The sequence below is a fragment of the Arachis stenosperma genome, chromosome 6 (genome assembly GCF_014773155.1).
Source record: "Arachis stenosperma cultivar V10309 chromosome 6, arast.V10309.gnm1.PFL2, whole genome shotgun sequence".
In the NCBI taxonomy this organism is placed as follows: domain Eukaryota; kingdom Viridiplantae; phylum Streptophyta; class Magnoliopsida; order Fabales; family Fabaceae; genus Arachis; species Arachis stenosperma.
The window spans coordinates 109,747,261-109,819,349 of NC_080382.1; the positions used below are offsets into that span (position 1 = coordinate 109,747,261).

General features: G+C 34.9%; 3 protein-coding genes and 1 pseudogene across 4 annotated transcripts; 1 reads left to right on the forward strand and 3 right to left on the reverse strand.

Annotated features, from left to right (window-relative positions):
* Nucleotides 1-1,064: 1,064 nt before the first annotated feature.
* On the reverse strand, nucleotides 1,065-18,615 carry LOC130934395 (protein DETOXIFICATION 21-like). Its single transcript, XM_057863970.1, has 10 exons — nucleotides 18,373-18,615; nucleotides 17,221-17,759; nucleotides 15,517-15,603; nucleotides 15,378-15,434; nucleotides 15,056-15,294; nucleotides 3,627-3,745; nucleotides 3,111-3,197; nucleotides 2,927-2,993; nucleotides 1,197-1,318; nucleotides 1,065-1,127 (listed from the first exon to the last, which is right to left on the reverse strand). The coding sequence occupies exons 1-10, from the start codon at nucleotides 18,607-18,609 to the stop codon at nucleotides 1,065-1,067; spliced, it is 1,617 nt and encodes a 538-aa protein (XP_057719953.1). The 5' UTR covers nucleotides 18,610-18,615.
* Nucleotides 18,616-23,830: 5,215 nt separating this feature from the next.
* Nucleotides 23,831-49,411, reverse strand: LOC130934396 (uncharacterized). The gene is made up of 4 exons (XM_057863971.1): nucleotides 49,048-49,411; nucleotides 48,849-48,914; nucleotides 24,170-24,855; nucleotides 23,831-24,112 (listed from the first exon to the last, which is right to left on the reverse strand). The coding sequence occupies exons 1-4, from the start codon at nucleotides 49,409-49,411 to the stop codon at nucleotides 23,831-23,833; spliced, it is 1,398 nt and encodes a 465-aa protein (XP_057719954.1).
* Nucleotides 49,412-57,822: 8,411 nt separating this feature from the next.
* LOC130932642 (fructokinase-like 2, chloroplastic) lies at nucleotides 57,823-61,460 on the forward strand. 2 transcript variants are annotated; one of them, XM_057862012.1, is made up of 6 exons: nucleotides 57,823-58,167; nucleotides 58,373-58,462; nucleotides 58,635-58,894; nucleotides 58,978-59,630; nucleotides 60,051-60,522; nucleotides 60,988-61,460. In XM_057862012.1, the coding sequence occupies exons 1-6, from the start codon at nucleotides 57,995-57,997 to the stop codon at nucleotides 61,245-61,247; spliced, it is 1,908 nt and encodes a 635-aa protein (XP_057717995.1). In that variant the 5' UTR covers nucleotides 57,823-57,994; the 3' UTR covers nucleotides 61,248-61,460. The 2 variants fall into 2 exon arrangements, with proteins under 2 accessions (XP_057717995.1, XP_057717996.1); XM_057862013.1 differs by having other exon boundaries at nucleotides 57,946-58,167; nucleotides 58,345-58,462.
* A 687-nt stretch (nucleotides 61,461-62,147) lies between these two features.
* LOC130936092 (folate synthesis bifunctional protein, mitochondrial-like) lies at nucleotides 62,148-66,860 on the reverse strand (annotated as a pseudogene).
* Nucleotides 66,861-72,089: the final 5,229 nt, after the last annotated feature.

Sequence of the window (72,089 nt, forward strand, 5' to 3'; positions counted from 1 at the left end):
AGATAATTAAGTTTGGATAGTAAAATTAGAGTGTCCGAGCAAAAAACAAAAATGTTGAAGCAAATTTTTAGAATGAAACTCACACCAGAGACTAAAAAAATAAGACAGATTTGTTTTAAAATTAATTACAAAAGAGAAAAATTTTTGGCCTCCAAATCTTATTTATCATTATTTAGCTAAGCTACTTATTTGGTATATTCATATTCTAAGTAGTAAAAATAATACTAATTAAATAGTTTAAATACATTTTAGATATTAACATAGTTAGGCAAATAAATAGTAGATTTGACTCATTAATACTTATTGTAATGCTTGTATTATGGTTAATTTAGTAAGACAAATTTTTTTATAAGAATTATTACTTTTGATTTTTAACACTAAAAAATTGTATATTATGTTTAATATTTTATTTATGAGTTATATAATATTTTGTTTATAAATTGTGATTTTTTGTTATTGTGAAATTTTAATCAAAAAATATTTAATGCGATAAAAATGATAGTAAAAACTGTCTTTTTAAACGATAAAAAATGTCACTTTTATCCGGTAAAAACGACAGTTTTAAACGCCATTTTAATCAATAAAAATTTTACTGTTAGAGTAAAAATGGGAGTTCAAAAATGTCGTTTTAACCAACTAAAAATATCGTTTTAACTTGGTAAAAACAACGGTTTTAAATACCATTTTAACTAACCAAAACACCACTCTGTTAGGATAAAAAATGGCAGTTCAAAAATACCATTTTTTCATTTTAACCAACCAAAAACGTCATTTTTATTTGGAAATGACAGTGGCAGTTTTAACCACCGTTTTAAATAATCAGAAAATTAACTTAGACAATAATAAATTCAAAAAATTAACAATCATCCAAAATACCATCAACTCAAAACAAACCCTAAATTACACCCTACTTAACCTAATATTATTTAATTTCTAATTACACTAAATTAATATAACAAATTCTAATCACACACTTCATTAAAAATTTTAGTCAATAATTTAATAAAATGCCTAACAAAATCCTAAACAAAAAATCTAAAAAATACAAAAAACTATAAAAAAAATTATGTCTGAAGGTAGATGCAGAATGGTGGAAGTGTGGTGGTGACTGGAGGCAGCAGTGAAACCTATAGTGGTGGAATTAGGATTTAGTAACATAACAAATAACCAAAAGAAAAAATGGAAAACAACCTTACCTTGGCGCGATGGACCTCAGCCACGGTGATGGTGACAACCTCCGATTGATGGCAAGGGACACCAATAGCGGCGGCACAATGGAGGCTTCCATGAAGATTCCAGTAGCAGTAATGACGACGATCTGCAATGACAATATTGTTTACCGGTGGTGGCGACAACTCTAGGTGGTGGTGACACACCTTTTACTGTCGGATTTATCAATAGAAAAATCTGACGGTAAAGTATTCATCATTGCCTAAATGATGCGTTTCACTAAATCTTGTTCACAGTAAATTTAGCGCTAAATTTAGTGACGGAATTTTAAATTTAACGATAACGTATTCGAGGGACGAATATTTATTCTATCTGTCAGAAAATTTGTCACTAAATTCGATGATAACATTCATCACTAAATTCGATGGTATTTAGCATTTTTTATAGCGAAAAAAGAAAAAAAAAGGTGAGGATTTCAGTGGGTTTTTTTTTATTATGAAAGAAAAAATTTTGGAATAATAGTTGATTGTAATTAGCTGATACTCTAATTGATTATTACTTAACTAGCATAATTGTTGAGATTTATCTTTTATTTTCAACGCTTTCAAAAATGGTTTCTCAAATATAAACTTAAGTCCTACCTTTATAAAATCAAGATATGTATTTTGATGTTCGTAAATCCAAAAACTTGATTGATTTTTTAAACTTACTTCAAATGTAAAAAAAAAAAAAAAAAAAAAAAAAAAAAAAAAAAAAATTCCAAGCTCAATTCATTTCATTCTTGTTCGTTTTCTGGCCATTTCAATTAGGATATTCACTTAACGAAAAGCCAAAAAGGATTATTAGTGGTGTAAATGGGTTATAATCTCATCTCAAAGATGGCACTCCTTTCCTTAGTTGAGTTGACATTGTCGTGGCTTCCACTACTTTATACCATTCTCGGAAATGAAATGAAATGTATCATGATAATGATAACTATATATAACAATAACTTTTTGTTGTTAGGTATTTATCTTCTGTTTTTGCATTTTTATTCTATTTTATGACAAAAATTATGGTAGGGATCATATTCATTTGTATATCCATGATAGGAAAGTTTGTGAGTTTTCCAGTTAAGAACGATTAACACACTCAAAGGAAGGACACTTTATAAAATTATATATGAACTAAAATAATTATGCTAATTGATTATAATCAACCTTACATTATATTAATTTGCATGTCATGAGAGCAAACATACCCCTTTTAGAAAAGAATACCTTTTACACACAAAAAAAAAAAAAAGTTAACCCAATGACCCAAACCAACTAAACCCACAACAATACAATTTAGATTAGTTCCATTTGATTCATATTTATAAGAGTAAGTAATTTTTTTATTTCTGACTATTTATCCAAAAAACAAAGTATTTTTTTACAATTTAAAATTTTTTAATCGATCTCCAATCATTCAAATAATTAGTCTAACTGACCCTGATACATCACTGTTTAATTTAGATGATCAATGACCGATTAAAAATATTTGAATTATAGAGGTATATTTTGTCCTTCTCAAACAAATGGTTAGAGATAAAAAAAAATTATATATTATTTATAATTAAGAAAAAAATGAAATAAAATAAAATAAACCAATCACCAAATTTAATCGATTTATTTTGATTTATTTATGGTCAGTTGCAATTCAAATAAACTCAATGACACCCCCTAATATTACAATCTCATCATATTATACCTTTCAGGTAGCTCTATCTAACTACTGTTGCAGGGTTCTTCGTTCTCTTCGATTATAGTCCATTTGTTAACACGATTTCGAGCTATCTCTACCTGCAAATCCGAATTATATATATAGGAAACTCATCTTAATATATAGGTTAGCATTCAAAACAAACTTTACAATAATCTTGGACCTAACAAATTTAAAATGTTAAATTAATTACGTACTTGCTTGTCCCAATCTGTTTTCATTGTGATTGTAATAAGCATTATCGTTTGCACAAATGTTCCAAACAGCATTCCGATCCAAATACCCTGCAAAACAGCCAGATTTATTTGTATATATATGATATGATGCATAAATAACTTCCTTTTGCACCCTTCTTCACTGCATGAAATTAATTACTATTGATTGTGGACCATAAAACTTGTATACTTATTTAATATTAAATATTTTTTTTAAAATTATGTGTTCAATAACATTTTCTATTTTTCTTCATCTGAAAGACTCAAATTCCTTGCCATTTAAAAACCCTAATATGTTTCAAAGTCAACGTATCTAACAACAACAAGCATATTTATATTTAGATACATTAATTTTTGAGTTTTTTTTTTTTAAAAGTCATGTTTTTTATGATGACTAAAAATGGAGGTAGTAAATTGTAATAAGTTTACTCATTGTATAGAAATAAACACCTGCCTTAAATTAATTATTGCAAAATATAATAGATAATTTTTCTTTACCTTGATTTTCAAATGGAGAAAATTACCAAGCAGCACTCCAACAGGAATACCAATTAGGTAATAGCAACCTATGTTTACATATGCTACAACACTCTGCCACCCAGCTCCAACAGAAACTCCTGTTTCATAATTTTTAATATTCAGTCTCTCAAGCATGAAAAAAGAAAAGCCATTTGAATAATTTTTCTTTGAATGAGTTTTATAAGTTGGGATTTCAGAGAAGAAAGGGGGAAGAGAACGAGTTAATGCGTATCAAATTTATTTTAGGTTTAATTATTCGGTTGATTTTTAAAATTTTTTAAATTTTTTAATTGAATTTATACATTGCATAATATTTTAAATCAAGTCCCAATTAGTTATTTTCTTTTAAAAACAACACAATAATATTAATATATTTATTTTTATAATATTCTACCAGTTATCCGTCATCAAACACAAAAACAAATATTTTATAAGAATATTTTATATTATTTAAAAAACTTAACAATGGCTTAATTCAAAATATTTAACTAATATATAAATTCAATTACAAACTTTTAAAAATACAAAGTTAATTAAAAATTGATTAAATTATAAAACAAATAAAATAAGTTTTTTCTTTGTAAATCTTAACTAAATAAATTAAAAATAATTAATGCTAAAAAAATCCTAAATAAATATAGGTCTGGATTTATATAATTCATCATAAACAACTGAGTTGGCATCAAACGAAACTGAGACTTTGAGAGAATCTACTATCACTGGCTACACACATGTCAACAGGAAAGTAGATGTGATTTTTCACGGATTGAAAGACAAGGATTTTTGTCTTAGAATAAAACAGAAATTGACTAAAATGAATTTTAAAATATATTAAGAATATAATAATAGAAATATTTTAAACATTTAATATATCTGATAGATTAAAAATGTGTAGAACTTTTTTTTTTAATGTTAAACATTTTTTATAATATTTTTAAAATATATTTGTTCATACCCTGACCCAATGATAAAGGCCCAGGTCCAATTAAAAGGCCTAATCTGAAGGATTAAGCCTAGCTAAGTACCGACCTCCACGTAAGAAGTCGGTATCAACCACGACTTGGTATGAAGAAGTCGGATGTGAGGTTAGCTGGTGGATAAACACTCATTCAAATGTGTAACCGCCCCTAAAATCTCTCTAACCGATTCATAAAGCCATATCTTAACCTCCCCAAGATAATGGGGACGGTTAACACCCTAAAGATACGGCACTACACCAACGGTGGTTATTGGCTCACCACTATAAGTACACTGACACCTATCAGGTATCTCTAAGCCCAATACTCTCTAGACCTGCTCACACTCTTGCTAACTTAGGCATCGGAGTGTCTTTGCAGGTACCACCCCCCATTCATTCACACGCGCAAGTCGGACGGAGCCTCCCGAGTTGCAGATCCATCCGGAGTCCTCGTCCTTCATACACTTGGGCCACTCAAACGCCATCCATTGTATTTATCTCCGGTTATCCACCGTAACATTGGCGCCGTTGCCAGGGACCCGAGAGATCATCCATTGATGGCGGACAGATCCCACGAAGAAGGCCATGCGGAAACAGATTCTGAACAAGAGAATCTAGGCATGGGTAATAACGATGAAGACCTGGCCCTACACCAGGAAGATAATAATCAACACAGAGAGGGTACCTCCGGAGTGAAGAACCCGAAGGTAAATTCCTCAGATGGGCGTGAATCAGAGAAAGGCGGACCATCCCACGTAGTTGAATTAATGGGATTGGTCCACAGCCGCCTAGAACAATTGGAGCAAGAGCGGGAGAAGCAGAAGGAAACTGAAAAGTACCTCAAAGAGGAGATGGAACGGCGAAAAGAGTTAGAAAGAAAACTCTTACAGCTAGAATCCTCCCTCAAGAGTCACAACTCCCGCGACGAACAAGAAGACCAACTCTCGGGTGGAGAAGATCCTTTCAGCGAGGACATAATGAGGGCAAAAGTTCCGAGGAACTTCAAAAGCCCTGATATGGACCTCTATGATGGAACCACAGATCCTAAGCATCACCTAAGTAACTTTAAAAGTCGGATGTATCTAGCTGATGCCTCCGACGCTACGAGATGCAAAGCTTTCCCGACCACTTTATCGAAAGCAGCGATGAAGTGGTTCGATAGCCTCCCCCCGAGATCAATCACTAGCTTTGAAGACCTCTCAAGGAAGTTTTTGATGAGGTTCTCAATTCAGAAGGATAAAGTAAAACATGCACCGAGCCTCCTGGGAATAAAACAGGAGGTCGGAGAGTCTTTACGAGCCTATATGGAAAGGTTCAATAAGGCATGTTTGGAGATCCAAGACCTGCCCACAGAGGCAGTCATAATGGGGTTAGTCAATGGGCTCAGAGAAGGTCCCTTCTCACAGTCCATATCTAAAAGGCACCCCGTTTCTCTAAGTGATGTACAAGAAAGGGCTGAAAAGTACATCAACATGGAAGAGAATGCAAAATTAAGAGACCTGAGTTGGCGACCTGGACCCCCTCCCTCATCTAAGGAGAGGGAAAGGGAAGTCAAGAAGAAGGAAGAACTCGGTCTCGAGAGGCCCAGGAAATATCACTCTTATACTCCTCTAAAAACTTTTATAGTGGATGTATACAGAGAGATTTGCCACACTGAAAGGCTGCCACCCCCAAGACCTATTAAAAATAAAAAAGGGGGAAGCCGCAGCGATTATTGCGAATACCATAAAATATATGGTCACTCCACCAACGACTGTTACGACCTCAAAAATGTGATAGAAAAGCTGGCTAGAGAAGGTCGGCTTGATAGATATCTCATGGAAAGGTCGGACGCCCATGGGAAAAGAAAGCGAGATGACATGGATAGAAGAGATCCACCGCCGCAGACTCCAGAGAGGCATATCCATATGATCTCAGGAGGATTTGCGGGAGGGGGGCTCACTAAATCCTCTCGCAAAAGACATCTCAAAAGAGTCTATCAAGTCGGGGAAGAGACACCCGACCTCCCTACTATCTCGTTCACAAAAGAAGATGGGCAAGGGATAATTCCCGGGCATGATGATCCCGTGGTGATAACTATGATCCTAGCCAATGCCCATCTCCACAGGACCCTAGTAGACCAAGGAAGCTCGGCGGACATCCTTTTCAAACCCGCCTTCGACAAGCTAGGGTTAGATGAAAAAGAGTTGAGAGCCTACCCCGACACCCTATACGGATTAGGGGATACGCCAATAAAACCACTGGGATTTTTACCCCTCCACACCACTTTTGGAAAAGGGGAAAAATCAAGGACTCTGAGCATAGACTTCATAGTCATCGATGAAGGGTCAGCCTACAATGCCTTAATCGGCAGAACTACCCTTAATCGCCTTGGAGCAGTGGTATCAACTCCCCACCTTTGCATGAAATTCCCGACTCCAGGAGGAATAGCAACGGTGAGGGGAGATCAAAAATTGGCAAAGAAGTGCTATAACGAAAGCCTAAATCTGAGAGGAAAGGGCAAAGAAGTCCACACCATAGAGCTAGGCGGCACGAGGACCAGAGAAGAGCTGCGACCCCAACCGGGAGGAAAAACCGAGGAGATACAAGTCGGAGAGGAAGAAGGAAAAAACACTTACATAGGAGCCAACCTAGGGGAAACCCTAAAACAAAGGTTGGGTGAACTCCTGAGAGCTAATTCTGACCTCTTCGCATGGAAGGCTTCCGACATGCCCGGGATTGATCCCGAGCTCATGTCCCACAAGCTCTCGGTTTACCCAGGGTCCCGACCTGTACAACAAAGAAGACGAAAGCTCGGCCCGGAACGAGCCCTAATAGTAGAAGAGCAAGTACAGGCGCTCCTAGAAGCCGGCTTTATTAGAGAGGTCAAATACCCAACATGGCTAGCCAATGTAGTGCTAGTCAAAAAACAGAATGGTAAATGGAGAATGTGCGTCGACTATACCGACTTGAATAAGGCATGTCCTAAGGACCCTTATCCCCTACCAAGTATTGATACCCTGGTAGATTCCAGCTCGGGGTACCAATACTTGTCATTCATGGACGCCTACTCGGGATACAACCAAATCCCGATGTATGAACTCGACCAGGAGAAAACATCATTCATCACACCCAGAGCCAACTATTGCTACGTGGTCATGCCATTCGGACTAAAGAATGCAGGAGCCACGTATCAAAGGCTGATGAATAAAGTGTTTTCCCCCCATATAGGGAGCCTAATGGAAGTATACGTCGACGACATGTTAGTAAAAACCAAGCAAGAAGTCGACCTCTTATCCGACCTCTCACAAGTCTTCAACACTATAAGGTTGCATGGGATGAGACTAAATCCCGCAAAATGCGCCTTCGCGGTCGAAGCGGGAAAATTTCTAGGATTTATGCTAACACAAAGAGGGATTGAGGCCAATCCCGATAAATGCAGAGCCATCCTAGAAATGAAAAGCCCGACTTGTTTGAGAGAGGTCCAGCAGCTCAATGGCCGACTTGCAGCCCTCTCCAGATTTTTGGCAGGATTGGCACTAAAATCCCTTCCACTATTCTCCTTGTTGAGGAAGGGATGCCAGTTTGAATGGACTCCAGAATGCGAGGAGGCGTTCCAAGAGTTCAAAAAGTTCTTAAGCCAACCTCCTATCTTAACCCGACCAATACCGGGAAAGGACCTCGTCCTATATCTATCCGTAGCAAACAGGGCTGTCTCATCAGCCCTGATCAGAGAAGACGAGGTCGGGCAACACCCGGTCTATTTCATCAGTAAGGTCCTACAAGGCCCTGAGCTAAGGTACCACAAACTAGAGAAGTTTGTCTATTCCTTAGTAATAGCCTCACGAAGGCTACGACCTTACTTTCAGGCTCACACAATAAGAGTCCGTACGAACCAACCCATGAAGCAAATCCTCCAAAAGACGGATGTTGCAGGGAGAATGGTTCAATGGGCGATAGAGCTCTCCGAGTTTGATTTGAGATATGAAACTCGGACAGCAATTAAAGCCCAATGCCTCGCCGACTTCGTTGCAGAATATGCAGGAGAACAAGAGGAAAAACCGACTACATGGGAACTCTATGTAGACGGATCCTCCAACAAAACAGGGAGCGGCGCAGGCATAATATTGGTAGATGGAAAGGGAACCCAGATAGAGGTCTCCTTAAAATTGGAATTTCCGGCTTCAAACAATCAGGCAGAATATGAAGCCTTGATAGCCGGATTAAAGTTGGCAGAAGAAGTCGGCGCTACCAAAGTATTGATATACAGCGACTCACAGGTGGTGACCTCACAAATAAGCGGAGAATATCAGGCGAAGGACCCTAATATGAAGAGGTACTTGGAAAAAACCCTAGAGCATCTTAGACGCTTTGCAGAAACCGAGGTCAAGCACATAACTCGGGATCTAAACAGCAGAGCGGATGCCCTATCCAAGCTAGCAAGTACCAAACCATGAGGAAACAATAGAAGCCTGATTCAAGAAACCCTCCAAGAGCCCTCGGTAGCAAAAACAGAAGATAAACAAGAGACACTTGAGGTAGTCGGTTTAAACCTCGGATGGATGAATCCCTTAGTCGAATACCTGAAATTCGACATCCTCCCTAAAGAGGAAAAAGAAGCTAAAAAGATCCGAAGGGAAGCACAACATTATACTTTGGTGAGAAATATCCTTTACAGAAGAGGGATATCAACGCCATTACTAAAGTGCGTACCGACCTCAAGAACCACCGAGGTATTAGAGGAAGTACATAGTGGGATCTGCGAAAACCATCTAGGAGCAAGGTCACTCGCCAGGAAAGTAATCCGAGCAGGATTCTATTGGCCGACCTTGCAAAAAGATGCCACAGAATTTGTGAAAAAATGCCAACCGTGTCAGATGCATGCAAATTTCCACGTAGCTCCACCAGAAGAGCTCATCAGTATCACTTCTCCCTGGCCCTTTGCAAAATGGGGAATGGATTTGTTAGGTCCTTTTCCCCAAGCACCAGGACAAGTCAAATACTTGATCGTGGGAATAGACTACTTCACAAAGTGGATAGAAGCAGAACCATTAGCCACTATCACCGCTCAAAGAAGTCGCAGATTCCTCTACAAAAACATCATCACAAGGTATGGGATACCTTATTCCATCACTACAGACAATGGAACTCAATTTACCGATGCCACCTTCAGAAGTCTAGTAGCCAGTCTGAAAATCAAGCACCAATTCACCTCGGTGGAACACCCACAAGCCAACGGGCAAGCCGAGGCAGCTAACAAGGTCATACTGGCAGGACTCAAGAAGAGACTCCAGGAAGCAAAGGGAGCTTGGGCTGAAGAGCTCCCTCAAGTGTTATGGGGTTATAGGACAACTCCTCAATCCGCCACAGGAGAAACATCCTTCCGACTAGTCTATGGCGTGGAAGCCATGATTCCAATAGAAATCAATGAGCAAAGCCCAAGGGTAATTCTCCATGACGAGGTCGGAAACATACAGGGGCACAAAGAGGAGCTCGACTTGCTCCCCGAAGTCCGAGAAGGTGCCCAAATAAAAGAAGCGGCATTGAAACAAAGGATGACTGCCAGGTACAACAAAAAAGTCATTCGAAGAACATTTGCCCTGGATGACTTGGTTCTAATCAGAAACGACATTGGAGTCAACAAATCAGGAGAAGGAAAGCTCGCCGCAAATTGGAAGGGACCTTACAAAGTCAATGAAGTTTTAGGAAAAGGTTATTATAAAATAATCGACCTGAACGGCATCGAGCTCCCGAGGTCGTGGCATGCTTGTAACTTAAAAAGGTACTATAGTTAAAAGCGAACTCTACTCCCTGATGTACTCTTTTCCCAACTTCATGATTTTTTCCCAAAAGGGTTTTTTCTGGAGAAGGGTTTTTAACGAGGCATCATAGTAGAGACTAAGGGAATAGGCTATCAAAACCCTTAGTAGCAAAAGAAGGTACCTCCCCAATCAATAAAGATCTTTTTCATTTATAATATCTCTTACAATATCCTCCTTTATTTTTCTAAGTCTTTCTACGAAACGCGCCGACTTAAGCTCGACAAAACGTGAAAATCCCATGAATCGACCTAGATGGTCGTCAGGATAAAACGACGAGGTACAAGTCGGTGTAAAGAGGTTATATGAGTCGATCGTAAAAACTCGGGAACCAACCCGACTCATAAGTCGGAACGAGACCCCGAGTAGGAAAACTCGGAAACACTTCGATCCGTAGATCGGAGTATGAAACCGAGTAGAAGAAAAACGCATCGCAAAAATAACCTAAGTCATGAGAACTCGCTAAAACAAAAGTTGAGTATGAGGAATAGCAAAAAGAGATAGGAAAACCTAAGGAGAAGTTTAAAGGACGACCCGAAAGTCCTCAACGAAAAACAAACAATCCAAAAAGAAAGGTTTTCAAGAGAAAGCTAAGGGGAATTCAGGAAAATTAGAAAAGCATACACGCACAAGGTAGCTTAAAACCCTTATCCAAAAAAGGGGTACTTTGTTAAACCCTTATTCAAAAAGGGCGCTCGCCAAAGTATTTTGTTAACGGCCTTAAAAGGCCAAATTGTTCTCGCAAACCACCAACACAAACATAAGTTTAAAAAAGGGGGGACTCACAGGCCGAGCCCCCATATAGCCATAAAAAATAAAGTTATCTTTTCAGAGGAGTAGAGGAATCACCACCACCAGGACCAGGAGGAAGAGCTGAAGAGGAAGTCGGAGGAACGGAGGACGAACTCGGAGCATCCTTAGAATGAGGAGGAGACTCAATAATCATCTGCCCCCGAGTCTTTAAATCTGACTCGGAAACAACCTCGGGGACAGGAGGATCAACGATGGCGCCATCAATAACTACCTTGTCAGGATGTAGAGGAGAAAGATCCAAGTCGGGAGCGATAACTCTGACTTGCTCCAGGAAAATTCTCCAAGACTCCTCAGCGCCCTCAGCAATAGAGTCCTCCAACTCGGCGTATGCGTTCCGAGAATTCAGCAAGTCCTTCCTCACAGCCACAATATCTTGAAATAAACTGTGATAGCTGTCTTGGGCTGTTTTCCTCAAATTTGTCTCCAAAGTACATTGAGCCCGCAGCTTACCCTCCTCCTCCTTAAGGTGATCCCTCTCCTTCCTCAATTCATCTCTCTCTTCCTTCAACTCCTTCTGATGTTTTTCATAAAGAAGAAGCCTCCCCTCCAACTCCTCAACCTTCGAGGATGCCCCCAAAGAGCTGAGGGGAGTCTTCTCAAAAATGTCCAAAAGTTTGCCACAAACACCCGCTGCCCTAAAACTCTCCTCGGCCATGGTGGTGAGGTGGTTTCGAACAGAAACATCATCCATACTTATAAAAGGATAGATGTTCTTTCGGACGAATGCCAGAGCATCCGCCTTAACCCCACCATCAAAAGAAGAAGAGCCAGACTCTGAAGTCTTACGCTTCTTCTTCTCTGGCTCAGAAAAAAGTTGGGCAGAAGGGAGTGGCCGAGATGAAGTTGAAGAAGAAAGTATAATGGGTTGAGAGGGAGTGCCAGTATTTTTAGGAGGAGGAGGAGGAGGAGGAGAGGTGATCGCCCTGGCACCACCAGACCTAGCTCGGGACTTCGCTTTAGCCTCCTGGACCCTTTGGTAAGCCTCCTGAGCATTCTTCTTTGCCATATCTACAAGAAAACAACTAACAAAAGTTACAAGTCGGTAACATTCAAGTCGGTAGAAACAACTCGGAAATAAGGAATGCATGCACTACCTAGCTGAGATTGAACAAAAGTTGGCGTTCCCTGGAGGATTTTCCTAGTATCCAAGTATGGGGACCTCCCCCACGCTTCTCGGAAAAACCCCACAATAGCCGCCTCCACCTCGTCAAGGTCATCTAGACCATACTTCTCACAAGGGGAGGCGGCCAACCAATAAAGGGGAAAGCGAGGGGAGGAGTGCTCATCAAGGAAAAAGGGGTGGTGACCCTCTACGGCTTGAACTTTGAAAAAGTAGTTTTTGAAGTCATGAAAAGATTCGTCGAAAAGGGTGAAAATCCTCCGACCTTGTATGGCTCGGAAGGATACCCACTGCTGTTTGTTGTTTAACCCACTAAAGGGCTTAGTCATATGAAAAAGAAAGAAGAAAATCCTCAAAGAGGTCGGAAAGTCCAGAGCGTGGCTGATAAACTGATAGACCTTCAAAAAATCCCAAGAATTGGGGTGAAGTTGAGTAGGGGCAACTTTACAGTGGTGCAAAACAGATATCTCGAAATCCGAGAAAGGAAGAAAAACACCCAAGCGGGTGATCATACATTCATACATGAAGAAAAAATGAGGGGCCGCCTCATTAACTCTCCCAAAACAAACCCGGTCTTCCGGACCCGGGACTACCAACTCATACTTTGGCTCGTCCTCCTCCGAAGTACAGAGCCGGTGATGAGTACGAAGATGAGTGATAAACTCAGCATCGACCAAGGGTTCCTCCCCAAGGACAGTGTCATCAACCCACAGAGAAAGAACATCTACAGAGGTCATTTTTCTTTATATAATGAAGAATGACAAAAACCTACAAAAGGGAAAAAGAAAAAAGAAAAATCAAAAAACACGGCCCCTAAAGAGGAAAGATACGAAGCTAGAATCTACAGGCCAACCTATCCACTCACAATACAAAACATGCAAACATAAGGCATGACATGGAAGAAACAAAACTAACCTTTATCCGAAGAAATGAAGGCTGGAGAAAACGGAAATCTTCGAACACAAGAATACAGCACGAGCAAGGCAAGAAAAAGTTTGAAAGATTGCAGAAACGGAAAAACGAAAGAAAGGGAAAGTATTTATAAATAGGCTAAGGGGCATAATGGTAAAAATGAGGCAGTCATTAATGAGATTGCACCGTTACCAAAGCCCTCAATCCCTAAACGCTTCCTCAACGGACACGACGCTTGAATTGACGTAACTGTCAGAAACAAAAGGTCGCGAAAATCACGTCGGTTTCAAAACCCGTGAAAGTCGGCTACGAACCCGAGTTAAATACTTGAACCCAAGCCTTAAAAAAGGATCTTGGGCTCAAGTAGGGGCACTGTTCATACCCTGGCCCAATGATAAAGGCCCAGGTCCAATTAAAAGGCCTAATCTGAAGGATTAAGCCTAGCTAAGTACCGACCTCCACGTAAGAAGTCGGTATCAACCATGACTTGGTCTGAAGAAGTCGGATGTGAGGTTAGCTGGTGGATAAACACTCATTCAAATGTGTAACCGCCCCTAAAATCTCTCTAACCGCTTCATAAAGCCATATCTTAACCTCCCCAAGATAATGGGGACGGTTAACACCCTAAAGATACGGCACTACACCAACGGTGGTTATTGGCTCACCACTATAAGTACACTGACACCTATCAGGTATCTCTAAGCCCAATACTCTCTAGACCTGCTCACACTCTTGCTAACTTAGGCATCGGAGTGTCTTTGCAGGTACCACCCCCCATTCATTCACACGCGCAAGTCGGACGGAACCTCCCGAGTTGCAGATCCATCCGGAGTCCTCCTCATTCATACACTTGGGCCACTCAAACGCCATCCATTGTATTTATCTCCGGTTACCCACCGTAACAATATTATTAAGACAAATGTTAGCAAGTAGACTAGTATAAATAATTTGTGTACTATTGTCCCTTTCTCAATATTCAATAATAGAGGGGTTCACCATTGTAGTGTGTTTGTCTTTTGGTCATCAGTGTAGTATTGAATGTTTACTCTTTCATCGGTTTAAGGCATTACTAAACATTATTTTAAGAAATGTAATATCACTATTAAAATTTATTTTTAATTAATAATTAGTCCATAAATATATTTTTATATTAAATTATAAGTTTTAAATAAAAAATTTTAATAATATGAAAATAAAATATTAATAAAAAATATTAGTCTTCTAATCTTTTTCCTTTTCTTTTCCTACGTGTTTTTTTTAGGTGAACAAAGTAGCGTTAAATTTTTTTTTTAAATTAGAAGTGAAACTGGAATTCGAAACCTCTAATTTAAGAAGATGAAAAAATTATGTCATTTGAGTAATAGTTTGTTGGCATAATAATGTTACTTTACTTGATGCTTTTCTTTTGGTCTGATATTTGAAAACTCAGTTGTATTTCTTTTAACAAACAACGTTTAGTCAAGCCCTTACCACGACGCTATAAGCCCAAAGAAAGATTGTTGACAATAAAAAAAAAAGCACAAAGGAAGATCATCAGAAAAAAAATAGTTGTTGAAAAGAAAAAAGAAATAATGATGATAATGATAACAATACCCAAAAAAAAAAGACCATGATAATAAATTAATAATATCACAAATCACAATAATTCTAAGATAAATGTAAGGCTGAATCATTCTATAAATTCTTGATCATAATTTTACCAAATTTTTGTTAAAGCTTTACCGTTTAAAAGTTAATAATTAAATATGTGTGTTAAATAAAAAATGAGAGTTAAAAATGTTAGACATATGTGAATATTAATTATTACCGGAGAGCACAGGTTGGAGACTGTTCAACAAGATAGAGAAAGCGAGTAAAGGTGATAATTCCCCAACTGCTTCAGCCACCATTGAATTTGGAGTGAAAACGTATGCAACTCTTTCTCTCAGCAAAAGGAATACAAAGAATAGCACAATGCCAATGCAAAATGATGTCACTGCTGTCACTACAATGGAGAATTTTGCACCCTCTAAACTCCCTCTTCCAAGTTCATTTGCCACCCTCACACTGCAAATTACATCATATTAAGATTTTAATTTTCTTGTTAGTTTGGCAATGGAAGTTTTTGTAATAATATGACAAGGAAGTACCCAGCTGCAGCAAAGAAACCAAGGGCTATCACCATTTCCCATCCATTGATGTTGAGGCTGCAAAATAATTCCGAAGATTTAATTATTTCAATATGAAGAAGCAGGTTGAGCATATATAATAAAAATTAATGTCCCATACCATATGGATAGTGCATCAATGTAAACCTCAGCATTTTTCATGTTCCCTGTTAGAAGGATCAAGACTGCATTGTACCATATCTCAAGGCTGCAACATTATTGAAACGGAACCATAGCTTTAAGCTTAATCTCTCTTGAATTTTCTTACTTATTTGGTAAAATGTAATGCAACATTAGATACTAAAACTTTCCTTTGCTTTTTTACTTTAATTTTATTCCTCCTTGTTTGAAATTAGCACTTGGTTCTTTTCACGTTTTTATCCATATCCGTCCCTAAATATATACCGGGTCTATTTTTTAGACCCTAACTCGGTCTTAAACCCGATGAAACCTAAACATTTTCGGGTCATAATTATATCGGATAAAAACCGGATCTTTAAAACATTAACAATAATTTATAAAAAAACTTATTTATAAAAAAATTTATTTATGATGCACTTATTCATAAAGAAGAAAGTTATTATCGAAAAGTTGATATCCATATTTAAATTTGAATTTGTCCATAAATTTTAATTTGATACTTTTTTGATCTATTTTTTAATTCAACAAGTGTGACTAAAAATAAAACAATAAGCTTATAATTAATATAACATAATATTAAAATTAATTTAAAACATATATATATATATATATCTTTTTTAGTTTTTTTAAGATACACATGAGTCGAGTGAAGATGGGTTCACTTTGATTCGAATTCTGTCCGAAATAATAATCGGATCTATTTTTGAAATTTTTACCCAATTTTAATCCCAATAAAATCACACAAAATTAGTCCCTAAAATATTCGAGACAGGACGAATGTTGAATCTTCAGGCGGGGCCATGAACACCCCCCTAGATTTGAGTGATGTATACTATAGATATCCTGACCACATGATATTACTACTCAATGTGTGTCACTTAGTATGTTATTGTTAACACCTTCCGCACATGTACCATATATTACTACTCACATGACCTGGCTCCTTTAACATGTGTCATATTAATCAAATCCATAACAACAGATTAAAATAATCAACAGAATATCGTTTCAGAGAGTTTGTCTTAAAAAAAAAAGAAAAAAAAAGGTGAAATCTCAATGACAAAAATAATAATTTCAAAATGTTAAATATTAAAGTGTATGCATACAAAGTCAATACAAAACTAGTACATATGGGCTTTAGTTGATATAGCCATCTATCAATGGATATATATGAGTAATGATAGAAAATCAGCAGTTTTTAGTAAATATCATTCAATTTTTTTTAACATTATTTTATTTTAAATTTTAGACCCTAAATCATAAATTGTTAATTATAATTCTTAAATTATAAACCTAAATCTTAAAATTGGCTAATGTTGATTAATTTAAAGTTGGTTTTTCATTTTTTTTCTTAATATATATATAGATATAGATATAGATATTATTTGAGTTTTGCTAACCAATGCTTGTATTGGTCCAAAAAAATAAAAAAATGAAAACTTAATTTAAAAAAGTTAAGCAAGAGCCTTATAATTTTAATCCATTGGGGACATAACAATATTAATTGAGTAATGATTAGGAATACTAAACTTTCTTTGTTTAGAAGTTAGGAGGATAATTAGGAGAATAAATTAGGACTCTCAATCATTTTTCATGTTAATTCATTAGACTTTATATTTTATGTCATTCATAATCTTTGATGAAAGAAGAGAGGATGGGGGAATTAGGTTAATGAATTTCTTACCACATCATAGCCCCAGAAGAGAGAGAAAGCTTGACAAGAGGCCAAAGATCCTTAAATGCCAAAAATGAGAAACCTTTCCAAGTTTGAGGACAATTCCTCATGATGTAAACAAGCTGGCCCAAATTAGGTATCCAATATGCCAAAACTGTTGAAATCATTGCACCATTAAGCCCAAGCTTATACCTCACAGTCAAAAGCCATGATAGAAAAATATGAGTTGAGATTGAAAGTGCTGCAAGGTATGCAATGATCTTGTTCTTGCTCTGTGCTTGGAGGAACATTTGGCATGTGAATGAAACTAAGAATGAAAATACCACAAGAATTGACCATAGTGAAATGCTTCCTGCCACTTCAGCAATGGTTTTTTCTTGGCCTAGAAACTTTAAGAGTGGTGCTGTGAAGATGAAAATTGGAAGAAGGAGTAGTGAGGTCATGAACAAGATTATCCATGATCTTTGGAGATATATTCCAAGCATCTCATATTTTTTGGCTCCATATGCTTGCCCACATAGAGTTTCCAATGCACTTGCCATACCTAGCTACAATTTTTCAATTTTCCCAGCCATTATTTTAACTTTGTTAATTAAATAGTAGACTACACATTAAACATCATACACAAAAGCTTGTACAAATCTGATACATTATAAGAACACTCACAACAAAATTGACTGGTATTTTTATTTTTTGTAGAAAATTATTATTATACTATAGAAAATAAATTCTAAACAATAACTCTAATTGCGCTTTCAAAAAGCTCTAATTATATTCTAATTTTTTGTCATACTGCAGCATAGAAATAGAAACCAAATAGAATAACTATTCATTGGAGTTATTCTTAAAGATGTCAGATTCGAAAATAATGAAAGAAAAGAAAAATGATGTCTTTGTGTTTGTGTGAACGATAACATCTCTAACATGCCTCTTCGCTCCAAAGCTCTTTTAGGATATAACTAAGTTTTGCATAGTTTTTTTTTTTATCTTGTACTAAAATTCTATTGTTTTTTCAGGATCAATGATAGAATTTTAGATCTTTTAGATCATCGAAGTTCTGATATTATATAAAAAATATTACTTATCTTAAAAGTGATAGAAGAAAATACATAAATAATTATATTTGTAATAAATAAAAAAAAGGAAAAAAATAGGTCTTACCAAAACACCATTTGCAAATTTGACTAGTAAAGTCATGACAAGTGTAAAGGCAGCAAGGTCAGTGGAACCAATATGACCAATGAAGGATTGACTAACCACAGTTATACCAAATGTTGAGAACCTTGACATTATGGCTGGCCCTGCCACTACCCACATCTTCTTGCTCTCTTTCCATACCCTTTTCCCAACTGATGAATTCTTTTGCAAAAGCTTCTCGTTTATTTCCTCCTTTCCCATCTTCTTTTTCTGCCAATGTTTTAAATTTTCAATCAGCAATTCTTGTCTTTGCATGCAGTAGTGCCTTAATTATTTCACAGATGTTGTTGATCAAGATAACTTAGTTATTGTTCATTTAGGGCATCATTTTATCGAATACCTTTGATTCCAAAAATGAAAATTTAGATCCTATTTATTTAACAATTTATCACTCAATTTTTTGTGCATTATATTTGGAAGTAGTGCTTTGTATATCAAAATTAAATTTTTAATGTATTTAGATGTAACTAACGCCAATTTTATTAGGGACATGCTATGGTATCTAAAATATAATAGTTACAACGCCATAGAACTTTAACGATATTTAAAAAGTGTTACTAAAATTAAAGTAATGTTTTTTTTACAATTTAACAATGTATTCTAATTCAAAAATAAAAATAAAAAATATTATTGAATTTAAATTTGATTAGCAGTTATAATCCCCGCCGTAACCATAAACATCATAAACGCTTTTTTAATTAATGTGTATTCACATAATCAGTTGGAATAACAGATGCTTTTTCTCTTTTAATTAACTAATAATCTCACATTCCAACTTCGAATAGAATTGCAATGAAAATGACAAGAGAAGAAAAATTCAAGGAAAGAATCTAACACCTGTGTTTAGAACTATCGGTTTGTCCTAGAATCATAATTTCTTTTACTTTATACATATGCGGACCACAATACCAAAAACAGAGTTTTGTTATGGATGTTATATTACACTCTGCTTCTAATTGCTATGCATGGCTAGTAGTATTAGCTAGTTTGTCTTTTAACCAGATTCCACTGTTCCATTATTTGAGGATTTTGTCCATTATTATTGTTAGAAAACCATAGAAACGACACCGCATTTATTATTGTTGCCACTAGTACTGGGAATACCTCCAAAGTTTGTCGTGATTATTCAATTTGAGAAATTACATGTACAACATTTTTCGGAATACCTTTTACTTTGAAATTAAAAATTTGTTTCTTTTATGACCTGAATAAGGAACGACCTGTACTATTTTAAGAGTGATGTAATACAACAAGGTAGTTTAATTTTAGAGGAAAAATGTCATCATTTTCTTCTCTTTTGAATGATAACTAAATAAAATAATAATTATATTTAAATGAATAAACTTAAGAGTGAATTCAATTTTACTGTATGGGAAGATAGTACACATACACCTCCACATCCATATCTAGTGAATGTGTACTTACATAAAAAATAAAGAATCTTATGCAATATCAGTGTTAGTGTAAAAATATATATGTATGTAGATATTTAATCTAATATATTGTTGTATTTGTAAAATTTGAGAAAATTATCCGTAATCAGTCGTCACAAATTTTTTTCAAAAAAAAAAGAAGAAGGAAGGTTTAGGAACAATTTAACAGAGCTATTTGAAGAATTTAACCACATACATTACAATAATACAATTTGAAGCAAGTTGTATATATGAACACACAGGATATATACAAACATAAATTCGTTTCATTGAACAAAGTACATCATAAAATTCCAATTCCCCTCTTCCCTGATTCTACCCATAAAAGAAATTAAAACATATATAGAAGAAATAATTTAGTAGCAACGTGTAACGAACTATATATGAAAAATTAATGATGGTATTGGCAACTGGTTATTATATAAATTATTTCATTTTCTTAATTCTCGCCAACTTTTTTTTTTTTGAAGGTTAATTCTCGCCAACTTTGTAATCGCATACTTGTGTAACCACCAGCAGAAAAGTAAGTATAAAAGCATATGATTATATATACGGTTCTGATACGTTACCAACAGCATATCTGCCAACTTCTGCCAACTCTTATTTATAATTGTGTTTTATGGAAGTGTGTTCGTGGATGTGTTTAATAAAAATGTCTTTTTTATAACTATGTTTAATAGAAGTGTCTTTATAGATATATTTTCTAGATGTGTCTCTTTATATATGTATTTAAAATATATTAATTATTAGACACATCCACGAACACACTTCCATGAAACACAATTATAAATAAGAGTTGGCAGAAGTTGACAGATAATATGTTGGTACCCTATACTTTTCCTTATATATATTTTCATATACAGGGATGAATGAACTACATACAAGAAATTAAATCATCATCAAGTTCCAAGTTTCATACCATATAATAATAATATTGAAGAGGGAACTAGAAGGAACTTACCCGGAGGAGTTGCAAAATGAAGTCAAAGTAACGATGGCAGAGGATGAGAATTTTGGCCTTATCACTTGCTCAGCCTTATGACATGTATATAATATGTTCAGACATTCAATAATTCATGTAATTAATTATGTATCTTCTCCTATTTTTGTTGCAAATACTTTGCATCGTTTTGTGGAAGTGTATTAATTGAGGGCGGGTTCAGTAAACTTTATTAAAAAGATATTTGTGATTTTTAAAATTACAGATACTTTATTTTATTTAATTTTTAGTAATGAAGAAACCCATGAGTATGTGATTTTGGTTTTTTTTTAATATTTAAAGATATTTTGTAAAATCAATTTATACTTTACAAAATTAAAAATTACTTTTATCTTTATGTTTATATCTATTATAGTATTTTATTATAAGATTCAGAAACAATTTTACCAAATGTTGTTGTCATTGTGCTTTTTAGGGTTGTTCATGGTGCGGGTTGGATTGGTTTTGAGTCAAAAACTCATCCGATTCAAACACTAATTTTACTTGCGATGCGGTTTGGATTGGATAACTTAAAAAAAAAAACAGATCCGATCTGATCCAATTTTAAGCGGTTTGGATTGGATTGGATTTGCGATTTTGTAAACTAAAAAGTTTAAATACATATAACAAGTCGTAACATCAAATTTTAAATATTCAACAATGACATAATACGTCTCAACAATATTTTAAAAAACCAACGATAACATAACAATAGAAAGAAAATTATAGGTTAGTTAAAATAAATAAATAAATAATATTTTGAACATAAAACATTTATTAAATAATAATAATACATGAATAATATAAAAATATATAACAAATTGAACATGTTATAAGTATAATTGTAAATATAATAATAAAATAGTAATATTATAACACATTGTGCAACTTGAATTGGATTGGATCGGTTATGAAAAGTAGATCCGAAATCCGATCCGATCCAACGGTTTGCAAAAATTAGAATCCAATCAAATCCGAATTAATGCGGTTTTAATAAGTTTCGAATTTGAATTAGATTGAAAAAGCGGTTTAATTTAAATCGGTTTAAATTTAAACACCATAGGGCTTTTGTAGAAAGTATACTTTCTATTTTATTATGCCAAAGATACCTGCTATAATTTTTTATGAAAAGTAAAAGTTTTTTCAAATTCATTTTTAATTAAATCCTGAGTGAATTTCAGGTATGAACCCCAGCAAAAATATAAAATTAAAATTTAAGTTATTTTACTAAATTATTAGTTAATATTTTAACAAATTAATAAATAGCAAATCATAAAATATTTGATATTATTTCAATACATATATGGTAAGTCATTTATAGTTGAATAATTATAAAGATACTGTTCTATTTTAATTAATATAATAATAATAAAGATATTGTTTGAAACTTTAGAAATTAAGTCTTCTAGAATATATATGATATGCATATAACGTCACCAAAATAAATATATGATATGCATATAAATTTAATATGAAAAAGTACAGAAAATTATTTTTTAATTAGTCAATATTTTTTATTATAAAATTATTTTTTTATTTTTATTTTTGAAAAATTTATAATAAAAAATTTAAAATTTAAGATTTAAAATTTAAAATTTACGGTATAAAATTTAAAATAAAAAAAGTTGGTTAATATTAGGTAAAAAAAAGTTAACTCTCTAATTGAATTTATTAAGTAAATGATAAAAATAGTTCCTCAAATATTACAAATCAAATTGATTCTAAAATTTTTATAGAATAAAGAAATAAAAATACATACGAAGGAGTCTGAAGTAAACAAAATTACACACCAAAATTTATAAATATCAAAGTGTATCCAAGATATTGTTTTCGATGGACAAAATTCGAATAGATGCCGTGGTGAGGTGAGAGATTAAGGTGATATTGCGATGGTGAGAAGAAGTGAATAGGGACTAGTGATGGGGGCACAGAGGATGGAGGTGGGATCAGAAAGGCAAAGGTGAAGGGTGAAGGTATAGTGTGTTCAATGGTGAAAAACGTGGGGAATAAAAACGTGGAATTAGGGAGGTGAAGGTAGTGGGTTAAGTGGTTAACTATGCTAATGGGGATAAGGTGAATGTTTAGGATTTTGGTTGTGGAGCTCTAGTTAGAATGGGGTCAAGGTTGGAGTTTAAGGATTGAAGTTAGGATTTCAGGGTTGAGATAAAAAGGAAAAGTTGTTGAAAATTTGGGATTGAAGTTGACTAATTGTCATTGTTAAAAATTTAATAATAGAGATAAAATCAAAATTTATTGAAAATATTAAAGATAAAATTTAAGTAAATTAAATATTGGGCCATTTTTTAAAATTTGTTTTAAAATATTAAGGATAAAATGCAGATTTTACCTTAATAATATTAAATGAATAAATTTGTAATCAAATTGAGTTTAATGTAAGGGTAAAATACGTGTATAAACCAAACACATACTAATATTTCACGAAAATCTCAAAATAAAAAATGTTATATATATGTATTCGTTTATATATCTATATAAATTGAATTTAATGATTTCGATTTAGATTTTTTAGTACTAAATCGGATTAAACAGATTTGAATTACTAGTATTTTATATATCTACATAAATTGAATTAAGTGCTTGTTTGGACGCCATTATTTTGATAAAAAAAAATTTTCAATAAAATTTTTTTTATTTTTTAGCGTGTTTGGCAAATTTCTAGTAGTAAAAGTAAAAGCACTAGAAAAATAAAAAAAATATCTTTTTTTTTGAGAAGTTGTAATTTACATCTTTTTTTTAAAAGATCTTTTTCTCTTAAAAAAATATTTTTTCATGTAATAAATAAACAAAAAAAGTACTTTTATATTGTTATACCTAAATATAATTGATAGATAAAAAGATTTTTTTGCATGAGATATCTAAACATAAAATTACTTTTACTTTTTCATAAGATCTTTTAAAAAAAGATAACTCAAAAAAAGATCTTTTCTTAGAAGTTTACCCAAACAACCCTAATTGAATTCGAATTAGCCATTATAGTACTAAATCGAATCTAGTTGATTCGATTTACTACTAGTACACTAAAGTCTATGTTTCGTAGTAGCATTACAGCAATTCCTGGCTTCAAAGTCAACTTGTGATTACGTAGTCCCGAACATTTGATGTCATTTAGGAACTCTGGTGTGAACCACTCTTGTTGTACATCTTCATTCTCATCAGCTAGACATGTTGTGTCAGAACTGAAATACTCCTTTTCCATCCATAGAAAGATTGTCAAGACAAAATCGTTTACCTTCTCGACACTCTCAAGCGTGAGTGCAAGAATTTTCCTACTCTGAAAATACCTATAATCTTACATGTTTTGCAACAAATTTGGATATGCAAAGTCTACCAAATAAGAGAGAGGATCATCAATAGTTGTAATCAATAGATTATCTGAAATTTCAATTTCTGATTCATCACCAACAATAGAACCAATATTTCCATTTTCAACATCAAGTATCCAATTAGTAAATCTCTTCATTTCACCTTCATCTTGATCTGAAGAAGACATTAGAAGCCTCATGTTTGTATGCAGTTTCAGAACCTTACAAAACGACCACAGATGGGATGAGTTAATAGCGGATGCCAATATATCGTGTCTACTCCCTTTCGAAATCACCGGAAGTATCTGTCTGAAATCACCTCCTAGAACAACAACCTTACCACCAAATGATTGATGTGTCTTATGTTGATCGGTAACTGACATAAGATCCCTGAGCATCCAATCAAGTGCTTTAAAGCACATTTTATTGAGCATTGGAACTTCATCCCAAATTATTAAGCTACTTTGGATGAGCAGCTCAGCCTTCAAACTGCCATGCTTGATGTTGCAAGTAGATTCATCAGTAATTGTAATGGGTATTGAAAATCTAGAATGAACCGTTCTGCGACTAGGTAGGAGTAAAGACGCAATTCTACTGGATGCGACATTTAAAACAATCTTTCCTCTAGACCGAATATCAAAAGAAAGTACATTCCAAATAAATGTCTTACCACACCTACCATGCCCATAAACGAAGTAAAAACCACCAGAATCTGTAATAACAGCATTGAGTATCTCATCGAATAGTAACCTTTACTCATGAGTCATCTTTTGTTCCGTATATAAGTTTGTATGAGTCAACTCATTTGCGTCATATGCTAACTCCTCCTTTATTAGCTTATTCTAAAAAAGGCGAACATCAGACATCTCAGGATATGGCATTGTGACGTTAGGATTTTTGCTAGTAAAGAATTTTGTAAAAATATAGTCGCGTTGTAAGTATAGATTCTAAACCAACAGAAAATCCCTTCGTACAAATATTTTGGTTGTCACAAGTAACAAACCCCTTTAAAATTGATAACCGAGTATTTAAACCTCGGGTCGTCTTTTCAAGGAATTTCAGGGAGGTATGTTCTTATTATTGGTTATGCAAAGGTATATTTTGGGGTTTTCAAAAGGGTTGAACAAGTAATATAAAATAAAAAGTCGTCAAAATAATAACTAGTAAAGCTCTTGGCAAGGTATGAGAACTGGAAGTCCTATCCCAGTTATCCTTATCAATTGTGATGAGAATTGGATTTTTATCCCACTAAGTCAACCTCTAACTATGAAGGTAAGTTAAGTGGATGAATTAATTTTAATTCCTCAAGTCCTAGTCTTTCCTTGGAAAAGGCTAGAGTTAGTGAAACTCAAATTAATTCTTGAAGAATTCCAATTTTCAGTCAACAATGAGTTTGACAACTCAAGAGTTACCAATTAATCAACCAAAGCCAAGAATATAGAAAGCTAAACTAAAATCATAAATATCTGGAATACCTCAAACTGCATGAAGATGTCAATTCTAACATGGAAAATATTCATAAGCCAATTGGGCAACATAAATCAAACACAAGTAAAAGCATTAGAATATCTAAAAATAGAAGAGAAATATAAAGTAAAAGGAATATTGAACCTGTGGCTGAAGAAGAAATAAACCCTAATTTCTAAAAATCCTAATCCTAAATCCTAAGAGAGAAGAGAGGACCTCTCTCTCTAAAAACTACATCTAAATTGTGAAAAGTGAATTGTGGTCTGATCTGAAGTATCCTCTTCATTCCTCCACTTTGCAGTCTTTAATCTGTGTCTTCTGGGCTCGAAGCTGGGTTAGAAACAGCCCAGAAATCGCTGATTGTGAAATCTGGTCCGTACAGGTCGCGACAAAGTGACGCGGAGGCGTCATCCACGCGTTTGCGTGGAATGAGATTCGCAGATGCAACGCGTCCGCGTGGAGCGCGCGTTCGTGTCACCTATCTGTACGGCCACTATGGCAAATTATATATCAAATCGAAGCCCCGAACGTTAGCTTTCCAACGCAAGTGGAACCACATCATTTTGACCTCTGTAGCTCAAGTTATGATCGTTTTAGTACGAGAGGGTCAGGTTGACAGCTTTGCAGTTCCTTCAACTTCTTGTATTCCTTCCACTTTTGCATGTTTCCTTTCCATCCTCTGAGCCATTCCTGCCCTGTAATATCTGAAATCACTTAACACATATATCAAGGCATCTAATGGTAATAAGAGAGGATTAATATTAGCAATTATAAGGCCAAAGAAGTACGTTTTCAATCATAGCACAAAATCAGGAAGGAGAATGTAAAATCATGCAAATCATATGAATAAATGTATGAAAGATTGATAAAATCTACTCAATTAAGCACAAGATAAACCATAAAATAGTGGTTTTTCAACCTCCCCATACTTAAACATTAGCATGTCCTCATGCTAAACTCAAGAGAAGCTATAAAGGAGTGAAGAGGAATGATATAATGTATGAAATGCAACCTATCTATATGAATGCAACTATATGCAAAGATGATTCTACCTACTTGGTGGAAAAGTAAATAAATCTTTCGAGAACAAATATGAACTGGATTTCACTAATTCAAATCACAAAATACAATATAAATAACTTGCAAGAAGAAGATAGCTCATGAAAGCAGGAAACATAGAATTAAGCACTGAACCCTTACTGGTAGTGTATATCATTCTGACTCTCAAGTGTCTAGGGTCAATTCTCTCAATTCTCTACTACTCTTGCTTTCTATAGCTTGCTCTTCATCTAACAATCAACAAAAATTTAATGCACCAATACACAAATCAAGAGGTCTTTTAAGGGTTGTAATCGGGTTAGGGTCAAGGTAGGATTGTATTTGGCCAAGTGGACTAAAATCTGAATCCTTAATTAACATAAACTTTCCACCTAACTTAAGACAATCCATTTAATTAAAATACAAAATCTAACTTCCCATTAACTGTGTTTTCCACATATTCATGCATCCTAAATTTGAGTTCGGTACATATGCATTGATATTGCCATTTACTTTGGGGCATTTTTGTCCCCTTTTTATTTTTCTGCTGTTTTTTTTTTCTTTTCTTAATAAATTTTTTTTCAATGCATATGATTAAGATTTTGAATGCATAAACATGTTCTTAACATTTTTCACATTTTCACACAAAGTCTAACATACTCAATTCTCAAACCAAACGTTTTCAAACCCACTTTCCCCACACTTAATTTATGAGTGCTTTCATTAGTCTAAGCTAATCAAGGATTCAAATTAAGGACATTATTATTTTTCGCTTAGAGTTGATGATGTGCTAAAGTAAAGAACAAAGGGGTAAAATAGGCTCAACATTGGTTTGCAAAGGATAATGGAAGGGTAAGGACATATGGGTATGTAAGCTTAGTGAAACAAGGCCTCAATCATATAAGTGCATGCATACATCAAACAGTGGAAATATAGAATTAAGCAAGACAAAGATTACAATTTTAGAGAGAATAACACACAAAAATAAAATATATTGGTTGATAAAATGCAACCAATCAAATAGGCTCAAAATCTCACTGGTTTTGTGTGTTCAAGCTCTAAACTATGTTCCAAAATAATATTTCTTCATACAAGTTTTTTTTTCAAAAAGTTTTTAATTTAAATTAGTGAAATACTATAAAAAGTTTCTTGAAAAAGAAAATATTACTTCAACCAAGTGGTAAAATATGCACAAAATCAAACAAATATGCAAATGCAACAACTAACAAGGAAGATAAACCATTGGTGTTGAGATAAAAGGGTAACTAACCCATGGAGATCGGTACCGACCTCCCCACACTTAAAGATTGCACCGTCCTCGGTGCATGCAAAGCTGTACAGGTGGGCGGGGATTGTGGTTCCTCAGCTGGTGCTCGTTGTAGAGTCTTTCTCTTTACCCTTCCTGGTGGCCATCTTGAAAAGGGAGAAGAGAAAGGGACATGAAGTCAAAGGGATAGAGCAGAGAGGAGGGCAGTACAAGTGATAATCATGCTAAGGTAAAGAAGAATGTCGTTAACACATGGGCGTGACTCCATGAAATCAGGACAACAATGGAAACAGGGCATGATAAATTGAGGCATTTAGATGCAAGATGTTTATTGGCATGCTGGCAAAGGCATGAGTAGCATAAATCAAGCATTAAAAGCCATAATGTATTATTAGTCGTGAGAAACTTACAATAACGTTTGTATTGACAATTATATTCAATTAATAAAATATTGGAAAGGATTTTGTGAAAAGCAGGCATTAGAGTAGAAGGATAGAATAATTAAGAATGCACAATGCCATACGGGCTTTTTCATAAACACAAAGCATGCATATTAAATAAGGTATGAAAAGTATTAAATTGAACATGCAAGCACCCTTAAAAAAATGATATATAATTGTCAAACAATTTCTTAACAATCCACAAGCAAAATAATGATCCAAATAAATTTCCAACACCAATTAAAAGAAAAAAGAAAGAAAAAGAAAGGAAGGAAGAAAGAAATAAGAAGGAAAAGAAAAGATTTAGATTTGGGAAGAAAAGATAAGATATTTGGCTGATCTGGATAAGTTGTGCGGCGCTTGTGACGCGGACGCATGAGTGACGCGTTTGCGCGGATAGCGCTTCTATGAAATGACGCGTCCGCATCATCCACGCAGTCGCGTGGATCGATTTGTGCCATTAGAGCGAGGGCAGCCTCGCGGTCGCGCAACTCTCTGTTTGAAATGCATATTGCCAAATCCTTGGGTGACGCGATCACGTGGTTGACGCGATCGCATGGATGGCCTGAATTTGAAAACAGCGCGGACGCGTGGGTCACGCGTACGCGTGGCAAGGCTTGTGCTTCTAGCACGAGTCCAGCCCAATTCTAGCTCAACTTTCGGCCATACACCCTTTTTACGTCCATTTTGAGGCACGGGTTCGCGTGGGTGACGCGGACGCGTGGGGAGGCTATTTCGTTAATGGCGCGGACGCGTCAGCGACGCAGTCGCGTGGATCAAGTTGTGCCAAAGGCACGCCTCCAGCCACGCTTTCGCGTGACTCTCTGTTCAATTCTCTTTTCTTCAAAACGCACTGGTGACGCGGACGCGTCAGCGACGCTGCCGCGTCGCGTGCGTGCTTTTTTTTTGATGCAGTATGCAGAATGCAAAATGATATGGATATTATGAGTAATTCCAGGTTCAATAAAAAATAAAACTCGAAAACGAATAAAAATAAAAATGAAAAAGGAACGATCATACCACGGTGGGTTGTCTCCCACCTAGCACTTTTAGTTAAAGTCCTTAAGTTGGACATTTGGGGAGTCCTTTGTTATGGTGGCTTGTGCTTGTACTGATCCTTGAATCCCCACCAATGTTTGTAATTCCAATGGCCTCCGGGATCCCAAACTAGGCGCAGAAAGCCTTCAAGTAAGTTAAAGCAACTGACAAGGCCCCACGAGTGTTGATTGTTGGAATGAATTCCGGGGTCCCAAACCTTGCTTTTACACCCGTCTTCAAGTTGATTATCATGATTCCATCCGGGTGGTTCAGCTTTAGAATTCCCACTGAAGCAACCAAACAACTTCCTAGACCCATTCAGTTGAGCTTTATACCAACCTTTGCGTTTAAACTTTGAGCTTCCAACCCTAATGAACTTTGCAGGATAATTCTTACCACTAACCATCTTCCTCTTACTCTTAATGCCACATAGAGCTCTAAACTGACCATCCGTCTCTAGTAGCCCATATTCAAGTGGGAAAGTAAAGGATAAGGATAGAAATTTTACCCACTTGAACGTTGTGTTGGACGGTAATGGTCTTGGGAGAGATATTTCTAATGAATTTGCAAGCTCCACTCCCTTGTGCTCTTCTCTGACAACTTCCACCTCTTTGTAAGCTTCTTCAATTTCAACCTCTTTCTCTTGGTGGCTTTCTTCCAATTCAATCTCTTCTTCATTGTTTACCAAGGGCATGGGAGGTTGTGCTTCTTCTTCTTTAAACTCCATATCAAGTCCAATGGAAGAGGATTCAAATGTAGAAAAGAATTCATCAATGATGAATCTATCTCTTGATCATCCCCTTCAAAGTCTTCAACCATGAGATGCCTTGGAGGTTGTACACCCTCCTCAACATCAGTTTTAAATGTCTTTGAAGGAGGCTCTATAACTTGACTTTCCCATGGAGGTTCAGCATCTCCTAAGTCTTCAATCACTGCCTCCTCTTTTTCTTCAATAATTCCGGCTTCCTCCACTTGTTCCAATACCAAATCATGCTGCTCACTATCCACCGGAGTGCCTAACTTCTCCTTCCTGCTACGTTCTTCAGTAGATTCTCCACATGAAGCCATGGGGTTCCTTGAATGTCCGAACATCGGAAAGGTAATCGATTTATTGCTTGATCCAGGTGTTTAAGTATGAAATCGTATTCATCCTTGATGATTTCGTGTTCAACTATTTCTTCATCTTCAAGTACAAAATTCTCCTTGTTGTCTTCTTTCACTAGTTCTTCAATCGCGCTGTTGATGAGCGGATAATTTATACGCTTTTTGGCATTGTTTTTAGGTAGTTTTTAGTAAGTTCAAGCTACTTTTAGGGATGTTTTCATTAGTTTTTATGTTAAATTCACATTTCTGGACTTTACTATGAGTTTGTGTGTTTTTCTGTAATTTCAGGTAATTTCTGGCTGAAATTGAGGGACTTGAGCAAAACTCTGAAAAAGGCTGACAAAAGGACTGCTGATGCTGTTGGAATCTGACCTCCCTGCACTCAAAATGGATTTTCTGGAGCTACAGAACTCCAATTGGCTCTCTCTCAACGGCGTTGGAAAGTAGACATCCAAGGCTTTCCATCAATATATAAAAGTCCATACTTTATTCGGAAATTGACGACGTAACTTGGCGTTGAACGCCAAGTACATGCTGCTGTCTGGAGTTAAACGCCAGAAAAACGTCATGATCCGGAGTTGAACGCCCAAAACACGTCATAACTTGGAGTTCAACTCCAAGAGAAGCCTCAGCTCGTGGATAGATCAAGCTCAGCCCAAACATACACCAAGTGGGCCCCGGAAGTGGATTTATGCATCAATTACTTACTCATGTAAACCCTAGTAGCTAGTCTAGTATAAATAGGATAAGTTACTATTGTATTAGACATCTTTGGTCTCAGTTTTGTTTTATTCTTCATCTTAGGAGACTATTGATCACGTTTTGGGGGCTGGCCATTCGGCCATGCCTGAACCTTTCACTTATGTATTTTCAACAGTGGAGTTTCTGCACACCATAGATTAAGGGTGTGGAGCTCTGCTGTACCTCAAGTTTCAATACAATTACTATTACTTTCTATTCAATTCTCTTTTATTCTTATTCCAAGATATACGTTGCACTTCAACTTGATGAATGTGATGATCCGTGACACTCATCATCATTCTCACTTATGAACGCGCGTGATTGACAACCACTTCCGTTCTACCTTAGGCCGGGCGCATATCTCTTAGATTCCCCAACAGAATCTTTGTGGTATAAGCTAGATAGATGGCGGCATTCATGGGGATCCAGAAAGTCTAACCTTGTCTGTGGTATTCCGAGTAGGATCCTGGGAATCCGGAAAGTCTAACCTTGTCTGTGGTATTCCGAGCAGGATTCCGGTATTGAATGACTGTGACGAGCTTCAAACTCCTGAAGGCTGGGCGTTAGTGATAGACGCAAAAGAATCAATGGATTCTATTCCAACCTGATTGAAAACCGACAGATGATTAGCCGTGCTGTGACAGAGCATTTGGACCATTTTCACGGAGAGGATGGGATGTAGCTATCAACCAAGGGTGATGCCTCCAGACGATTAGCCGTGCAGTGACAGCGCATAGGACCATTTTCCCGAGAGGATTGAAAGTAGCCATTGATGATGGTGATGCCCTACATACAGCTTGCCATGGAAAGGAGTAAGAAGGATTGGAAGAGAGAGTAGTGAAGCAGAGTTTCAAGAGGAACACAGCATCTCCATACGCTTATCTGAAATTCCCACTCTTGATTTACATAAGTATTTCTATCCCTTTTTATTTTCCATTTATTATTAATTTTTGAAATCCATAAACCAATTTAATCTGCCTAACTGAGATTTACAAGGTGACCATAGCTTGCTTCATACCAACAATCTCTGTGGGATCGACCCTTACTCGCGTAAGGTTTATTACTTGGACGACCCAGTACACTTGCTGGTTAGTTGAACGGAGTTGTGAATTCAAATAGAGCCAATCATTAAATTTTATACAAGTACAAAGAGCATGGATCACAATTTCGTCCACCAGCTGTCAACTTCAACGGTCTCTACTACCTTCACCTTTAGTGCCTCCTCTAGCTCCTTATGAAGTATGGATTCGCGAAGATGATCCTCTCTCTCTTGTTCCATGTCAATAGTATCAGTGGAATCATGTTGCTCTTGGATTGATGGATGTTGGTGCTCTTCCATGGATGGTGGTGATGGGATGGGTGGATTAACGTTAGGATTTTTGCCAGTAAAGAATTTTATAAAAATAGTCGCGTTGTAGATATAGTTTCTAAACCAACAGAAATCCCTTCATACAAACGTTTTGGTTGTCACAAGTAACAAACCCCTTTTAAAATTGATAACCGAGTATTCAAACCTCGGGTCGTCTTCTCAAGGAACTGCAGGGAGGTATGTTCTTATTATTGGCTATGAAAAAGGTAAAATTGGGGTTTTTGGAAATAAGGAATGAATATGGCAAATAATTTAAATGACAATTAAAATAAATAAATACTGTAAAGCAAACTTTTGGCAAGGTATGAGAAATTGGAAGTCCAGACTTTGTTATTCTTAACAATAATAATGAAAGTTGAATCTTAATTCCACTTAGTCAACCTTTGCTAAAGCAAAGGAAAGTCAAGGGGTAAATTAGTTGACCTTCAACTCCTATTTATATGAATAAGTGGGTGAAGGATTGAATAAATCACTCAGATTAAGCACAAAATATATCATAAAATATGGGTTTATCATGGATTGTTATGTGGTTGAGATGGAAGTGCATTGGAGCTTGAGGGTTGAATATTGGGGGTATTTGGTGGTCCGATTTGGGCGGCGAGAGCTTGTATAGCAGAGTTTAGAGCGGCAAATGCTTTCTCCATGGAGGTTTGGGGTGGATAGGAGGGTTCATTTGTTGGGAGAAAAAGTTCATAACATGGAGGTGGTTCCTCTTGATAAGGATATGGAGATGGTGTATATTGAGGTGGTGGTTCTGGGTATGGTTCATATGGTAGTTGGTGTGGTGGACAAGGGTTGGGGTCATATGGAGGTGAATGGTGGAAAGGGGCTTGTGAGTGTGGTGGTTCAAAGCTATGTTGAGGAGGTAGTTCATTGGCATATGATGGGGCTTGTTGGTAACTACAAGGGGGTCCACCATATCTATCATCTTGGTATGCATTATAGAATGGTCTTCGTCTATGATATCTAGGAGGGTGTTGTTGCCTAAAGGGGTGATCATATCCTCTTGGCTCCATCCATCCTTGATTGCTTTGACCTTGATGCATATTCCTGTTATAGCTTTCTCTTCCTGCAACATAGTTGTAACCAGACTCATAGCCAAAGGGGTGAGAGTTTATAGTAGTAGGAGAAAATAAAAACAAAAACTAACAAAAAGAAAATATTTTGAAAAAGATTTGATATTTTTTTTTGAAAAATATTTACAATAACCAATAATAAGGCACACGTTTGCAATTCCCCGGCAACGACGCCATTTTGATGTTAGGATTTTTGCTAGTAAAGAATTTTGTAAAAATATAGTCGCGTTGTAAGTATAGATTCTAAACCAACAGAAAATCCCTTCGTACAAACGTTTTGGTTGTCACAAGTAACAAACCCCTTTAAAATTGATAACCGAGTATTTAAACCTCGGGTCGTCTTCTCAAGGAATTGCAGGGAGGTATGTTCTTATTATTGGTTATGCAAAGGTATATTTTGGGGTTTTCAAAAGGGTTGAACAAGTAATATAAAATAAAAAGTCGTCAAAATAATAACTAGTAAAGCTCTTGGCAAGGTATGAGAACTGGAAGTCCTATCCCAGTTATCCTTATCAATTGTAATGAGAATTGGATTTTTCTCCCACTAAGTCAACCTCTAACTATGAAGGTAAGTTAAGTGGATGAATTAATTTTAATTCCTCAAGTCCTAGTCTTTCCGTGGGAAAGGCTAGAGTTAGTGAAACTCGAATTAATTCTTGAAGAATTCCAATTTTCAGTCAACAATGAGTTTGACAACTCAAGAGTTACCAATTAATCAACCAAAGCCAAGAATATAGAAAGCTAAACTAAAATCATAAATATCTGGAATACCTCAAACTGCATGAAGATGTCAATTCTAACATGGAAAATATTCATAAGCCAATTGGGCAACATAAATCAAACACAAGTAAAAGCATTAGAATATCTAAAAATAGAAGAGAAATATAAAGTAAAAGGAATATTGAACCTGTGGCTGAAGAAGAAATAAACCCTAATTTCTAAAAATCCTAATCCTAAATCCTAAGAGAGAGGGGAGAACCTCTCTCTCTAAAAACTACATCTAAATTGTGAAAAGTGAATTGTGGTCTGATCTGAAGTGTCCTCTTCATTCCTCCACTTTGCAGCCTTTAATCTGTGTCTTCTGGGCTTGAAGCTGGGTTAGAAATAGCCCAGAAATCGCTGATTGTGAAATCTGGTCCGTACAGGTCGCGGCAAAGTGATGCGGAGGCGTCATCCACGCGTTTGCGTGGAATGAGATTCGCAGATGCGACGTGTCCGCGTGGAGCGCGCGTTCGCGTCGCCTATTTGTACGGCCACTATGACAAATTATATATCAAATCGAAGCTCCGGACTTTAGCTTTCCAACGCAAGTAGAACCATATCATTTGGACATCTGTAACTCAAGTTATGATCGTTTTAGTGCGAGAGGGTCAGGCTGACAACTTTGCAGTTCCTTCAACTTCTTGTATTCCTTCAACTATTTCGTGTTCAACTATTTCTTCACCTTCAAGTACAAAATTCTCCTTGTTGTCTTCTTTCACTAGTTCTTCAATCGCGCTGTTGATGAGCGGATAATTTATACGCTTTTTGGCATTGTTTTTAGGTAGTTTTTAGTAAGTTCAAGCTACTTTTAGGGATGTTTTCATTAGTTTTTATGTTAAATTCACATTTCTGGACTTTACTATGAGTTTGTGTGTTTTTCTGTAATTTCAGGTAATTTTTGGCTGAAATTGAGGGACTTGAGCAAAACTCTGAAAAAGGCTGACAAAAGGACTGCTGATGCTGTTGGAATCTGACCTCCCTGCACTCAAAATGGATTTTCTGGAGCTACAGAACTCTAATTGGCGCGCTCTCAATGGCGTTGGAAAGTAGACATCCAGGGCTTTCCAGCAATATATAATAGTCCATACTTTATTCGGAAATTGACGACGTAACTTGGCGTTGAACGCCAAGTACATGCTGCTGTCTGGAGTTAAACGCCAGAAAAACGTCATGATCCGGAGTTGAACGCCCAAAACACGTCATAACTTGGAGTTCAACTCCAAGAGAAGCCTCAGCTCGTGGATAGATCAAGCTCAGCCCAAACATACACCAAGTGGGCCCCGGAAGTGGATTTATGCATCAATTACTTACTCATGTAAACCCTAGTAGCTAGTCTAGTATAAATAGGATAAGTTACTATTGTATTAGACATCTTTGGTCTCAGTTTTGTTTTATTCTTCATCTTAGGAGACTATTGATCACGTTTTGGGGGCTGGCCATTCGGCCATGCCTGAACCTTTCACTTATGTATTTTCAACAGTGGAGTTTCTGCACACCATAGATTAAGGGTGTGGAGCTCTGCTGTACCTCAAGTTTCAATACAATTACTATTACTTTCTATTCAATTCTCTTTTATTCTTATTCCAAGATATACGTTGCACTTCAACTTGATGAATGTGATGATCTGTGACACTCATCATCATTCTCACTTATGAACGCGCGTGATTGACAACCACTTCCGTTCTACCTTAGGCCGGGCGCATATCTCTTAGATTCCCCAACAGAATCTTCGTGGTATAAGCTAGATAGATGGCGGCATTCATGGGGATCCGAAAAGTATAACCTTGTCTGTGGTATTCCGAGTAGGATCCTGGGAATCCGGAAAGTCTAACCTTGTCTGTGGTATTCCGAGTAGGATTCCGGTATTGAATGACTGTGACGAGCTTCAAACTCCTGAAGGCTGGGCGTTAGTGACAGACGCAAAAGAATCAATGGATTCTATTCCAACCTGATTGAGAACCGACAGATGATTAGCCGTGCTGTGACAGAGCATTTGGACCATTTTCACTGAGAGGATGGGATGTAGCTATCAACCAAGGGTGATGCCTCCAGACGGTTAGCCGTGCAGTGACAGCGCATAGGACCATTTTCCCGAGAGGATTGAAAGTAGCCATTGATGATGGTGATGCCCTACATACAGCTTTCCATGGAAAGGAGTAAGAAGGATTGGAAGAGAGAGTAGTGAAGCAGAGTTTCAAGAGGAACACAGCATCTCCATACGCTTATCTGAAATTCCCACTCTTGATTTACATAAGTATTTCTATCCCTTTTTATTTTCCATTTATTATTAATTTTCGAAATCCATAAACCAATTTAATCTGCCTAACTGAGATTTACAAGGTGACCATAGCTTGCTTCATACCAACAATCTCTGTGGGATCGACCCTTACTCGCGTAAGGTTTATTACTTGGACGACCCAGTACACTTGCTGGTTAGTTGAACGGAGTTGTGAATTCAAATAGAGCCAATCATTAAATTTTATACAAGTACAAAGAGCATGGATCACAATTTCGTCCACCAAGTTTTTGGCGCCGTTGCTGGGGATTGTTCGAGTATGGACAACTGACGGTTCATCTTGTTGCTCAGATTAGGTAATTTTCTTTTCAAAAATCTTTTTCAAAATTTTTCTTTTCTTTTTCGTTTTTTTTTTCTAAAAATATTTTCGAAAAAAATCAATAAAAATACAAAAAAATCATAAAATCATAAAAACCAAAAATATTTTGTGTTTCTTGTTTGAGTCTTGAGTCAATTTTTAAGTTTGGTATCAATTGCATGCTTTAAAATTTTTTTGCATTTTTCGAAAATTTCATGCATTCATGGTGTTCTTCATGATCTTCAAGTTGTTCTTGACAAGTCTTCTTGTTTGATCTTGATGATTTCTTGTTTTGTGTTATTTGTTGTTTTTCATGTGCATCTTTGCATTCATATTTTCCATGCATTAAAGATTTCTAAGTTTGGTGTCTTGCATGTTTTCTTTGCATTAAAAATTTTTCAAAAATATGTTCTTGATTTTCATCATGATCTTCAAAGAGTTCTTGGTGTTCATCTTGACATTCATAGCATTCTTGCATGCATTCATTGGTTTGATCTAAAAATTTCATGCATTGAGCATTTTTGTTGTTTTTCACTCTCATCATTAAAAATTCAAAAAATTCAAAAAAAATATCTTTTCCTTATTTCCCTCCAAATTTTCGAAATTTTGGGTTGACTTGGTCAAAAATTTTTAAAATTAGTTGTTTCTTACAAGTCAAGTCAAAATTTCAAATTTTAAAAATCTTATCTTTTCAAATTCTTTTTCAAAAATCACATCTTTTTCATTTTTTTATTTTTCGAAAATTTCAAAAATCTTTTTCAAAATATTTTCAAAATCTTTTTCTTATCTTTACATCTAATTTTCGAAAATTAGCTAACAACTAATGTGATTGGTTCAAAAATTTGAAGTTTGTTACTTTCTTGTTAAGAAAGGTTCAATCTTTAAGTTCTAGAATTTTATCTTGTAGTTTCTTGTTAGTGAAGTAAATAATTTCAAAATTTTTGAATTAAATCTTTTTATTTTTTTATTTTTTTTATTTTGATCTTTTTCAAAAATTTTATCTTTTTCAAAATTTGATTTCAAAATATCTTATCTAACTTATTATCTTCTTATCTTTTTCAAATTTGATTTCAAATCTTTTTCAATCAACTAACTAACTTTTTGTTTGTTTCTTATCTTTTTCAAAACCACCTAACTACTCTTCCCTCTCTAATTTTCGAAAATATCTCACCCCTTTTTCAAAAATTCTTTTTAATTAACTAATTGTTTCATGTTTTAAATTTTAATTACACTTCATCTCTAATTTTCGAAAATTACTAATCTCTTTTTCAAAATTATTTTCGAAATTTCCCTTTTCTTTCCTTATTCTATTTGATTATTTATTTACTAACACTTCTCTTCACCTCTCTTCATCTAAATATCCGAACCCCTTCTATATTCTTCTACCCCTTTCTTCTTCTACTAACATAAAGGAATCTCTATACTGTGACATAGAGGATTCCTCTTTCTTTTCTTGCTTTCTCCTCTTTCATATGAGCAGGAACAAGGATAAAGGCACTCTTGTTGAAATTGATCCAGAACCTGAAAGGACTCTGAAGAGAAAATTAAGAGAAGCTAAGTTACAACAATCCAAGAAACAACCTTTCAGAAATTTTTGAACAAGAGAAGGAGATGGCAGCGGAAAATAATAATAATGCAAGGAGAATGCTTGGTGACTTCACAAAGCCAACGTCCAAGTTTGATGAAAGAAGCATCTCCATTCCTGCCATTGGAGCCAATAATTTTGAGCTTAAGCCTCAACTAGTTGCTTTAATGCAACAAAACTGCAAGTTTTATGGACTTCCATCTGAAGATCCTTATCAGTTTTTAACTGAGTTCTTGCAGATCTGTGAGACTGTAAAGACGAATGGAGTTGATCCTGAAGTCTACAGACTCATGCTTTTCCCCTTTGCTGTAAGAGACAGAGCTAGAATATGGTTGGATTCACAACCCAAGGATAGCCTGGACTCCTGGGATAAGCTGGTCACAGCCTTCTTGGATAAATTCTTTCCTCCTCAAAAGCTGAGCAAGCTGAGAGTGGATGTTCAAACCTTCAAACAAAAAGATGGTGAATCCCTTTATGAAGCTTGGAAAAGATACAAGCAGCTGACCAAAAGATGTCCATCTGACATGTTTTCAGAATGGACCATATTAGATATATTCTATTATGGTCTCTCTGAATTTTCGAAAATGTCATTGGACCATTCTGCAGATGGATCTATTCACCTGAAGAAAACGCCTGAAGAGGCTCAAGAACTCATTGACATGGTTGCAAACAACCAATTCATGTACACTTCTGAGAGGAATTCTGTGAATAATGGGATACCTCAGAAGAAAAGAGTTCTTGAAATTGATGCTCTGAATGCCATATTGGCTCAGAACAAAGTGTTGACTCAACAGGTCAACATGATCTCTCAAAATCTGAATGGATGGCAACATGCATCCAACAGTACTAGAGAGGCAGCTTCTGAAGAAGCTTATGATCCTGAGAACCCTGCCATGGCAGAGGTCAATTACATGGGTGAACCTTATGGAAACACCTATAACTCATCATGGAGAAATCATCCAAATTTCTCATGGAAGGATCAACAAAAACCTCAACAAGGTTTTAACAATGGTGGACGCAATAGGCTGAGCAATAGCAAGCCATATCCATCATCTTCTCAGCAACAGACAGAGAATTCTGAACAAAACACTTCTAATTTAGCCAATATAGTCTCTGATCTGTCAAAGGCCACTTTCAGTTTCATGAATGAAACAAGATCCTCCATTAGAAATTTGGAGGCACAAGTGGGCCAGCTAAGTAAGAAAGTCATTGAAACTCCTCCCAGTATTCTTCCAAGCAATACAGAAGAGAACCCAAAAGGAGAGTGCAAGGCCATTGATATACTCAACATGGCCGAATGCACAAGGGAGGAGGAGGACGAAAATCCTAGTGAGGAAGACCTCCTGGGACGTCCCTCAAGCAAGAAGGAGTTTCCTATTAAGGATCCAAAGGAATCTAAGGCTCATATAGAGACCATAGAGATTCCATTAAATCTCCTTCTGCCATTCATGAGCTCTGAAGACTATTCTTCCTCTGAAGAGGATGAAGATGTGACTGGAGAGCAAGTTGCTCAATACTTAGGAGCTATCATGAAGCTGAATGCCAAGTTGTTTGGTAATGAGACTTGGGAAAGTGAACCTCCCTTGCTCATTAGTGAACTAGATACTTGGATTCAGAAAACTCTACCTCAAAAGAAACAAGATCCTAGCAAGTTCCTAATACCTTGTACCATAGGCACCATGACCTTTGAAAAAGCTCTGTGTGATCTATGGTCAGGGATAAATCTTATGCCACTCTCTGTAATGGAGAAGCTGGGGATCATTGAGGTACAGCCTGCCTTGTTCTCATTGCAATTGGCAGACAAGTCATTGAGACAAGCTTATGGAATAGTAGGGGACGTGTTAGTAAAGATTGAAAGCCTTTACATCCCTGCTGATTTCATAATCTTAGACACTAGGAAGGAAAAGGATGATTGCATCATCCTTGGAAGACCTTTCCTAGCCACAGCAGAAGCTGTGATAGATGTCAACAGAGGTGAATTAGTTCTTCAATTGAATGAGGACTACCTTGTGTTTAAGGCACATGGCCACCCCTTTGTGACAAAAAAGAGTAAGCATGAAGAGCTTCTCTTAGTTCAGAGTCAAGAAGAGCCCCCACAGTCAAACTCTAAGTTTGGTGTTGGGAGGCCACAACCAAACTCTAAGTTTGGTGTTAAGATCCCATATCCAAACTCTAAGTTTGGTGTTGGCAACTATACAACATTGACCTGATCACCTTGTGGCTCCATGAGAGCCACTGTCAAGCTAGTGACATTAAAGAAGCGCTTGTTGGGAGGCAACCCAATTTTATTTATCTAATTTTTATTTTATTGTTATTTTGTGTTTTATTAGGTACATGATCATGAAGAGTCACAAAAAAATCATAAAAATTAAAAACAGAGTAAAAAACAGCAGAAGAAAAAAATCACACCCTGGAGGACGCACAGGCTGGCGTTCAACGCCAGTAAGATGCATCTGGCCGGCGTTCAACGCCAGAACAGAGCACCATTCTGGCGCTGAATGCCAGAAACAAGCAACATTCTGGCGCTGAACGCCAGGAATGTGCCTGGAGAAGAAAAGCTGGCGCTGAACGCCAGTAACAAGCATGAAACTGGCGTTCAACGCCAGAAACATGCTTTACATGGGCGTTGAACACCCAGAACGTGCACCAATGGGCGTTTAAACGCCAGCATGGTGTGCAAAGGCATTTTACATGCCTATTTGGTGTAGGGATGGAATTCCTTGACACCTCAGGACCTGTGGACCCCACAGGATCACCTCAGGATCTGTGGACCCCACAGAATCCCCACCTACCATATTCCCACCTTACCTCCTAATCCTAGTTTTTGTGATTACTCTTCCCCATGTCACACTTCCCAACAACTTTCACCAATCACCTCAATTCCTCTTCCCAATCAACCCATTCACCACTCACATCCATCCACTCTTCCCCATACACCCCACCTACCTTCAAAATTCAAAACCATTTTCCCACCCATTCCCACCCTAAATGGCCGAATACACACTACCCCCTCTCCTATAAATACCCTTCCATTCTACTTCATTTTCACACAACATAACCCCTTCTTCTTCACTTGGCCGAACCTTCATCTCTCCCTCTCTACCATATTCTCTTCTTCTTCTTCTTCTCTTCTTTCTTCTATTGCTCGAGGACGAGCAATATTTTAAGTTTGGTGTGGTAAAAGCATAAACTTTTTTTTCCATTACCATCAATGGCACCTAAGGCCGGAGTATCCTCTAGAAAAGGAAAAGGGAAGACAAAAGCTTCCACCTCCGAGTCATGGGAGATGGAAAGATTCATCTCTAAGAGCCATCAAGACCACTTCTATGATGTTGTGGCAAAGAAGAAGGTGATCCCTGAGGTCCCTTTCAAGCTCAAAAAGAATGAGTATCCGGAGATCCGACATGAAATCCAAAGAAGAGGTTGGGAAGTCCTAACCAACCCCATGCAACAAGTCGGAATCTTAATGGTTCAAGAGTTCTATGCCAATGCATGGATCACTAGGAACCATGATCAAAGTATGAACCCGAATCCAAAGAATTATCTCACAATGGTTCGGGGGAAATACTTAGATTTTAGCCCGGAAAATGTAAGATTGGCGTTTCACTTACCCATGATGCAAGAAGATGAACGCCCCTACACTAGAAGGGTCAACTTTAATCAAAGGTTGGACCAAGTCCTTATCGACATATGTGTGGAAGGAGCTCAGTGGAAGAGAGACTCCAAAAGCAAGCCAGTCCAACTAAGAAGACTGGACCTCAAGCCTGTGGCTAGAGGATGGTTGGAGTTCATTCAACGCTCCATCATTCCTACTAGCAACCGATCTGAAGTTACTGTGGATCGGACCATCATGATTCATGGCATCATGATTGGAGAGGAAGTAGAAGTTCATGAGGTCATCTCCAATGAAATCTACAAAATAGCCGACAAGCCCTCCAATATGGCACGGCTAGCTTTTCCTCACCTTATTTGCCATCTATGTTACTTAGCTGGAGTTATCATAGAAGGAGACATCCTCATTGAAGAGGATAAGCCCATCACCAAGAAAAGGATGGAGCAAGAAAGAGAAGCCCTTCACGGTTCTCAAGAGATGCATGAGGAAGTTCATCACCAAGAAATCCCTGAGATGCCTCAAGGGATGCACTTTCCTCCCAATAACTATTGGAAGCAACTCAACACCTCCTTAGAAGATTTAAGCCACAATGTGGAACAATTAAGGGTGGAACATCATGAGCACTCCATCATTCTCCAAGAAATAAGAGAAGATCAAAGAGCAATGAGGAAGGAGCAACAAAGGCAAGGAAGGGACATAGAAAAGCTTAAGAACATCATTGGTCCTTCAAGAAGAAGACGCCACTAAAGGTGGATTCATTCCTTGTTCTTATTTCTTTCTGCTTTTCGGTTTTTAATGTTGTGTTTATCTATGTTTTGTGTCTTTATTTCATGATCATTAGTATGTAGTAACTATGTCTTAAAGCTATGAATAAATTCCATTAATCCTTCACCTCTCTTAAAAGAAAAATGTTTTAATTCAAAAGAACAAAAAGTACATGAATTTCGAATTTATCCTTGAATTTAATTTAATTATATTGATGTGGTGACAATACTTTTTGTTTTCTGAATGAATGCTTGAACAGTGCATATTTTTTATCTTGTTGTTTATGAATGTTAAAACTGTTGGCTCTTGAAAGAATGATGAACAAAGAGAATTGTTATTGATGATCTGAAAAATCATGAAATTGATTCTTGAAGCAAGAAAAAGCAGTGAAAATTAAAAAGCTTGCGAAAAAAAAATGGCAAAAAAAAGAAAGAAAGAGAAAGAAAAAGCAAGCAGAAAAAGCCAATAGCCCTTAAAACCAAAAGGCAAGGGTAAAAAAAGGATCCAAGGCTTTGAGCACCAATGGATAGGAGGGCCCAAGGAAATAAAATCCAGGCCTAAGCAGCTAAATCAAGCTGTCCCTAACCATGTGCTTGTGTCATGAAGATCCAAGTGAAAAGCTTGAGACTGAGTGGTTAAAGTCGTGATCCAAAGCAAAAAGAGTGTGCTTAAGAGTTCTGGACACCACTAACTGGGGACTCTAGCAAAGCTGAGTCACAATCTGAAAAGGTTCACCCAGTTATGTGTCTGTGGCATTTATGTATCCGGTGGTAATACTGGAAAACAAAGTGCTTAGGGCCACGGCCAAGACTCATAAGTAGCTGTGTTCAAGAATCAACATGCTTAACTAGGAAAGTCAATAACACTATCCGAAATTCTAAGTTCCTAGAGAAGCCAATCATTCAAAACTTCAAAGGAAAAAGTGAGATGCCAAAACTGTTCAGAAGCAAAAAGCTACAAGTCCCGCTCATCTAATTATAATTAATATTCATTGATATTCTGGAATTTATAGTATATTCTCTTCTTTTTATCCTATTTGATTTTCAGTTGCTTGGGGACAAGCAACAATTTAAGTTTGGTGTTGTGATGAGCGGATAATTTATACGCTTTTTGGCATTGTTTTTAGGTAGTTTTTAGTAAGTTCAAGCTACTTTTAGGGATGTTTTCATTAGATTTTATGTTAAATTCACATTTTTGGACTTTACTATGAGTTTGTGTGTTTTTCTGTAATTTCAGGTAATTTTTGGCTGAAATTGAGGGACTTGAGCAAAACTCTGAAAAAGGCTGACAAAAGGACTGCTGATGCTGTTGGAATCTGACCTCCCTGCACTCAAAATGGATTTTCTGGAGCTACAGAACTCTAATTGGCGCGTTCTCAATGGCGTTGGAAAGTAGACATCCAGGGCTTTCCAGCAATATATAATAGTCCATACTTTATTCGGAAATTGACGACGTAACTTGGCGTTGAACGCCAAGTACATGCTGCTGTCTGGAGTTAAACGCCAGAAAAACGTCATGATCCGGAGTTGAACGCCCAAAACACGTCATAACTTGGAGTTCAACTCCAAGAGAAGCCTCAGCTCGTGGATAGATCAAGCTCAGCCCAAACATACACCAAGTGGGCCCCGGAAGTGGATTTATGCATCAATTACTTACTCATGTAAACCCTAGTAGCTAGTCTAGTATAAATAGGATAAGTTACTATTGTATTAGACATCTTTGGTCTCAGTTTTGTTTTATTCTTCATCTTAGGAGACTATTGATCACGTTTTGGGGGCTGGCCATTCGGCCATGCCTGAACCTTTCACTTATGTATTTTCAACAGTGGAGTTTCTGCACACCATAGATTAAGGGTGTGGAGCTCTGCTGTACCTCAAGTTTCAATACAATTACTATTACTTTCTATTCAATTCTCTTTTATTCTTATTCCAAGATATACGTTGCACTTCAACTTGATGAATGTGATGATCCGTGACACTCATCATCATTCTCACTTATGAACGCGCGTGATTGACAACCACTTCCGTTCTACCTTAGGCCGGGCGCATATCTCTTAGATTCCCCAACAGAATCTTTGTGGTATAAGCTAGATAGATGGCGGCATTCATGGGGATCCAGAAAGTCTAACCTTGTCTGTGGTATTCCGAGTAGGATCCTGGGAATCCGGAAAGTCTAACCTTGTCTGTGGTATTCCGAGTAGGATTCCGGTATTGAATGACTGTGACGAGCTTCAAACTCCTGAAGGCTGGGCGTTAGTGATAGACGCAAAAGAATCAATGGATTCTATTCCAACCTGATTGAAAACCGACAGATGATTAGCCGTGCTGTGACAGAGCATTTGGACCATTTTCACGGAGAGGATGGGATGTAGCTATCAACCAAGGGTGATGCCTCCAGACGATTAGCCGTGCAGTGACAGCGCATAGGACCATTTTCCCGAGAGGATTGAAAGTAGCCATTGATGATGGTGATGCCCTACATACAGCTTGCCATGGAAAGGAGTAAGAAGGATTGGAAGAGAGAGTAGTGAAGCAGAGTTTCAAGAGGAACACAGCATCTCCATACGCTTATCTGAAATTCCCACTCTTGATTTACATAAGTATTTCTATCCCTTTTATTTTCCATTTATTATTAATTTTTGAAATCCATAAACCAATTTAATCTGCCTAACTGAGATTTACAAGGTGACCATAGCTTGCTTCATACCAACAATCTCTGTGGGATCGACCCTTACTCGCGTAAGGTTTATTACTTGGACGACCCAGTACACTTGCTGGTTAGTTGAACGGAGTTGTGAATTCAAATAGAGCCAATCATTAAATTTTATACAAGTACAAAGAGCATGGATCACAATTTCGTCCACCAGCTGTCAACTTCAACGGTCTCTACTACCTTCACCTTTAGTGCCTCCTCTAGCTCCTTATGAAGTATGGATTCGCGAAGATGATCCTCTCTCTCTTGTTCCATGTCAATAGTATCAGTGGAATCATGTTGCTCTTGGATTGATGGATGTTGGTGCTCTTCCATGGATGGTGGTGATGGGATGGGTGGATTAACGTTAGGATTTTTGCCAGTAAAGAATTTTATAAAAATAGTCGCGTTGTAGATATAGTTTCTAAACCAACAGAAATCCCTTCATACAAACGTTTTGGTTGTCACAAGTAACAAACCCCTTTTAAAATTGATAACCGAGTATTCAAACCTCGGGTCGTCTTCTCAAGGAACTGCAGGGAGGTATGTTCTTATTATTGGCTATGAAAAAGGTAAAATTGGGGTTTTTGGAAATAAGGAATGAATATGGCAAATAATTTAAATGACAATTAAAATAAATAAATACTGTAAAGCAAACTTTTGGCAAGGTATGAGAAATTGGAAGTCCAGACTTTGTTATTCTTAACAATAATAATGAAAGTTGAATCTTAATTCCACTTAGTCAACCTTTGCTAAAGCAAAGGAAAGTCAAGGGGTAAATTAGTTGACCTTCAACTCCTATTTATATGAATAAGTGGGTGAAGGATTGAATAAATCACTCAGATTAAGCACAAAATATATCATAAAATATGGGTTTATCATGGATTGTTATGTGGTTGAGATGGAAGTGCATTGGAGCTTGAGGGTTGAATATTGGGGGTATTTGGTGGTCCGATTTGGGCGGCGAGAGCTTGTATAGCAGAGTTTAGAGCGGCAAATGCTTTCTCCATGGAGGTTTGGGGTGGATAGGAGGGTTCATTTGTTGGGAGAAAAAGTTCATAACATGGAGGTGGTTCCTCTTGATAAGGATATGGAGATGGTGTATATTGAGGTGGTGGTTCTGGGTATGGTTCATATGGTAGTTGGTGTGGTGGACAAGGGTTGGGGTCATATGGAGGTGAATGGTGGAAAGGGGCTTGTGAGTGTGGTGGTTCAAAGCTATGTTGAGGAGGTAGTTCATTGGCATATGATGGGGCTTGTTGGTAACTACAAGGGGGTCCACCATATCTATCATCTTGGTATGCATTATAGAATGGTCTTCGTCTATGATATCTAGGAGGGTGTTGTTGCCTAAAGGGGTGATCATATCCTCTTGGCTCCATCCATCCTTGATTGCTTTGACCTTGATGCATATTCCTGTTATAGCTTTCTCTTCCTGCAACATAGTTGTAACCAGACTCATAGCCAAAGGGGTGAGAGTTTATAGTAGTAGGAGAAAATAAAAACAAAAACTAACAAAAAGAAAATATTTTGAAAAAGATTTGATATTTTTTTTTGAAAAATATTTACAATAACCAATAATAAGGCACACGTTTGCAATTCCCCGGCAACGACGCCATTTTGATGTTAGGATTTTTGCTAGTAAAGAATTTTGTAAAAATATAGTCGCGTTGTAAGTATAGATTCTAAACCAACAGAAAATCCCTTCGTACAAACGTTTTGGTTGTCACAAGTAACAAACCCCTTTAAAATTGATAACCGAGTATTTAAACCTCGGGTCGTCTTCTCAAGGAATTGCAGGGAGGTATGTTCTTATTATTGGTTATGCAAAGGTATATTTTGGGGTTTTCAAAAGGGTTGAACAAGTAATATAAAATAAAAAGTCGTCAAAATAATAACTAGTAAAGCTCTTGGCAAGGTATGAGAACTGGAAGTCCTATCCCAGTTATCCTTATCAATTGTAATGAGAATTGGATTTTTCTCCCACTAAGTCAACCTCTAACTATGAAGGTAAGTTAAGTGGATGAATTAATTTTAATTCCTCAAGTCCTAGTCTTTCCGTGGGAAAGGCTAGAGTTAGTGAAACTCGAATTAATTCTTGAAGAATTCCAATTTTCAGTCAACAATGAGTTTGACAACTCAAGAGTTACCAATTAATCAACCAAAGCCAAGAATATAGAAAGCTAAACTAAAATCATAAATATCTGGAATACCTCAAACTGCATGAAGATGTCAATTCTAACATGGAAAATATTCATAAGCCAATTGGGCAACATAAATCAAACACAAGTAAAAGCATTAGAATATCTAAAAATAGAAGAGAAATATAAAGTAAAAGGAATATTGAACCTGTGGCTGAAGAAGAAATAAACCCTAATTTCTAAAAATCCTAATCCTAAATCCTAAGAGAGAGGGGAGAACCTCTCTCTAAAAACTACATCTAAATTGTGAAAAGTGAATTGTGGTCTGATCTGAAGTGTCCTCTTCATTCCTCCACTTTGCAGCCTTTAATCTGTGTCTTCTGGGCTTGAAGCTGGGTTAGAAATAGCCCAGAAATCGCTGATTGTGAAATCTGGTCCGTACAGGTCGCGGCAAAGTGATGCGGAGGCGTCATCCACGCGTTTGCGTGGAATGAGATTCGCAGATGCGACGTGTCCGCGTGGAGCGCGCGTTCGCGTCGCCTATTTGTACGGCCACTATGACAAATTATATATCAAATCGAAGCTCCGGACTTTAGCTTTCCAACGCAAGTAGAACCATATCATTTGGACATCTGTAACTCAAGTTATGATCGTTTTAGTGCGAGAGGGTCAGGCTGACAACTTTGCAGTTCCTTCAACTTCTTGTATTCCTTCAACTTTTGCATGCTTCCTTTCCATCCTCTGAGCCATTCCTGCCCTGTAATCTCTGAAATCACTTAACACACATATCAAGTTATCTAATGGTAATAAGAGAGGATTAATATTAGCAATTATAAGGCCAAAGAAGTACGTTTTCAATCATAGCACAAAATCAGGAAGGAGAATGTAAAATCATGCAAATCATATGAATAAATGTATGAAAGATTGATAAAATCTACTCAATTAAGTACAAGATAAACCATAAAATAATGGTTTATCACATTGATTGATTGTCTTTTAAAGATCTCGCATTACTGTTAAGTATCTTCTCAATCTCAATAAGGCAAAGGTTTTTCAATTCATCATCAGTTATGTTTAGTCCTAGCAAAAGCACATGGTGGTTTTACGAAATATTTAATAAGTAATTCCAAAATAAAACTATTAATATTATTAATAAAAATAAAAATAATAAGAGAATACAATCTTGATATAAAAAAAAGACATAGTAAAATACCTTTATTTTTCAAATCTTTTCTCCTCTCATATAGTATTCCATCAGCTAATAATGTCCAACTTGCATTCCAAACACGCTTTGAGTTGCTAATGCTATTAGATATCAGTAGCATTGCAAATAGTTTTCTCAATTGATGACCAGATTCAAGGTTAGCTACCTCATTAATAGCTGCAATGAATTCCCTATCATCGCACAGTAATCCCATGGAATAGCAAGCATCTTGGAAGCTAGAATATGTAATTCCATTAACTGTCCTAATAGACTCATATGTTGTGCAACCTCTCTGAACAGCTAACAATATTCTCATATAGTAAATATCACTTGTACCCGGTGGAACATAATTTAACCCCCAATAGAATACCATCTTTTGCGTGGATGCCATTCCCTTGCTTTTCTATCATAAACAAATTGATTTGGAAACTCAGCATACGTCAAAGTTTGACCTGCTTCAAATTTTTTATTGGCCTCCATCCATGCTAAGAACATTGTACATTTTCTTTCCTCTTCTTCCATGATTTCTTCGAGATTATCATCGTCTTTAAAGATGATATTTTGCTCTCCAGACAAATGAAAGGTTAATCTCATCACTGAAGACCACCTCTGATGAATATCATAAGCTAAAGTTCTCTACACAGCCTTACATGCAGATAAATATCTGCAATCATAAAATTGTTTGATCTCATTAATAATCTGAGCATCCTGTCCACTTGAAGCTTCCTTTGTAACTCCAACTGCTACCCTGTCTGGACCTTTATTCACGTACTTGAACAAATATTTGATAGCATTCGACTTGTTGCAGTACTCTACATTAACATGTGCTTGATAAGACATCAGCAGATATGCATTGTACAGAACCACATTCCTATTATCCATATGGACTCCCTTCTTCTCAGTAACCACCCCTGTGTCTCGTCTTCTATATGATGGGTATCTACTATCATTGATAACTGTGGTTCTACTGAATGTCTTGGGATAATATTTGGTGCAGTACCTATCTTTCATGCAGGGAGATTTTGAGAATGCTCTACCACATGGTCCATGAATCATATATGTAGATACAACTCTAAATAATTTTGGGTGCCGAATAGGATCTGGCAACTTTGAAGATAATAACCGATCAATTTGAGTTGTCGTTGTTATCTTATGGTCTCCACTTAACCATAAAAGAATGTGAGCATGTGGTAGACCTCTTTTTTGGAATTCCACCATATACATCTCTTATACCAAAAAGGCAAAAAAAATATGCTATAAAAACTATCTATTTTATATATGTGCTTTGATAAATTAAGGGTGATAATAGAAAATCAACAATAACAAATAAGAATGGATGATGAGCAATACCTGCATCTAGCACTCCAAATGGAATTTCTCACTTAAGATCCGAGATTATCATGTCAAGCTTAATTTTGAACACTCTACACGATATATCCGGCCGGTCTTCAACCGTTAAGTTCCTTGGATTGTTAACCCTGCCAATCTCTTGCTAACTCGAATTACATGTCATTGTGATGAAGAGGTCTGGATATCCATATTTCTTACAAATTGCCATAGCATCTTGACAATTATTAAACATGTATCTCATGCCACCAGTGAATAATGCAAGTAGGATGATATGTTTACCTGCTTTGGAAGCATGCATCTCACTCCTAACAACTGCATCTTGAATCCCTTTGTATATATCACTCTTCACCTTGATTTGGTTGTTTCGATAGTAAGTCAGCCTTTGTGTTTCAATCATAGAAAAGAAATCAACCAAGAACTGCTGAAATAGTCTTCCACTATTAACAATGGTTGTATACTCGACCTTTCTCTCTTGTATTCTAAATGCTATGAGCTCCCTTAAACTCACACGTTGTCTCTTTCTATTTTTATCAGCCCTATGAGATTCTCACAAAGGAATGTCTTCTTGGTATCCATCTTCACCGTAAGGAAACATCATAGGATACTAAAGAGGAATAAATACGGTGTGTGTCTCATGAATCCTTTGCAGATGTCCAGACTTTAATTGAACTATAATATCACGTCCTGCATCTTTAGAATCAAAATCTCTTACTATTAGAGTTGCGACCTCGTTAGAAGATGGTAAATTGTAGACTCTCGCGTCCTTTGATTTTTTCCGGTACAACTGTAGTTTTATATTTGTGATATCTCCTTCATTCAGGTAGTTTCTTACTATCCTAAATGTGTAAGCAAGAACATTATGCTGATTGATCATGTCCTTGAGGTCTAAAACTAAGGACTGGTCAATGTTATTGTTGGTTGTTCTTGAACTGTATAAAACATTAATTGAAAAATATTAGTATCCATAATTAACCAAAATCAAAGTACGAACTACCTTAATATATTTTTAATCAGTTTGGAATGTATGATACAAACTTGAAAATCTCTATTCTATTTGAGACTTCATTTTCTGTATCATAAATATATAACTGAGCGAATTTTGGTCTTTGTCCCTCAATTGGCACCAAGCTTCCAATTCTATGGTAGTTTTGTCCACTCACAATGAACTGGAGAGAACCTGTCTCATCATTAATGGAGGTCTCTATTTTACCTCCCAGGGACGTGAAGCAAAACATGCTATTATAAGCTCTTATATTATTCTTAAAGTTTTTGCTTCTCTGGTCTGCTCCAGATATTAAACCTTGCAAAAGTTGAGGTGGACATTGCAAAAACGGCAGTTGTACCTTCTCTCGTATATAACATATTGAGAACTCAATATTAGATCTTGTTTTGGACTTCTTTAATCTCTCCTCATACCACATCATGGCGTTGCAATGCCGACAAAAAAATTTTGGGTCACTAATATCTATCACATCTAATAATCACTAAGATAATAAATTATGTTTCAGTTATATCTGCAACAAATACTTTATATAAAAATATACCTTTTTTTCACCATATTAAGTATAAAAGTAATATTTATAAAAGATAAAATTCTGGTCACCAATATCTATCACATCTAATAATCACCAAGATAATAAATTATGTTTTAGTTATATCTGTAACAAATACTTTATATAAAAATATACCTTTCTTTCACCATGTTAAGTATAAAAATAATATTTATAAAAGATTACCGAAGACTTTAATTTATGGATTAAAAAGATGAGATCATATAATACGATTTCATTGTGCCAACCTCAAGGTTTAACTTTTATATGCACGCTAATCAAACAATAAGAATTACAATAAATCAATGTTCAAATACAAAAAATATAATATATAACCATATCTTTGTCAAAATTTTAAAAACTTGAACACTAAATGATGATTTTTTGTTTATAAAAAGCATAACAATAGTATATAATAAAGTGCTGATATTGCTACTTCTTAGATTACCTATATTCTCACCAACATCGAATATGGCTGGGTATTCAATTTGCACAGAATTATCTAATACAATCGTGTTTTCAGTAATATCCTTAACTTCAAAAAATTTTGAAAGATTTATAGTCAATTCCTTTAAAAATGATTTTCTTTGTCTTAGGTGTCTTCCTTTTTCAGCTATGCACACTTCTTCTAATTTTTTAGTATCTAAATTTGAATCAGATGTACTTGTTCCTGTAATCATTAGAGATAATACATTAAGTACTTTATATTATAAAAAAAATTAATGAATATATATTAAAATTTTGAATCAGCTGAATTATGAATATATATATATTATGAAGGTAGTGTTAAAGATAAATTAAAAAGTGAAATTTTAGCTTTGTGATAATTACAATCTATTATGCTTATCTTACCATGTCTCTTTTGAAATAGCATAGTCTTTCTATTCAGTCTTGCATCCCTTTGCAATCTAATTCGATTTGTGTACTCTAATAAATTTATAATAATTATATAGCATATACCAAAGATTATTTTTAATAGACCAATTGAAAAATTAAATATTTAGTCTTTAAGTAATAAAAGCATATTAGCAATGCTGAATTTGCAACTGGTCGATATTGTTTGATGTTTGTTGAAACTGTTGTTGACTTGTCTGATGACATGGGTTATCATATGCTCCACGTGTGATACCCGAATTACTAATTACTAATATTATTAATATTGGCACATCGTTCTTTTTTACCTACATAAAGTGCATGCATATTCACATAAGCTAAGTTCCAAAAAAATAAATTTATCCAAAAATTAACCTGTATTGATGCTGTTATTTGTAATGTCCGATAACACCGATTCAAAATGCACACCATTGAAACTATCACTCGAATTTTCTGTAATTTTTCATAAACAAATTTAGTAACATATTACGAAGACAATGTAAATTAATAATTTATTACTTGTTAATAGCTAAATAATATATAGAAAATATTGTATTTTATGAGCTTTCATTCGACCAAAATACTCACAATATGTTAGTTATTTTGTATACCCAATAAAAACCAAATATATAGAACTGACATACTTAAAAATATCAAATAAAAAAATATATTATTCTAACTTAAAAAAACAAAAATTGTAAAATAATTAATTTATTTTTTTATGAAATCTACTTTGAATTGTGCTCTGTTTTGTATGTTCTTTGTCTTTTAATGTCAATTTTTTTTTCAATCTTGCTTCTCTTTGGACTTCTTGCATCTTTCAATATATACCTGAAAATACTAAATAAATAATTTTTTTACCAAATAAAAAAATATATACATTATACATAATACATTTTTATTATCAAATTTTTTATATTATTCAAAAAAATAAAGTCCTAAAAGTCTAGTGTTACGTTTTTAGTTACGCACACATATTTTACGAAAAATAATATATATATTTTTACAAAAATTTCTTTTTTCAAATAAATATAAGTTTAATCTCACGATCAATAAATTTAACTTATAGTTAAATTTTTTTTATTTCCTTAAATAAAGAGATTGAAAATGAATAGTTTATAAGTAAAAAGAGAGAAAATGATGAAATTAGCTCTATTGTTGTGCAGAGATAATCTAAAAAATAACAATGTAAACGAAATAAACAGAAAAAATTTATAAATGTGACAAATAAAAAAATTTAAATTTAAAAATCAAAATGGTTAAAAAGTAATTAGGAATTAGTTTTGGAATTTTAAATTTTAAATTTTTAAATAGAGTTTTCTAATTAGCTAGTACAAATTTTAAATTTTTAAATAAAATTTTCTAATTAAACGTTCGTTGTTCATTAGGAATATAGAAATTTATTAATTTAAAAATAATTTTTATTAGTTTTGTCATAAATAGTATCAATCTTATTATTTATCAATAAAAATAAATAAAATTAAATACAATCTAAAAATTAATAACCTTATAAATTACATAAAATTTAGAAAAAATATTTAAAAATAGAAAAAAAGATGAAAGTACTTCTATTGTGGAGAGACAATCTAAAAGATAACAATAAAAATTTATAAATGTGGCAAGTAAAAAAGTTTAAATTTAAAAATCGAAACGGTTAAGAAGTCACTTAAACTTTATCTTTATCTTTATAGTAATAGTAATAGTAATAGTAATAGTAATACAATACAAATGAGGAGCTCATATGTTGACGTGGAGCTCATACGTTGAGTCTGGGAGTTTATTTGCTTAGGTGTCGTCATTAGAAATTTTTAGATTTATATTTATAAATTATAAATTATTATTTGCTTAGGTTGTTATTTTCAAATTTTAAATCATTTGTTTGGATTGTTTTACTTAGACTGTTATTTTTTAAATTTCAAATTATTTTATTTAAGTTGTTATTTTTTAAATTTTAGATTATTGTACTTCGGTTGTTACATACTAATATTACTATAAAGATTTACGTTAATTTAGAGTTTTAAAAATTGTTAATATATTTATTTACTTTGTCTGTAAATTTAATTTAAATTTAAATTAAAGTCAATCAAATTTAAAAAATTTTAGTTATGAGTCCACTGTAAAAGTATAAGTTATGAGATATGTATATCACCACAATTTAGAGTACATCAATCCCTTTTTTTACATATATCCAAAATCTCTCTACTTATTCCAATGGCTGGTATTCACAAAATTGCAGACATCAATCCTACAATCAACAATTTGTGTGTACGTATACGAGCGATACGGTTATGACTACTAAGTTAAGAAAATTCTCCATTGCCATACTTAATTGAAATGGTTTGGCTCGATGAAGACGCGAGTTTTATACTAATATTTTTTTATTTTATTTTAAATTTATGTTATTTATATTTTAAATTTATTTGTTTATTCCCGTCTAATGTTCTTTGATTTTTGTTTATTAATTCTAGGAAGAAAAAATACACGCTTCATTTAAGAGGGCTTTTGTGTCTCAATTCGTAAATTTGCTGGAGGAAGGAATATCTCACCAGATAAGATATTTTGGTGTTAGACTCAATAAGAGTTACTTCAGGACTACACATCATGAGTATGTGGTTAATTTAAACCAACGTATCGATGTGCACAGACTTCCAGAATCGTCAAGTATCCATGATATGGATTTAAGTTTGTGAATTTTGACATTCTCAATGCTCCTGGTACGATTGCACCTATTTAGTTGGTAAATTTATTATTTTAGAAAAAAAGTATAATTTATTTATAAATTTATTTATTTTATTGATAATTTTGGTTGTTTTTTTTAACAAATTTATTGATAATAATTGTTTTTTTAAATAATTTTAGATGTTATTGGATATCTTGTTGAAATTGAAAATGAAAGAACTCTTGAAAAGGATGACAAATCTATCAAGTACACCATTATTGAATTAGAGATTGATGATGAGTAATTATATATTTATTTTTATAAATATAAAAATTTTGTTAATCTCATTTTTTTAAATTGTTATTTTAACTTATTTTATTATAAATATTTTTATTAATATTATTAATAAGTAACAAATGTATCTTAACTAATGTTAAGCTCAGTTATAATTTTTTAGATTCAAACCATCGTTTTTAAATGTCAAGTATTTAAATTTTTTGAAAAAATCACTTTGGATTGATTTTAAAAAAAGGATTTAAATTTAAAAAAATAATTTTTTTTTTCAAAATCAATCCAAAATGATTTTTTCAAAAAATTTAAATACTTGACATTTAAAAACGGTGCCTTTGAATCTAAAAAATTATAACTAATCTTAAGGTTAGTTAAGATACATTTGTTACTTATTAATAATATTAATAAAAATATTTATAATAAAATAAATTAAAATAACAATTTAAAAAATGAGATTATTAAAATTTTTATATTTATAAAAATAAATGTATAATTATCCATCATCAATCTCTAATTCAATAATAGTATACTTGGTAGATTTGCCATTCGTTTTAAGAGTTCTTTCACTTCTAATTTCAGCAAGATATCCAATAACATCTAAAATTATTTAAAAAAATAATTATTATCAATAAGTTTGTTAAAAAAAGTCGAAATTATCAATAAAATAAATAAATTTATAAATAAATTATATTTTTTCTAAAATAATAAACTTACCAACTAAATATGTGCACTCGTACCTAGGAGCATTGAGAGTGTCAAAACTCACAAACTTAAATCCATATCGTGGGATACTTTACGATTCTGGAACTATGTACACATCGGTACGTTAGTTTAAATTAACCACATACTCATGATGTATAGTCTTGAAGTAACTCTTATTGAGTCTAACACCAAAATATCTTATTTGGTAACATATTCCTTCCTCCAGCAAATTCACGAATCGAGACACAAAAGCCCTCTTAAATGAGGTGTGTATTTTTCTTCCCTGTAATTAATAAACAAAAATTAAAGAACGATTAGATGAGAATAAACAAATAAATTTAAAATATAAATAACATAAATTTAAAATAAAATAGAAAAATATTAGTAGAAAACTCACGTCTTCATCGAACCAAACCATCTCAATTGAGTATGGCAATGGAGAATTTTCATAACTTAGTAGTGTTCATAACCGTATCACTCGTATACGTACACACAAATTGTTGATTGTAGGATTGATGTCTGCAATTTTGTGAATACCAACTATTGGAATAAGTAGAGAGATTTTGGATATATGTAAAGAAAAGAATTGATGTACTCTAAATTGTGGTGCTATACATATCTCATAACTTATACTTTTATAGTTGACTCATAACTAAATTTTTTTAAATTTGATTGACTTTAATTTAAATTTAAATTAAATTTGCGAACAAAGTAAATAAATATATTAACAATTTTTAAAACTCTAAATTAACTAAATCTTTATAGTAATATTAGTATGTAACAATCGAGGTACAATCAACATAAATCTTTTTAAAAATCTAAATTTCTTTAAAAAAACCATGTAGCTGCAATTTAAAAAAAAATCAACAAAATTTTTAAAAAATAATATTAAAAAGAATTAATAAATTTTTAAAAAATAATATTAAAATTTAAAAAATAATAACTTAAGTAAAATAATTTAAAATTTAAAAATTAATCATCTAAGTAAAACAATTCAAACAAATAAAATAATTTAAAATTTTAAAAAATAACAATTTAAGTATAAAAAACTAAATAAATAATTTAAAATTTAAAAATAACAATCTAAATAAATAATAATTTATAATTTATAAATATAATCTAAAAATTTCTAATAACAACATCTAAGTAAATAAACTTCCAAAATTCAATATATGACCATTACGTCAAGATATGAACTCCTCAATTTTATTTATAAACTCTTCATTTATATTACTATAAAAAATAAAAATTTTTTAATTTTTAAAAACAAAAATATCCAAAAAAAAAAAATTGGGATCTATTTGTCCTTTTCTATTTATTTTATTATGTTTCATCATAAGATTTAGGATTACACCTTTCTCTTGCCGTTGCACACACTAAAACCCTTCGCTTCGCAGTTCTCACCTCTGCCTCCCGTTCTCTCTCCCACCGTCGCCTCTGTTAGTGGCGGTTGTCTGTCTCTTCCGCTATCTCTCAGTATCTCGCGTTCTTCTCAGTTCGGCTTTGCATCTTCCTTGTTCGTCTCTGTTCGATGCCGACGGCTTGTGGTCATTCTTTGTTCTCTGACTTCCCTCTGTCATGTTCGTCTCTGTTCGTCGCTGACCGCTGTGTTCTCTCTCTCGTTCGACTCCGTTCATCGCCTCCGCCGTCTCTTTCTCTGACTCCCTGCTCCATCTCATCCACCCCACCAGTTCACAACTTCAGGTTGCCATTAATCATTATAATGCAAATCTGAACATATTTATTTGTTGTTAATGGTTATAGAGATTGTAGGCTGTGTTTATCTTGTATGAATGTGTGTTATTAGTTACTAATTAGGGATTTAGGATTCTGATATTAGAACTTGATGTTGATGATTTGATAATATGATATATTTTTCAGGATGTCTGATAATGTTGTATCTTCCTAGGTCTAGAAGGAAAAATGCATTCCGAAATGTAAGTGATCGTGTGTGGAAGCATGGGATTGATATTCAAGGCAAAGATGATGTTGATAACATGTAAGAGGAACAAATGGATTTGAGTTTTAAGCTAATTGTCTGTAAAATTGTTAACTTCCCGCTAAGTGGACATGTTTGTTGATTTAGAATACTAAACATTTATTCTTTAGTAGAAGTTTATCTCTGTAAGACTCTCGAGTTTGACAACAACCTTGGTTCCCTGGGATATAAGGTCCGGATGTAAATGGAGTCATGTTGCAATGGCTAGGAGGAAAGCTTCTCTTGATTCTGATATAGGAAAGTCCAATGAAAATGATGCAGTGGTGGAAAAGAAGACTTCTAGATCATCTAAAACGAAGAGGGTGACAGCGAGGACGAAGAAAAAATCCACAGATGGGTCCCCTGAGGAGAACATTGATGCTTCCGCCAATGAAGGCTTAACTTCCTCTAGCGATGATTCCAAGAAGAGAACTCGAAGGACTCGAAAAAAAGGTGCCTTAGTCTTGATGCTGATGATTTATCTGTGACATATATGCTTTATTTTAAGTGTTGTCTAAACCTGCTATCATTTATAGTTACATCTGTATCTGCTGATTTGGAAGAAGATACGGAAGTCAAGGAAGAGAAAAAGGTTCGAAGACGAAGGAAACCTAAGGAGGAGAAGGTAATTATAGAGGATAAGGCTAGCGAAGGTGAAACAAGTGACAAAGAGGAGACTTCCTTTATTGAAAATGTGGATGATGAAAGTGATGATGACTTAGAATGGGTAAATTATGATGAAGAAGATATTAGCTATACTTATGGTTGGCCTCCCCTTGTTTGTTGCTTTGGAGCCGCACAGTATTCATTTGTTCCTTCGGGGAGGCCAGCCAATAGGCTTATAAATCATGACATTCATGAAACAATGAAGGATGCATTGTGGAGCCCTGAAAAATTTGTCAGGGCCCCTGGTACCTCGGCTGGTACTGTTGCCATTGCTCTTGCCAGCTTGGGTGGTAAGGTTGCTTTCATGGGAAAGCTTGGGGATGACGATTATGGTCAAGCAATGCTGTATTATATGAATGTGAATAAAGTTCAAACCCGATCAGTCCGTGTTGATAGTAGAAGGTCTACTGCTGCGTCATCGATGAAGATTGGTAAAAGGAGTAAACTGAAAATGAGTTGCGTAAAACCCTGTGCTGAAGATTGTTTGACAAAGACAGAGATAAATGTTGATGTGCTGAAAGAGGTATTAACTTGAAGCCCATTTAAGTTTGTATTTTATAGTGGTAGTGGTAGGTTATAGCCTTATAGGCTGATTATTGTTGATATAACACCATTATAGAGCTTGATAATGCCTTTTTTCATTTCTTGGAACCATCATCCATTGTTAGCAAAATCAGAACTTGGAAGATTAACCAACGAACTATTTCATTATCCTATTGTCTATTGTGTTGTTCTGTATTCTACAACACTTAGTCTGTTGATATGGTGCTTTGTTGATGGAAATGTTAGTTACAGTAATTTGCATTTGAATGAAAAGTAAAAATATGAAATGTTGCCGCCATTACAGGAATGATTGCTTTCCTTATTGCATTTTAAGTCCTCTGATTGATGTTGATACTTTTTGTTTTTCACTGCTTGAATAATTTAATAACATCTCCTGCAGGCAAAAATGTTCTACTTTAGCACACATTCCTTGCTTGATCGTAACATGAGATCCACTACACTACAAGCGATAAAGATTGCGAAGAAATTTGGAGCAGTTGTTTTCTATGATCTAAACCTTCCTATGCCACTATGGCAATCTAGGGAAGAAACTAAAACTTTCATTCAGAAAGTATGGAATCTAGCAGACATTATTGAGGTCACTAAGCAAGAACTAGAATTTTTATGTGGGATCACACCAACAGAAGAATTTGACACCAAAAATAACGATTGGTCCAAGTTTGTCCATTATGAACGTGAAGTGGTAGCACCACTTTGGCATGAGAAGCTTAAGATTTTGTTTGTGACTAATGGAACTTCCAAGATACATTACTACACTCAGGAGTTTGATGGTGCTATTCTTGGTATGGAGGACCCTCCGATCACCCCATTCACTTGTGATATGTCAGCATCTGGAGATGGCATTGTTGCAGGTACTTTATAGTGAATTTACATTTAATAATGTCTTTGCCTTAAAAAAAAGGACCAATAAATCTCTTTTAAATCATGTCTGACATTGTTATGAAAGAATATTTGACATGAATAGCTTTCAAGTCAATAAATTTGCAAGGAACTTGTATATAGCCTTTGGAAGTGTTTAAAAGCATGTTTGGTTAAAAGGACCTCTCTTGCTTCTTTTGGGGGGTGTTTGCGTCTTCTGAGTTCAGTTTTTGAGGGGGGAAGGGAAGCAATTAAAAGGTTTGAAAAGTAAAATAGGTTCACTGATACTCTTCAAACCCTTTTCTTCCTTTCTCTTCAAAGATAAAGTAAATCAACATTATTATATATAGAGTTGCACATACATACTTTCTAGCATGAATTTCTAACTGTTAAGAGTGGCTTTAAGATGAAAATTCATGTTTATCCCAAAACTAATGGCGTCTTCTCTTTCTTTTCAGCTCTCATGCGAATGTTAACAGTTCAGCCTGATTTCATAACTGATAAAGAATACCTGGAGCGTAGCATCAAGTATGCAATTGATTGTGGGGTTGTAGACCAATGGATTCAAGGCCGAGTGCGTGGCTTTCCTCCACGCGAAGATATGGATGACGTGATTCCCGACGACAATGGTATACGCTCAATTACTGAAACCGAATACCGCACGATAAAGAGTGACCGAGAATTAGAGCCTGAGGACGCATTAGAGCCTGTTAGTTGATCCATGCGCGTAGTAATATTAGTTTTCCCCTTGTGTTTTCGCATAGAATCATAGTGAGGCTTTCATCCCGTGTACAGAAAACTGAGTGTTATTTATATATTTGCCTTGCTGTTGTTTTTCCGTTGTTAGTTATAACATTAGGCATCTGTATTAACATTTTTTGGCTATATCAATGGCATCGTCATGATCAAATATCAAAGAAATTCCGTTCCACGAATCGTTGTTGGGAGTTTGAATTTTGTATTTTCTCCTATGTCCTCTAGTAAGATATTGTTTGTGATTTTTTCTTACAAGTTTTCACAAAATTTATGCATCTTTGCTAAATTACAAAAGGTTATGATCATGTCTAAACTGCATATAATTCCAATTTTTTTTCCTCGGAATTAACCGAGATATGTATGCCTTTTACTGGATGAATCACGAGCATTTTTTCCGGAATTGAATGGTAAATTAATGTGTTATTGTCAGTTACCTATATAATTGAACGGATATTTTCCTTCTCTCTCTCATAAGTGCTTTCAATATCTTATTATTCATTAACAACAAACTAAGCACATACTCTTCTTAGTTAAGTTACAAGCGTTACAAAGACTGGTTTCTTTTATTTTATTTTATTTTATTTTTTTTCTCCCATGAGTCAGGATAGCTTTTTTATTTTCCCAGATTTACCATGAGAATCCATTTTGGTAGCTTTAAGCTATTTATTAGAAGAAAGGAACACACTTAAGGCTATTTTCAAGAATTTTTAAATGACGGAATCTCCTCTAATTTGTGCCATTCCTTCTCTCCTTTGCCTTTTCTATCATCACTCCCAAACAGACCCTATATATGGTCTCAAACCGTGGAAAGCTAAAAGCTAAATACCTTGACATTCACCCTTTTTTTTTTCTTTTCCTCCTGGGATATAACAGATCCTTTTTTGAATATATGACCAAAAATATCTGTCAATCAAAAGCTACAAGTGAAATGTTGAAACAAATTTCAGAATCAAATACAAAGGAAGACTAAGGTTTATGGGAATTTATTAGTTGAATAGAATTGGGTCAAGAGTGAAGATAATGCACATGATAAATTTTATTGGTGGACTTTTTCTATTCTAAAGAAAAAAATGCAATCTTCACTCTTCATCTTAGCATTACCCAAAGTTTATTCAACACTGGTAAGGACATGCTGATTATTTTGCGTGTGTAAGCTTTATTCCCATTTGACATACACTTCCATTAATTGTACTCCATGCTTCTCTGCTCCAGTCAGCACTGGCAACATGGCAAACAAAATCAGCAATGGCCTTGTTGCATAAAGCCAAGTCCATGTATCAAACGGGAGTATCAAAAAGAATTCAACATCAAAGTTGGTGACAAATTCATTGTCTAGATTTCATGGCAGAATGTTTATGTTTTAGAATTGCATCGCACAGCTTCACAGCATCACAATTATCTTTGACATTATGCACCCTAACAATGTTAGCTCCAGCCAGAACACCCGCTGTTATAGAAGCAATGGTAGCAGGATCCCTCTCAACAGCAGAAGGTCTGGAACAAATGTCACCTAGAAAAATTGTCTTCAGTTTTTTCGAGAATCCAATACCAGGGTCAATAATAATCCCTCCATGCTGGAATTCCTGACAGTTCTGCCTGCCTAACCCTTGAATATAACTCGGGGACACCTCCCAAAATCATATTCAGGTTTTCACTGCTCTGCATAGTGCATGGGTCCCCCCTCATATGCATCGCAACATAAGGAACATCTAGATCTGCAATGACCTTGAACATATTAGGATCTAACTGCCCTGCAGATACATCATTTATAAGATGAGCCCCTCTACTAACTGCTTCTGAAGCAACATCAGAGTAGAAAGTATCAACAGATATGAGCTTTCCCTCTACCTCAGGCATTGACTTTACAGTTTCCAGGACAGGGATTAATCTACTTAATTCTTCTTCAACAGAGATCCTAGATGCCTTTGGTCGCGTAGACTGAGCACCAATATCAATTATATCTGCTCCCTCTGAAATCATTAATCGAACTTGCGATACAGCAGATTCCACAGACTGGAAATTCCCCCCATCACTAAAACTATCTGGGGTCAAATTAAGGATGCCCATAACGGAAGTTCTCAAGGACCAATCAAGTAAGCCATTTGCAACAGGCATTACCCTACATATACCTTCCTGTCCAATAAGCGATTCCCCACCTAATTTTTCCCATAATTCATATAGTCCACCAGAATGGCCCGAAAATGCATGCCAACTAGCAACTGTATCATTGTCAATAGCTGATCCCAGTAAATCCATCAAAGGGGCGATAACAAAAGGCCGCTCCCAAATTCTTTCATGAGGTATATTGAGAATATCAGATCTGACTTTATATTTACCATAGAATAAAATGTCTAAGTCGATTGGCCTTGGACCATACCTTATTCCATCGGTTCGCCCGAGGTCCTTCTCAATTCTTTTGAGCGCAGCCAATAATTCATGTGGACCTAGTTTAGTAACAGCTCTAACTGCAGAGTTGATAAAGCAAGGTTGATCAGTAATGTATGCTGGTGCTGTCTCATACAAACAAGCATGCCTTGTGACCTGTATGCCTGACTTCTTCATCATTTTCAAGGCTTCCTTGAAGTTATGAACCCTATTACCTACATTACTTCCCAAAGCAATCACCACATCCTCATCTTGTGAGTGAGCTTCCACTGAGGAATTTTGTGCTGTGTGAAGACAGGAGAAGCTCGATACTGCATTCAAAATTAAAACAGATCAATGAGGACCACAAAATAAATATACAGTTTAGAAACAGTCCAATTGAATAAAACATACAAATAAAGGGGGAAAAAGGGGGGGGGGAATAATTCATTCATGCTCTACAACTTGTTTCCGAAGTCTTATGATTAAGAATATTTGGCTTTTAAAACTTCAACTAATGAAAAGCCAGTCCAATGACTAATACAGGAATAAGACCTTTTAAAGTTACAAGATCTAATTCACAACACACATGGATCTGATTTTCGATATATGGTCATAGAAAATTCAACCACAAAAAAAGATTTGATGAAGCTTAACAAAAAGGCAGCTTGGTTGAGAAATTTAATTCTAAACATTACCATTAAGATACTTTCTGGCCGTGAAAACCTGATGCCTGGGCAGCCCCAGACACTTCAATATACCCATCTGAGCAGAGGCTTCCGTCTTGGAGTAACTTTGAAGTGAAATATGCTACCTCTCTGGTTTAATGAATGAATTACACTACAAGAAGGCATGGCAAGGAACCAATATCAAGAACCCTCAAAGCACATAGATAAATAGAAGAAAACCTGATATGCTTTCAAGGACTGATCAGCAGCCTCATTTCTCTTATCAACATACTTGATTTTGGCCAGATACCGATAATAGTTCCCCTTCCTGTAAATGACAAAACAAAAACAATCAAATTCCAAATTCCTCAAACAGAAAGACGTCAAAGAGAATGAAAAGAGAGAACAAAATCCCCTCACATCTTATAGAAGAAGACACTAGGTACACCACCAGAACAAGATGGAATAAGGTTTTCATCAATAAGAGCCATGATATCAGTGCAGGTCAACTCAGATTCAACTTTGTTCCTATAATCCTTAATCATATAAGTAGCCACCATCAAGACTTCAAGTTTAAATAGATACTAATTTTATTCTGCATGTGAAGTGTGTATGCTACACAAATCAGTTGCAAGTTCCCAATGATATCCAAAATGCCTCCTGTCACTATTTATCCAAGAGTGATTCTGATTCTATGTTGTTATAATTTCATTATATAGAATTACAGATTAAACCTCTGTGAAAATGTATGCAAAGAAAATTCCAGATATGTTAATGAGCAGAATAAAGTCAAAGGTTGGTACCTATTGCAAAGAAGACCAATGACAGTTATGTAGGTACCTAAGTGAGAAGCAATGTAGAACAGAGTAGAGAAGAGGGCTATGCATAACTGGTAGATCAAAATTAATTTTAACACAAGATGCTAACTTAAGAATTTTACTCTAACTAAATGATTTAAACAAAAGAAAAAGAAAATGACAAAGGTAATTAGAAAACCCCAAGAACCCGAACTCCAAGGCAACAGATTGTGTATGAAGGAGAAAAAAACACCGTACCCCAGAAGAAAGATGAAGTGGTGAACGGTGGTGGTGAAGCTTAAAGGGTTGCGCTAGCAGAGAAGACACCTACTACGGCGAAGGAAGCCACCTCATCGGAACACATACACAGAAGTGATTGGTGGTGCTGCGAGGTTGCCGATGTCCTTCCCCTAGAGGCGTAAGAGAGTCAGAGAGAGTTGAACACCAATGTGTTATGCGCCAGCTTGGAGAACTGGGAGTTCCAATTTGAGAGAAATTAGGAACTAGGTTTGGTCCTGGTTAACGACGGTTAAAAAAAATTGCATTTAAGAAAATCAGTTATTTTAAATCAGATAAGATTTTTTAACCGGTTTGATCAATTTTTGGATTATAATGAACAGCTCTAGCTAAAATATCTACAAACAAATGACAAGCTAAGATTAACTGATTAATAACTTTGTGGTTGATTAGAACGTTAGATCTAAGGAAGTTTAAATATCCAGTTTTTGATTCAATGCAAAGCAATGTGACCAAAAAAACACACGGTTTCCTAAGGATACAATTTTCTTTAACCAACATAGAAAAGGAAAAAAGAGGGAAAAAATCCATCCACACTAGTCCAATGAAACCTTTTTTTGTTACAAAGATCCTTTGCCAACAAACATGGATCCGATTTGCTTTTTAGTATTCTGACGATGGTCATAGAAAATTCAGTCACAAAGCTTCAGTGAAGATTTAAAAAACTGAGCATTCCATTAAAAAGAGCAACTTGGTTGACAAAATTAATCTTAAACATTAACATTAAGACACTTCAGTATACTCATCTGAGAAGAGGCTTTCATGTTGAAGTGACTTTGAAGTGAATATGCTAACTCCCTTCAATTGGGTGTTCTTAGTTTAATAAATAAAAATATGTTTTTTTTTCCAAAGGTGGTAATTCTTCATTGATTAGAAAGAAATTGGGCAAAACAGCCTCAGACAAGATATATAAGGGTTTCTGGCAAAAAAAAAAATCTGCAATTGGGGGAAACAGGGACTCAGACTTCCAAATTTTAGTTCAAGCACAGTGATATCCAAGAGCAAATTGACGCCATCCTAAAAGGGTAAAAGATATCAGAATTTTGTTGCAAGAGCAGCAGGAGCTTGGAATTACCTGGACACCAAGAGAGGGAAATGAACTTGCGAACAGAGTTGCGAGATTGGCGGCAGAAGAGAGTCTGAGTCGTCACTGGACAACGACGCCTCCCGGAACAGTAAGGGACATCTTCAAAGCAGAGGCGGATAGAGTCTCTCCTCAGCAAACCACGGGTTTCAATCTTTCAATGTTTCATGGCTACCCAATTGTTTGGGGGTAGGGTAGTCAAGGAAACCACGGTTGGGAAAGCAAGACGGAGAAGGAATCAGAGCTTCAGAGCGGCTTGGCACCTGGAAGCAATGGAGGAGGAAGGGGGAGTTGCAGATCAGATTCATTCATATGTCTGTGGCAAGGTTCTGATAACCAGGCCCGTCATTGAACCGCTCTGATCACTAGTTTACTGGTTCACTAATTCAATCGGTCTAATCGTAATTCAGCTAAAAAAATCGTTTTAAAATAAAATAATAAATAAATTATAAGGTACTTTATGCAAGTAAGCTTATTAGAAATATACAAAACTCTAAAAACATGAGAAAGTACATATTGAAAGTTTTTAATTACAATTGTTACCAAATATATATGACCATTATATATGGCTAAATTTTAATGGAAAAGCATCTTATGTGCAATACATCATAGAGATCACATTCAATAATCTTATTGACTGTAAGCTCATTAAAAAAACAAATAAGTATCCTTGATTCTTTAACAACCAGATGATTAAAAAGATAAGTGAACACAGACTAAATATGTAAGGTTGAGCACTCACATTGAAAAATTAGCAACACTCAATATCTAAAACAGAAAAAATATTTGTACAAAACTAGATATTAACAATTTATAATTTGTGGAAGCATAGACATTTTGCTTATGCTATTGCTGAGAAACATGATCATTAATAAGCTTCAAAACTTAGAATTTGTGTAATTTGTCTATGCTACTGGTTATTAACCGTCTATATATTTTGCATAACTCGTGACATTTGCTTATGTTTTTTTGTGGGAATTAATTCTTAATATTCTATAGTTTGTGGAAGCTTTCTTCTCTTTTTAGTTTCTTATCTTTTTTTTTAATGGAAACAAGATTCAACAACCACAAAAATTCAATAACAATAAAAATTCCATAATTCATTTTAATTAGAAAAACTAAGAAGATTAGGATTTGCAGCATCTTTTGAAATAGGAGAAGTTATTATTCATAGATGCATTATTATCACCAATTGCTTTTTGATTAAGGGCTTATTTGGGTGAGCTTCTAAGAAAAGATCTTTTTTTTGAGTTATCTTTTTTAAAAGATCTTATAAAAAGTAAAAATAATTTTATGTTTGGATATCTCATGTAAAAATATCTTTTTATCTATCAATTATGTTTGGGTATAACAAGGCACAGGATTCGGTGGTCCAAGAATCTTTGGACCACTTAGTAGTCCAAATAAAAAACATGTTTTTAGAGTTTTTTTATCAATTGCTACGTAGTCCTTGAACTAATTTTAATTACAAATCAACCCCATATATTTTATTTAATTATAAAAACAGTTTTTTATTTTATAAATTATTATTTTATCAATTATTTATTATATTTATTAACAATCAAATACAAAAATAACAACCAATTATATCCTCCATTCATCCTAATAATTCCAATTGATTAAAAAATTAACTTTGATCTCGTTACGTTCGTCCATGGCTTCCAAATCGTGTTTCCTTGAAATTCAATCGATTGGTTTTTCAAAACAATCGATTGAATGATAACTCAATCGATTGGTTTACACTATATCACAAAACAATCGATTGAAAGTTGTAAGGTAGAATGGTAAAAAACTTATACCAATTGATTGTTTATACTTTCCAAATGAATGCTTCAAAATAATCGATTATTGTTGTTACTCAATCGATTGAATTCACGAAAACAACATGGATTTGCCAAATACAATCGATTGGAAAGTGATGACATTGAAGTTTTAGCCAAATTCAATCGATTGGTAATGTAATCCAATCGATTGGAAGGTGATGAAGTTGAATGTTTTGCCAATTTCAATCGATTGGTAATGGTACATAAAATTAATTTATAGATTGGTAATTTATAAAATTAATTTTGCCGATCAATAGTACCTTTGCTTTTATTCAAGTAAGGCAGAGTAAAAAATACAAAAAGTATATGATATTGATAAGGTAGCAGCGTATCAAGTAGTAAGTATGCTTAATTTATTTATTTGTGTTATGCACAAATTTAGTTTCGTTAAAATATTAGTAATCAGTGCTCTAATTTTTGTAAATATGTTTTGGGATAAGTGTTTGCAATTAGTTAAATGTTAGAACATATTGAGTAAATTATTTTAATATATTTAGAGTTAATATAAAATTGAGGGTAAAAAACGCATTTAAGCCAAGGAGAGAAGTTTATTACGCATATAAGCCAAACAAGAATCTGATACAAGAATTCACCAAAGCACACTTTAATGTAATTCGAAACAACTTTATTCGAATTACATTCCTTAATAATTCGAATCAATACAGCTCTAATTATTCCCAACCATTGCATACAAGTAATTCGAATCAACTTAGAACGAATTATAAAAGTATAATTCGAATTGTATCAATTCGAATTAGTAGGAACACGTGAGTAGGAGGAAGTTCGAATCAAATTGATTCGAATTACTCACATTTCGAATCAAATGGTAATTCGAATTACACATTGTACAGTAAGATACTAGAAAAAATACTATATAATATAAAAAAATATACTACTAAAAGAAGTATAAAACAAGATTATAGTAAATTAATTTTAGTATAAAATTATTAAATATAAATTAATTTTAACTCCTATTAGTATATTGAATTAAAAATAATATATAAAAATGTACTTGTATTTATTAAATTTTAATAACATATAAAAATTTAATGACTTTTTAAATATTTTTTTTATAATAGGAGTACATTTTTATATACTTTAAATACTTTATATAAAAATGTACTTGTATTTATCATACAAAAATAAAGTGTTGTGCCAATATAATAACATTATAATATTTTAAATCAATTTTTTTCTAGGATTTTAGATTAAAAGCAGCACATGAAAAAGCTTTATTGGTATTTTAAAGCTAACTTAATTAAATAAGATAGAACTGTATTCTTTAGGATTTTATGTACATAATTAGGCTAATTTTTTTTTTTAATATTGATCAAAGATGTGTGTTACACTATGTTATTTGGTTTCAGGTAAGTTTTACTCTACTATAATTTTTTTTTTTATTTTTCAGAAGACACAAATCTAAAAAATTTTATAAATTAATTTAAAAGAAAATATCATTGACGTTTTATAAATTTTATGTACCATTACCAATCGATTGAAATTGGCAAAACATTCAACTTCATCACCTTCCAATCGATTGGATTACATTACCAATCGATTGAATTTGGCTAAAACTTCAATGTCATCACTTTCCAATCGATTGTATTTGGCAAATCCATGTTGTTTTCGTGAATTCAATCGATTGAGTAACAATAACAATCAATTGTTTTGAAGCATTCATTCGATTGGAAAGTATAAACAATCGATTGGTATAATCTTTTTACCATTCTACCTTACAACTTTCAATCGATTGTTTTGTGATATAGTGTAAACCAATCGATTGAGTTATCATTCAATCGATTGTTTTGAAAAACCAATCGATTGAATTTCAAGGAAACACGATTTGGAAACCATGGACGAACGTAACGAGATCAAAGTTAATTTTTTAATCAATTGGAATTATTAGAATGAATGGAGGATATAATTAGTTGTTATTTTTGTATTTGATTGTTAATAAATATAATAGATAATTGATAAAATAATAATTTATAAAATAAAAAACTATTTTTATAATTAAATAAAATATATGGGGTTGATTTGTAATTAAAAGTAGTTCAAGGACTACGTAGCAATTGATAAAAAAACTCTAAAAATATGTTTTCTACTTGGACCACTAAGTAGTCCAAAGGTTCCTGGACCACCGAATCCTGTGCCGTATAACAATATAAAAGTACTTTTTTGTTTATTTATTACATGAAAAACATCTTTTTTTTTAAGGAAAAAAGATCTTTTAAAAAAAAGATGTAAATTATAACTTCTCAAAAAAGATCTTTTTTTTTTATTTTATAGGTACTTTTACTTTTACTACTAGAAATTTGCCAAATACGTTAAAAAATAAAAAAGAACTTTTTTCCATTGAAAAAAGATCTTTTTTTAACAAAATAATGGTGCCCAAACATGCACTAATACTATCATCCATAACTAAAATTAATAAATCATTCACAAAATTAAAAACAGCAGCAGCACAGCAAGAAAATTAATAGCAGCACAAAATTAATACTACCAACAGCATTCAGCATTCAGCATTCAGCATTCAGCAACAAAAATTAGCATTCAGCAACAAACAATATTTGATTTGATTTCCATTTTAGCATTCAGCAACAAATATTACAAAACAGCAATAAATAATCCCTAATCACACTAAACCTGAAATCAATAAAGCTAACAGCATAATCCCTAATTACAAAACAGCAACAAGTAATCCCTAATCTATTTTTAGCAGCAGCAAGTAAATTTCAACAAAAATTTCAGGAATTAAAAAAAGAGCAGCAACACAAAATCAATTATTTGATTTCCATTAATCCATTCACAATTTCACATTCAAAACTCAGCAAACAGAGCATAAAAAGAAGAGAAGAACTGAAGAAGTGAAAGCAGTGCTAACCTTCGACGGAGACACGAACGGCGACCGGCGACACGGCGGCGAGCTGCTCCAAGCCTTGAACAGAGAAGCCAGGGAGGACGGAGACAAGGGGAAGGAGAACGCCGATCTACAAGAGAGGGCTGGGCTACAAGAGAGGACGCGGAGGCGCCGACAGCATGGACAGCGGCGGCACTGTGGCAGAACCGTTGCAGGGAAAACCTAGAGTTTTGGTTGGGTGAGTGAAGGCTGAACATTGGGTTTTTTTTCAAAAACAAACATCAAAACGGTGCCGTTTAACAAGAAGCGGCCGGTTATCAATTTGGTCCAACCGGCCGATTCAGCGGTTTTCAAGTGATTATCGAATGAACGATTATCATTAGATTGGTCCATTTTCATGGTCGGTTTTCAGTTCGATCGACCGATTCGGTCCAATTTTTAAAACTATGGTCTGGGACGGGTTATGGAGAATTGGGGCGGCTTTAGATGTATTAGGGGATGGGTGGGTCTCTCTAGGCCGGTTTTTCTTCTTGTGTTGTGTTGTTGAGTTTGAAAAAAAACAACCTAAAGAAATGACCTAAAGAAATGAAACCTTCCTAGTTCCTATACAATTTTACGCGAATTTGATAACCATTCGTTACACAATATGACTAAATTTTTATCACCGAATGCATTTAATTTCATCAAGAAGGGGCTGATGGGGATAGGATCCGAGGCGGTGTCTAACATCGACAAATGGTGGCTTCAATTTGGTAGAGATTAATGTGAGCAAGCCCATTTATTCAATCTCTTTGGCATACGGTTTAAAAAAACATATTTGGATTATACCCAAAAATAACTTAAAAATAAAAAAAAGATAAAAAGCATATCTGACAAAATCATAATTTCACTATTATTTTGAAAAAAATATT

Coding starts and splice junctions, on each gene's coding strand:
- LOC130934395 (XM_057863970.1), bottom strand. CDS start 18,609: ATGGGAAAGGAGGAAATAAACGAGAAGCTTTTGCAAAAGAATTCATCA. Junction 17,760..18,372: donor AATTTGCAAATGGTGTTTTG/GTAAGACCTATT, acceptor GAAAAATTGTAG/CTAGGTATGGCAAGTGCATT. Junction 1,128..1,196: donor CTGAGGTCCATCGCGCCAAG/GTAAGGTTGTTT, acceptor CCACCACTATAG/GTTTCACTGCTGCCTCCAGT.
- LOC130932642 (XM_057862012.1), top strand. CDS start 57,995: ATGCCGACGGCTTGTGGTCATTCTTTGTTCTCTGACTTCCCTCTGTCA. Junction 58,895..58,977: donor TCGAAGGACTCGAAAAAAAG/GTGCCTTAGTCT, acceptor TATCATTTATAG/TTACATCTGTATCTGCTGAT. Junction 60,523..60,987: donor TGGAGATGGCATTGTTGCAG/GTACTTTATAGT, acceptor CTTTCTTTTCAG/CTCTCATGCGAATGTTAACA.
- LOC130934396 (XM_057863971.1), bottom strand. CDS start 49,411: ATGGTATTCTATTGGGGGTTAAATTATGTTCCACCGGGTACAAGTGAT. Junction 48,915..49,047: donor AAAAGATTTGAAAAATAAAG/GTATTTTACTAT, acceptor TGCTTTTGCTAG/GACTAAACATAACTGATGAT. Junction 24,113..24,169: donor ATGATCCTCTCTCTTATTTG/GTAGACTTTGCA, acceptor AGGTATTTTCAG/AGTAGGAAAATTCTTGCACT.